Raw genomic sequence first — 71,354 nt, forward strand, 5'->3', positions numbered from 1 at the left:
CTCCACTTTACTGTTCCTGCCTCTGAGCCCTGTTTGTTTGCTGCCGAGGTAAGTGGACTGTGGGTCGAGACCAGGGGGCAAGTGGGTTATTTCAGCCAAGTGGAGTCGGGTGGGTGGGGGGGGGGGGGGTTCGTTCAGCCACACGGTGATAAAATCTTCAAAATTCTGAGAGTGACAGCCCTCGATATCAAGGCTGCATTCGACCGAGTGTGGCATCAAGGAGCCCTGGCAAAACTGAATCAGTGGGCATCAGGGGGGCAAATGCACCGCTGTTGGAGTCCTACCTTGCACATAGGAAGATGGTTGTGGAGAGGGCAGTCATCTCGGCTCCAGGATATCTCCGCAGGAGTTCCTCAGGGTAGTGTCCTCGACCCAACATCTTCAGCTGCTTCATCAATGACTTCCCTCCATCATAACGTCAGAAGTGGAAATGCTCACCGATGATCGCACAATGTTCAGCATCATATGTGACTCCTCAGATACAGAAGCTGTCCGTGTCCAAATGCAGCAAGATATGGACAATACCCAGGTTTGGGGTGACAAGTGAAATTTGTGCCACACAAATGCCAGGCTGTGCCCATCACCCATAAGAGACAATCTAACCACTGTCCCCTCGACATTCAACAGTGTTACCATCACTGAATCCCCCACTATCAACATCCTAGGGGTTACTATTGACCAGAAACTCACCTGACTCACTGCCGCTCCTGCGGTCCTCAGTGTGCACGGGAACTGCTACACTGCAGTTGTAGCTTTACGTGGCCTTCCATGTCACCCCAAAGGAAGGCAAAGGGTTTACTTTTCTGAATTGCAGCCACTCTCGCAACGAACGGAGCACGGCCTCCATCCTGAGCACAGCACTATCCACAACCTGACCACAATCAGCAGAAATGTTTTCGGATGGTGTTGCGGGTTAGTAAAATCTAGGGGCCCAGGGCACCAGGCGGTGGGGAATATCCCATCTGCTACGTCCCTCGGTTTTAAATTCTCCCAGCGCCAGCCTCAAAGACCCTGTGGAGACGATCTGGATTTGGTCGATGCTGTGTCTCTTGAGTCCTCCACCAACAGGGAGAGAATCACCAACAATAATTCTGGCTCATGAACGACTGCCATGGGCAATGATTCAAATTCCCTCCGCAGTGTTAAATGGACGGGAATTTAGAACAGCCTTCTGATACAGTGCTAGTGTCCCTGTCTCTGATACAGGAGGCCCATATTCTATCCAAACAGCTCCGCAGCTGTGGCGCAAGATCTCACAACAGGTTTGGAGAGAAGATATTTAAAAGGCAGAGATTAATCAGACAACACCATCAGAAATAGCCACCTACCTTTCTCAACTATGTATGTCCCATCCACACTGTTGGGCATCACTGCAAGAAAAACAGCAACAGGAGGATATCATTTTGGAACAAACCGAAGATCTTTAACCGAGTTGCAACTCTCTGGTCATCAACACTTAAACTCTGTATGTGTGTGTCACGTGCACACACAGACACTCGCTGGGGTACAGTCCCACACACACACTGACTCTCACTGGGGTACAGTCCCACACACACACTGACTCTCACTGGGGTACGGTCCCACACACACACTGACTCTCACTGGGGGACGGTCCCACACACACACTGACTCTCACTGGGGGACGGTCCCACACACACTGACTCTCACTGGGGGACGGTCCCACACACACACTGACTCTCACTGGGGGACGGTCCCACACACACACAGACACTCGCTGGGGTACAGTCCCACACACACACTGACTCTCACTGGGGGACGGTCCCACACACACACTGACTCTCACTGGGGGACGGTCCCACACACACACTGACTCTCACTGGGGGACGGTCCCACACACACACTGACTCTCACTGGGGGACGGTCCCACACACACACTGACTCTCACTGGGGGACGGTCCCACACACACACTGACTCTCACTGGGGGACGGTCCCACACACACACTGACTCTCACTGGGGGACGGTCCCACACACACACTGACTCTCACTGGGGGACGGTCCCACACACACACTGACTCTCACTGGGGGACGGTCCCACACACACACTGACTCTCACTGGGGGACGGTCCCACACACACACTGACTCTCACTGGGGGACGGTCCCACACACACACAGACTCTCACTGGGGGACGGTCCCACACACACACAGACTCTCACTGGGGGACGGTCCCACACACACACAGACTCTCACTGGGGGACGGTCCCACACACACACACAGACTCTCACTGGGGGACGGTCCCACACACACACACACACACACTGACTCTCACTGGGGTACAGTCACACACACACACACACACACAGACTCTCCTTTGTGGGGTCGCTTGGCTGGAGTGATTGAGGGATACAGAGGGAAGATAAATTTGACGGACAGGTTGTCGCTAATAAGATAGGGTTGGGTTGTTTTGAATTGCTAATTCCCCTAAATTACAGGAGGGTGGGCGGGATTCGGGAGAGTTTAGGGACCCCATCCTGTCTCCAAACCATGAACATCGAACTTACCTTCAAAATGAGCTGCCAGAGGGTGCCTGATTCTGTTCCCAGCATCTGCTGAGCAAAGAAAATGGGAAATGGTTACCCTCCCCAAATAAAAGCTGCATGTACGGAGTCATGTGTATAGCTGTGGTCTCCGTACTCCCAGAAAGATGGGAATGTGTTGGAAACAGTTCAGACGAATACTAGGAATGAATGGATGAGGACAACACAGATAGACTAGGCCTAGGCTTGTGTCCTCTGGAGTTTCGATAACTGGTCGTGACTTCTTTGAAATACAAGATGCTGAGGACACGTGACGGTGTGGGATATGGAGAGAATATTTCCACGTGTGGGTCAGAAGACTTCACCCATTTCAGATGGAGTTGAGAAGCAAAAAACATGCTCTCTCAAAGCCTTGAATGTCAAATGGCTGCGGACGCAAAATCTTTCGATATTTTTAGGGCCGAGGCCTTATTGGTTACCACGGAGATGAGAGACTATTGGCAGGAACATTGAGTCGTGATTAGAAATCAGATCAGCCAGGACCTGGCGGGGGGTGCTCACAGTGTGAGGATACGGGAATGGGATTGAGACGGAGACAAATGTCTTCACCCGGAGATGGCGAGCCTGTGGAATTCTCTGCCATGGACAACAGTCAAGGCCAAAACATTCTATGTTTGCACAGAGTTGCATATTGTCCTTGAGGTGAAAGGGATCCAAGAGTATGGGGGGAGAAAGCCGGAACAGAGTTGGAGGATCAGGCCATGATCGAAAGCCAGAATGGGCTCGAAGGGCCGAATAGCCTGGGTTTCTTCCTTGTTTGTTATGTACAGGACACAAAGGGTTGAGAAAGAAATATAGAAAGGAGAACTACATCGTTGGGCAGATGACCAGAGAGGCACAGATAAAAGATAACAGTGAAGAGGACAGGAAGGGAGGTGGGGGGGGTGGGGGGGGGGGAGGGAAGTGATGCATTTATTTGAAGTTATAGGCTTGGTCGCCGAGACGGTGTGTTCAGTTGGAAACGTTTGGCCACCCTGCTCAGTAACAGCATCGGTGCAAAGTGACGGTGTTCTGTCCCAATTGTTATTTATATGCTTCGGTTTGCTGGGCTGGTCGGTATTATTTTGGGGTCTGTTTTTCAGTGGTTTGTATATTGGGTCCGGTTCGATGTGTTTGTTGATGGAATTCCGGGTGGAACAACAGGCGTCCAGGAATTCCCCGGCATGTCTCTGTTTGGTCGGCGCTGTTGTGGACGTGTTATCACCGAGAGTCATGAGCAATTCTCACTGGGCTCAGTACACACGGACAATGCAGGACACTAATTCGGCTGGGACAAACCAAACAGAGGCACGCCAGGGAATTCCTGGAGGCCTGGCATTCCACCCGGAACGCCATCAACAAATACATTGAACTGGACCCGATTCACATGCCACTGAGAAACAGAACGGCAAATAATACAATCCAGGCCAGTAAAGAGAGTTACATAAATAACATGTGGGACAGAACTGCAACTCTTCGACAGAGGCGCACTGATGCTGTCACCCAGCTGCGTGATGAATCACCAGCTCGTTGAGGAAGTCTACAAGCTCATCCACAACCTGAGCTACACATCTTTGCAAAAACTTTCGAGGAATTTCGTTTTTGGCTGGGATCCAGAGGGGCTGGGAAGGAAGGTTGAAGAATAGGTTTCTTGCAACGTGAGCAGAGATTTTCAGACCAGGAGGCTGCATACGCACAGCATGGGACCCATGCGGTTTTGCACACTTTTTCTATTCCACAGCTAACCCACATGGCCTGCAGACTGCGGGGCAATTTAGCACGGCCAATCCACCCTAACCCGCACATCCCTGGGCACTACGGGACAATTTAGCACGGCCAATCCACCCTAACCCGCACATCCCTGGGCACTACGGGACAATTTAGCACGGCCAATCCACCCTAACCCGCACATCCCTGGGCACTACGGGACAATTTAGCACGGCCAATCCACCCTAACCCGCACATCCCTGGGCACTACGGGACAATTTAGCACGGCCAATCCACCCTAACCCGCACATCCCTGGGCACTACGGGACAATTTAGCACGGCCAATCCACCCTAACCCGCACATCCCTGGGCACTACGGGACAATTTAGCACGGCCAACCCACCCTAACGCGCACATCCCTGGGCACTACGGGACAATTTAGCACGGCCAACCCACCCTAACCCGCACATCCCTGGGCACTACGGGATAATTTAGCACGGCCAATCCACCCTAACCCACACATCCCTGGGCACTACGGGACAATTTAGCACGGCCAACCCACCCTAACCCGCACATCCCTGGGCACTACGGGACAATTTAGCACGGCCAATCCCACCCTAACCCACACATCCCTGGGCACTACGGGACAATTTAGCACGGCCAATCCACTCTAACCCGCACATCCCTGGGCACTACGGGACAATTTAGCACGGCCAATCCACCCTAACCCACACATCCCTGGGCACTACGGGACAATTTAGCACGGCCAATCCACCCTAACCAGCACATTCCTGGACACTATGGGACAATTTAGCACGGCCAATCCACCCTGACCTGCACACCGTTGGACTGTGGGGGAGGAGACTGGAGCACCTGCAGGAAACCCACGCAGACACGGGAAGAATGTGCAAAACTCCACACAGGCAGTCGCCAGAGGGTGGGATCGAACCTGGGTCCCTGATGCTGGCAGTGCTAACCCATTGAGCCACTGTGCCACCCTGTCATAACGGAACCCGTTGGGATTGTTTTGTGGCAGTTGCGATAACTGGGCTTCAATTTTTGCCCAGTTGAGTGTCGCTTGTTTCTGCTTCCAGGCTGTTAACTCACCCAGACCCCAAATCTTATTGAGCGCCATTTCGTCAACACTATTGTACCTGAGCTAATGGTGGCCATTTTGGGTGGGCCACATTGCTGCTGGAGGACTCAGCCGCCCCCCGACCCTTGCCTATCAGACCACCTGCCTCGGAGTAGCCGACGCGAGGGGCTCCCCTTGGTTGGCTGCAATGCGGAGAAGCCCGACAGCTCCCCACGCCCATCCAGGAATAATTTGGAGCTTCTTCCAAACGGGAACTGGAAGGGCCCTGCTGCAAACCTCCTTACCTTTCCGTTGATCCCTCCTTTTGCGAGTCAAGCCCTTGCTCTCCAGCAGCCCCTGCAGGAAGCTCAACTTCACCGCAGGACTCCACATTTCCCGTGGGAGATCGTTCCTGAGTGACAGAGACCCATCCACCTGGGAGGGAAGAGAGCACAGCAGAGCGGGTACGGTTGGGAGTGAGTGCAAGGCAACCCTTCTTGAGACATCTGGCCCACTAACTTTGTCTGACCCTGCCAGCCCTGCCAAGCGAACCAAGGTTCAAGGGCCGTGGCCCCTCACCACCCCATTCTCCCCCTTCCCCAAGCAAATAACGAGCAGCTTCAGACGGTCACAAAAGACAGAAGTTGCTGGAAAAGCTCAGCAGGTCTAGCTGCGTCTATGAAGAAACAAAAAATATCAAGAGTTAACGTTTCGAGTCCTGAGGAAGGGTCACTGGACCCGAAACGTTAACTCTGTTTTCTCCTCCACAGGTGCTGCCAGACCTGCTGAGCTTTTCCAGCAACTTTGATTTTGATCCCGATTTTCGCTTCTTTCAGTTTTCATTTAGCCTCCGATGGTACTTAATTCCTCCCTCGTTTTCTTTCGTGTTCATGGGAATCTCCGAAGTATCTCCCAATGATGCAATACATTTGTTCTCAACTCTTCTGCCATTGCCATGTACCCCAAAACCACCACCTCAGATTCATTTTCTTCCGTATTGTCCAAAATGGAATGTTGTTGCACAGCGCTACCTATCTCTCCTCTTCCTAAGCAACAACAAAAACCAGGTGCAGACCATTCAGCCCTTCGAGCCTGCTCCAGCATTCAAGTTGATTACAGATAATCTTCTACCTCAAACCCAGCCTCGGTGCTCATAAATCTGTCAATCTCAGTCTGGATTATATTTCAACAATGGGATGGTTCTCTGGGGTACAGAATTCGAAAGATTCACGAGATAGCTTTTTTCCTCATCAACTGATCTCGCGATTGTGCAATGTGTACTTACACAAAAGGGTCAAATGCTAGGAGTTATGCTTTTGACACTTTATAGGTGTATCTGATTGAAAGTTTTATGAGGCTGCAGTAAAATTAGATTTCTTCTCAGAAAGCCATGACTAAACTATTTGGAGTTAAAACTTTAATGCAACTTTGTTCCTATAGGGTTCATCAGTCCTGTCCGGAGTATCTGGTGAATGGGCATGGAGATGCTACAGATTGGCATGGACCTTCGTGGGTAGAGGGATAATGGGAGATATGTGGTGGGAGTGTAGGTGAGGATTGGCATGGACAGTGAGAGTAGGTGGGAAGGAGGTTTATCCAATCTTTCACTTTCATTACAAATAAGAGCAAGCACTTGAAATGGATCTTTTAACCATCCCATTTCCCTACTAATAGCTGTGGTGGTCTGTGATCGAGTTTCAGGGATCAGCAGGTCTGACTCCCATTAGTAACCCACCTCCTCAGACAGGTACAATGTCCGGATAAGGGCAGGCCGAGCTTGGGAATTTCCAAACTCCCACTATCCACCCTTTGGACGCATGCCTGTCCCACCATCGACAAGACACAAGTCAGGAGAGTGAGGGAATACCCCCCACTTTACCCTGGATGAGGGCAGCTCCAACAACACTCAGGAAGCTCGACACCATCCAGGATAAAGCAGCCCCCCGCTCGATTGGCACCACATCCACAAACATCTCACTGCCCCCCACCCACCGATGCTTGGTCGCAGCAGTTCAAAAAGGCAGCTCACCCCCACCTTCTCAAGGGGGGCAACTAGGGGACGGGGTAATAAATACTGGGCCCAGCCAGCAGCACAAAATGGGCAAACAAATAAAAAGCCAGATCTCAGAATGAGAAATGTGACCACTTTGTCAACATGGGGCCTCTGTATTTTCTTCTAGACTCCATCTGCAGGCACATCAGCTACAGCAGGCTTCAGCGTTCAAACCGCTCACTGCATTTTTTGGATCACTACAGCTCCAGGGGTCAATATGCATCCTGCACTAACATCACTAAAACTGTGATACAGAGAGAGGGAGAAAAAGTGAGAGAGAGAGGGCAAGAGAGCGGGAATAGGGGGGCGGAGAGAGGGAGAGGGCAGTACAGAGCAGTAGAGGTAGAGCTAGAGAGTGGGAGAATTAGGGATGGAAAGAGGGGAGGACAGAGAGAGAGAGAGGGGACAGAGAGGGGGAATGAGAGAGAGAGGGTTTGGGCGGGGGGAGAGAGAGAGGATTAGAAAGGTAGAGAACTAGAAGGGGAGAGAGAGAGCTAGAGGCGGAGAGAGAGAGACACAGAGAGAAAGAGCTGGGGGGGTAGTGAGACAGAGAGAGAGTTAGAGGTAGAGACAGAGAGAGAGAGAGAGAGAGAGAGAGAGAGAGGCAGAGACTGGAGGGAGGTGGGGAGAGAGAGAGAGAGAGGATGGGGAGGGAGAGAGGGGTTTAGAAAAATAAAGAACTAGAAGGGGAGAGCGAGCGAGCTGGGGGGGAGAGAGAGAGACAGAGAGAGAGCTAGAGCAGGGGTGAGAGAGAGAGAGAGAGAGAGAGAGCGAGAGAGAGAGAGAGAGCGACAGCTGGGGGGGGTGGAGAAAGAGAGAGAGCGAGAGAGGGAGGGAGAGAGGGAGGGGGAAGGAGAGAGAGAGAGAGAGAGCGCGAGAGCAGCGGGGGGGGGGGAGAGAGATCTAGAGAGAGAGAGAGAGCGAGAGCTGGGGGGGGTGCGGGGAAGAGAGAGAGCTTGAGGTAGAGAGAGATAGCGAGTGCTAGAAGTGGGGGAAAGAGAGAGAGTATGCTAGAAGGGGAGAGAGAGAGCACTAGAAATGGGGGAGAAAGGGGGAAGAGGTAACGATTTGGGAAGGGAATTTTGGAGTGGTCAGCCACAGGAAACTATGGGCTCACCCTTTGATTTTATCAGATTGGTGCCTGGTCTGGCAGGTAGATATTTGCGATCTGAAAGTATATTGTCTCAACTGTGTCCAGAGAAAGTCATAAGCAGTCGTGAAGGGGAAGGAAGGGGCATTACAGGAATGCATGCTGTGTGACTGAGATATTAACCTATTTATATCTTGCCTCCCAGCTAAAGGCAGCTGTGAATTATCTGTGATATCAGGATGCTACAGATCTTCCAGAAATTCAGAGATAGGAAGCCAGATTTCCTGAAGAAGGGTCTAGGCTCGAAACGTCAGCCTTCCTGCCCCCCTGATGGTGCTTGGCCTGCTGTGTTCATCCAGCTCTACACTTTGTTATTTATCTCCATCAAGCTCTCTTCTCTTTACATCTCAGCTTAGATACAGAATGAAGCTCTCTCCGTCTCTATCGAACACTCCCCAGGACAGGGACAGCACGGGGTTAGGTACAAAGTAAAGTTCCCTCAACACTGTTTCCCCCATTAAACAATCCTAGGATGGGGGCAGCACGGGGTTAGATACAGAGTAAAGATCCGTCTACACCCATTTGGATGATGTCTTTTCACCTCCGCTCCGTAGTGATGAGGTGTTCTGGGCCGACAAGCAAACAGAGGCCACGAATGGCCATAGTGATGGTCACACACAGAGATGTTGAAGGATTTTTATCCATCTTTGTTGGAGAGGCAGGTGAATAAGGCCGGCCTAAAAACTGGCAATGATCCCAAATTCCATGGTCCTGACCAGTACCACATCCCGTTCACACATCTCTCCCACTGACCCTGATGGGCTCAACTCGGCCATCTTTCCAATATCCTCAAATCTTGCACATCGCCGTGGTGATCTCTAACTCTTTTTTTTAAAAAAAGAAAAAAAACTCTGGGCCATTGCAAACTAAAGAACTGCGGATGCTGGAAGTTTGAAACAAGAGTGGGAATAGCTAGAGAAACTCAGCAGGGTCTGACAGCATCTGCGGAGAGGGAGATTGTCAAAAATGTTGACATTCTTCCAACTCCTGTACTCTTAATGTTTCAATGTCATCAGCCCTGTCTTCAGCTGGCTAAGCTCTGAATTTCCACACCGCACCCCCCCCCCCCCCAACTACCCTGCAGGCCACTCTGCCAAATTCTTCCTCTGTGATGCTTTTTAAATGCTGAACTCTTAGACCCCCAGATTTGGTCCTAACATCTGCTTGCGTATGTCGGTGTCAAATGTAGTTTGGGTGAGGTGGTGTGTCGGGTTTGTAACCATGTTAAAAACATAGCCTGCTTTACTTCCAGTGTTTCGAGGAGCTGGGCTGGTTCACACGTGTCTCCAGGAGGAATGCGAGAGCAAATGGAAGAGAGAGAGAGAGAGAGAGAGAGAGAGGGCGATGCTATCCTCAAGAGATGTCAATTTAAAAGGAAGCCTGAGGCAGATTGGAGGTCAGAAGTCACAGGAAGGAGTAAATACCTCAGCAACTCACAATGGGATGAGCATTGACAGAGGTGGAGTAACATCTTCACACAATTTATGACAGTCTTCCTGAGCTGTCCTATCAGATTCCCACTGGAGACCCGTTCCAGCTCACTCTATTACTGTTGTTGTGTTGTGGTTGCTTAGGAAACTGAGTACTACCAGGTGCCAAATCCCACAACTTGCACTCTTTTTTGTTTAAGAAAAACTTTGTAATCTTGAAATGTGGTTGCCAGACAACAAATTTTGTCACGAAGATAACAAAGTGTGAGGCTGGATGAACACAGCAGGCCCAGCAGCATCTCAGGAGCACAAAAGCTGACGTTTCGGGCCTAGACCCTTCATCAGAGAGGGGGATGGGGGGAGGGAACTGGAATAAATAGGGAGAGAGGGGGAGGCGGACCGAAGATGGAGAGTAAAGAAGATAGGTGGAGAGGGTGTAGGTGGGGAGGTAGGGAGGGGATAGGTCAGTCCAGGGAAGACGGACAGGTCAAGGAGGTGGGATGAGGTTAGTAGGTAGCTGGGGGTGCGGCTTGGGGTGGGAGGAAGGGATGGGTGAGAGGAAGAACCGGTTAGGGAGGCAGAGACAGGTTGGACTGGTTTTGGGATGCAGTGGGTGGGGGGGAAGAGCTGGGCTGGTTGTGTGGTGCAGTGGGGGGAGGGGATGAACTGGGCTGGTTTTGGGATGCGGTGGTGGAAGGGGAGATTTTGAAACTGGTGAAGTCCACATTGATACCATATGGCTGCAGGGTTCCCAGGCGGAATATGAGTTGCTGTTCCTGCAACCTTCGGGTGGCATCATTGTGGCAGTGCAGGAGGCCCATGATGGACATGTCATCAAGAGAATGGGAGGGGGAGTGGAAATGGTTTGCGACTGGGAGGTGCAGTTGTTTTTTGCGAACTGAGCGGAGGTGTTCTGCAAAGCGGTCCCCAAGCCTCCGCTTAAGGCAGGTTTAGGAAGCTTTCCCGGACCAGGCGCGGCCCCCAAATTACCACACCTAGGCCTTCCCTCCCACAGGCCCAGAAGAATTCCTGCCTTTTGCTACCCTGGGGGGAGGGAATGTAGGGCCCCTCCCCCCCCAGCCAGGAGGGACCCCGTAGCAGCTGCAATAGCCAGAGAAATCAGGGCGTCTCGCTGTTCCAGGGCCTAACAGGTCTCCAACTGCATTCTGGGAGCCGCGCAAAAGACAGCGCGCAATCCACAGGCCATTCAGCCCCTTGAGGCCCGTACCAGCTCCGTGACCTAATCCGGGCTTAATGCCTCATTGCCCACCTCCTCCTGGAGGGCTTCAGGGTTCCCAAGCGGAAAATGAGGTGTTGTTCCTCCAGCTTGCGTTGAGCTTCACTGGAACACTGTAGCAAGGCCGAGACAGAGATGTTGACCAGGGAACAGGGTTCAAATTGAAGAATCCAACAGTCCTCTCGAGCCAAAGTCTTGCGACGGCTTGCTTTCGAAAGCATTGAAAGAACGGGCTTGGGAAACCTTTCAATTTTTTTCTTTCAAAATAACACGCGGAGTCAGTGACTCCACTCAGACAGAAGCGCAGTTGAAGCATTTCATGTTGTACTCATCAGGACACGCCTGCAAGAATACCAGATCTCAAAAGGGAAGAACAATTTATACTAACGCGGGAAGGGAGGGAGCTGATTGGCCAGCTGTCTGCCCTAATGAACATATGACTGAAAGCTTCAAGGGCCAAGGGACTGAAGTTCAGTTTGACCTCCCTAATCTATAAATCCTGATTGGAAGAATTCATGTCGACAGGTGGAGCACTAAGAAAGGCAGGTGGATTTGCTTTATGTTTTTATCAGTCAGCTGATAAGGAGAGTGGCATTCGCACTACCCTGGCCAGTATTACATGGGGACATTGCAAAGCTGGGGGCCAATTTTAAAATTCTTCAAGTGAGATGGCCCTTCCTTTCTCTGTAACCTCCTCCGGCTCACCACATGCTGCCTGGGCCCCTCCTAACCTCTCCCATTCTCTCTCCCTTCCTTCTGAACGCTCCTTGAAATCAATCTGTACGATCAAGCCATCAGCGGCCCACCCTGATGTCTCCTTGTGCCAATCGTGCCCTTAACTGTGACAGGCGCTATTTTAGGGGCACCATCTAAATGCACATTGTCTGCAATGGCCCCCTACGGAACAACCTCTTGCAAATAAAAACCTGTGCGGTTTAGCACTCACCAGCCTCTGTCCGCCTACCTTTAGCACGTTATACTCACTGCATTGCCTAAAACACACCTGATCAGGCACCTCCTACTAATCTTTGATGCCTGCGTTTGCTCTTGAACCACGATGCCAACCAAGTGGCAGTGGTTAACAGAGCACATTGAACGCTTGCAAAATGAACCAGCTGGGCATCGGAGGTGGGCAATGTTACATCTTGGAAATAAACGGATTGTCAAGAAAAGTGAGAGAGTCTTGTGCAACTGGCTTGCAAGCGGGTTCAGGAAAAAATAACATGCTCGCTCTTATCCTGTTCCGCAACTTCCTAACATTCTGGTCAGCTCAAGCAGGGCCCCGCCGAGTATTGTGGTCCTGTTCCTGGTCTAGACGCTGACCACCACTTGTCATCATCAAGCTTTTCATGACCTTTAACCCAGGGCTTGAAACGGTCCAGTCCTGAGTGTACATCTGAACACCCTAACGTTGGGGGCGATCTGACCAGATGTTCCAAACAGCTGGGAGGGCTGGAGAGGAGCTATTTCCTCTGGTGAAGCAAATCTGACCAAAAAGGGACACAATCTCAACATTCGAGCCAAGTTGATCGGGCCGTGATGCAGAGGGGACATTTTCTCACAGTGAAGAGTGTGGAAATCTATATTTCTCTCCCCACACACACCCCCACAAAGGTTACCTGCCTCCAAAACAAAATATATAGGTTTATTTTCATTCTTTCATAGAATGTCTTTGTTACCCATCCCTAATTGCCCCCCCCGCCCACCCAGAGAAGGTGCATTCTTGAACCGTTGCAGCCCGTATGGTGTTAGGGTGTGACACTAAAGGAACGGCAGATATATTTCCAAGTCGGGATGGAGAGGGGGTCGGAGGGGAATGTGCAGAGGGGTTGGGTTCCTCTGTACCTGCTGCCCCTTGTCCTTCTGGATGGAAGTGGTTGTGGGTTTGGAAGGTGCTGCCTGAGGGTCTTTGGTGAATCTCTGCAGAGCATCTTGTAGACGGTACACACTGCTGCGACGGAGCGACGGTGGGTGGTGGGAGTGAACTGTTGGTGTTACAGCTTCAAAAGCGTTTGTTAATACCTAGCGAGTTTTGAGAAGGTTTGTAGCTCAGGTTGAGGTTCTGGATGTGAGTTTGCTCGCTGAGCTGGAAGGTTCGTTTTCAGACATTTCGTCACCATTCTCGGTAACATCAGTGAGCCTCCAACGAAGCGCTGGTGTTATGTCCCGCTTTCTATTTATCTGGTTAGGTTTCCTTGGGTTGGTGATGTCATTTCCTGCATTAGTGATGTCATTTCCTGTTCTTTTTCTCAGGGGGTGGTAGATGGGCTCCCAATCAATGTGTTTGTTGATGGAATTCCGGTTGGAATGCCATGCTTCTAGGAATTCTCGTGCGTGTCTCTGCTTGGCTTGTCCTAGGATGGATGTGTTGTCCCAATCAAAGTGGTGTCCTTCCTCATCTGTATGTAAGGATACGAGTGATAGTGGGTCATGTCGTCTTGTGGCTAGTTGATGTTCATGTATCCTGGTGGCTAGCTTTCTGCCAGTTTGTCCAATGTAGTGTTTGTCACAGTTCTTGCAAGGTATTTTGTAGATGATGTTCGTTTTGCTTGTTGTCTGTATAGGGTCTTTTAAGTTCATTAGCTGCTGTTTTAGTGTGTTGGTGGGTTTGTGGGCTACCCTGATGCCAAGAGGTCCGAGTAGTCTGGCCGTCATTTCGGAAATGTCTTTGATGTAGGGGAGAGTGGTTATGGTTTCTGGGCTCGTTTTGTCTGTTTGTTTGGGTTTATTGCTGAGGAATCGGCGGACTATGTTCATAGGGTACCCATTCTTTTTGAATATGCTGTATAGGTGATTTTCCTCTGCTCTGCGTAGTTCCTCTGTGCTGCAGTGTGTGGTGGCTCGTTGGAATAATGTTCTAATGCAGCTTCGTTTGTGGGTGTTGGGATGGTTGCTCCTGCAGTTCAGTATTTGGTCCGTATGTGTTGTTTTTCTGTAGACGCTGGTTTGAAGTTCCCCATTGACTGTTCGCTCTACAGTGACATCTAGGAATGGCAGTTTGCTGTTGTTTTCTTCCTCTTTTGTGAATGTTATGCCAGTCAGGGTATTATTGATGGTCTTGAATGTTTCCTCTAATTTGTTTTGTTAATACCTAAATCAACATGACCCTAACCTTCACAGGTAACAATGCTAGGACAGACCACTAGCCTTTGTGTGTTGCTGTAGTAAATGCGACACTCAGTTACTACTTCTGCAAGGGCAACTTGGAAGTAATGGGTAAAGTAGGAATGTTGTCGAACAAAGAGACCTTGGGGTGCAGGCTCAAGGGCGGTGAGGAAGGTGTTTGGGACGCTTGCCTTTATTGGTCAGTGCATTGAGTGTAGGAGTTGGGAGGGTCATGTTGTGGCTGTACAGGACATTGGTCAGGGCCACTGTTGGAATACTGCGTTCAATCCTGGTCTCCCTGTTACGGGAAAGTTGTTGTGAAATGTGAAAGGGTGTGGAGAAGATTTACAAGGATGTTCCCGGGCCTGGAGGGTTCGAGTTAATATGGAGGGGCCAGGACTGGAGCAAAGGAGGTTGTGGGGTGACCTTCTGGATAAACCATGAGGGGTATAGGTAAGGTGAATAACAGAAAGTCTTCTTCCCAGGGCGGGGCAAGTCCAAAACGAGTGGGCTTACGGGAACAGGAGAAAGATTTAAGAGAGGTAACTTTTGTTCAAGTACTAGATGGTTACAGTTACAACATGGAAAAGACTCTTGTGAAGATTTGCAGCTCAGGTTGTGGGCGAGAACGTTGACTTGCTCACCAAGCTGGCTGGTCAGATTTGAGGTGTTTCTTCACCATGCTAGGTAACATTATCAGCACTTCTCCCAGGAAGGCTCCCACCACCATAATGCAATCAATAAACATGTGGAATTAGACCCCACACACACGCTTACAAAACAGAACCAGAAATGACACTCAATAGACCAGATCATATAAATTCCAAGTGGAGCGGAGCAACATTGTTTCATTGGAGGCTGCATTGATGATGTTCCCTAGCATGACGGGGTGGGGGGGGGGGTGGCTGAGGGCGTGTGGTGGTGGGTAAAAGGCACTATAGAAATGCACACTCATTTCTTGCAATCTGGTAAGCCAAAACAGGTTGGTCTCGACTTGTTTTCCATACTTTAGCATCTCGTCAGCGTCGCTCTAAACAAAGGAAGAACGAATATCTTTCAGGTCATCGCTGTGCGGAGGTTCACGTGAACTGAACAGAACATGTTGTGGAATGTTTCTTTTTTGGCACAGTGCTCCCATCACACTGACAGCAAAAGGTCTGGATCATATGCTTATTCGCTGTGAATTCAGGGCACCCACGCCAGTGTGTACCATCTACAAGATGTGCTGCAGGAATTCACCAAAGGTCCTCAGGCAGCATGACCTCTACCCTCCAGAAGGACAAGGGCAGCTGATAGACGGGAACGCCAGCCCCCTGCAGCTTCCCCCGGAACCACTCACCATCCCGACTTGGAAATGTATCAGCCGTTCCTTCAGTGTCACTGGGTCAGAACCCAGGAACTCCCCTCCCTAATGGCACTGCGTGGGTGTCTCTACACCACATGGGACTCCAGCGGCTCAAGAAGGCAGCTCACCCCCACCTTCTCCAGGGGCAATTAGGGACGGGCAATAAATGTGCTGGCACACAATGTGACACTATAAACTATGACTTCTCCCAAATTCCCTGCTGGATTTATTAACAGCTTTCTCGTACACAGAGGAGGTCTTGTGGTAGTGTCCCAGCTCTGAGATAGACACTCCGAGGAAAGTCCATTCATAACATGCCCACATGGATGGATTATTCCCCTGTAAGTGCTTCCGACATTAAAAGAAGGCAGTTCGAGTGGAAAAGATGCCTGGGACGCTAGGATGGGAAGGAAATTGGATTCCTGTCACTATGCATAGCTCTAGAGTACATGTATGCACTAAGGGCAAGTTGCCATAGCAACTGAAAGGCCAAAAAAACCCATATCATGCAAATCACATACATTCGTACGGCACTGAAACAGACCCTTCGGCCCTGCCAGTCCGTGCCGACCATCGTCCTAAACGAAACTAGCCCCCACCTGCCCGCTCCTGTCCCCTATCCCTCCAAACCTTTCCTGTTCACGTACTTATCCAAATGTCTTTTAAATGCTGTAACTGTACCCACACCCAACACTTCCTCTGGAAGCTCATTCCACACACGAACTACCTTCTGTGTAAAAAAAATGTCCCCTTGTGTCTATTATCTCTCTCCTCTCATCCTAAAAATATGTCCTGTGGACTCGAAATATCCTTGGGGAATGAACACCTACCAGTAACCTTATCCATGCCCCTCGGTTTTATAAACCCCTGTAAAGGTCACTCCTCAGCCTCCTACACTCCAGTGAAAAAAGTCACAGCCTCTCCGTCTAACTCAAATCCTCCATTCCCAGCAACATCCTGGTAAATCCCTTCGGAACCCTCTCCAGCTTAATATCCTTCCTATAACAGGGCGACCAGAGCTGGACACAGTACTCCAGAAGGGGCCTCCCCGACGTCCTGTACAACCTCAACATGACGTCCCAGCTCCTCTACTCGAAGGTCTGAGCAATGAAGCAGAGTGTGCTTAACCCCCCTGTCTGCATGAGATGCAACACACCTTACATCATAACTCCCAGAAGGATCAACATCCACAACACAAAGAGGCCACTCAGCCCATCATAACTGTTGCGCAGATAATAGGAACTGCAGATGCTGGAGAATCCCTTGGCCTGCTGTGCTCATCCAGCTCTGCACCTTGTTATCCCATCATAACCCTTTACACTAAAGGCAAAAGAAACCAACAGGAGTCAGTCAACCCCTTCATGTGTTTCTAAATCAGTCTGCGGTCATTATTTCAGCAATATCCACAAAGCTGACTTCCTCAATCTGGTCACTGAACACAAAACAAGAAGTCATGCGGAATTCCATCACTTACAACACAGTTCACCTCCCACACTCACTGGCTGGTTTTAGGAATGATGTGTTGAACCAGTTACATGGCCAGGTTACCCTCGTATGCTTTATACCACACTATTATTACACAGAAACAGGCCCTTCGGTCCAACACGTCCGTACCCACCCACATATCCTTAGTTAATCTAGTCCCATTTGCCAGCATTTGGCCCATGTCCCTCTAAACCCTTCCTATCCATATACCCACCCAGGTGCCTTTTAAATGCTGCAACTGTTCGGTCCGCCTCCCCCTCTCTCCCTATTTATTCCAGTTCCCTCTCCCCATCCCCCTCTCTGATGAAGGGTCTAGGCCCGAAACGTCAGCTTTTGTGCTCCTGAGATGCTGCTTGGCCTGCTGTGTTCATCCAGCCTCACATTTTATTATCTTGGAATTCTCCAGCATCTGCAGTTCCCATTACCACTGTACCAGCCCACTCCACTTCCTCATTCCATACACACATCACCCTCTCTGTGAAAACACTGGCCCTTAGGTCCCTTCCAAATCTTTCCCCTCTCGCATTAAATCTATGCTGTCTAGGTTCCCCACTCCAGAGAAAGAGAGCTTGGCTATTCCCCCTATCCACACCCCTCATGGTTTTATAAACCTCTATAAGGTCACCCCTCTGTCTGACGCTCCAGGGAAAATAGCCCCAGCCTGTTCAGCCGCTCCCTGTAGCTCAAACCCTCCCACCCCAGCAACATCCTTGTAAATCTTTTCTGAACCCTTTCAAATTTCACAACATCCTTCCTGTAGCAGGGAGACCAGAATCGAATGTGGCACTCCAAAAATGGCCTTAACCAACATCCGGTACAGCTGCAACATGACCCTCCCAACTCCCTTTACTCAAAGCACTGATCTTCTCTTTTATTAGTCAAGGGAAATCTAATTAGCAGGGGTGGGGTGGGGGGGAAACAGCGTTTACAATAGTGAAGGGTTTTGCTAGGCCAAGAAGGTAGAAACCCTTTTGATGGGCAAGTGGGTTCTGAAATCATATCCCAGATATTTAAAGTAAGTGGAAATTGTACCAGAAGATGTGATATATTCGAGGCACAGCCTTGTTAAAAATTAGGAGCAGACTACTGAAGAAAGGTTTGGTGGAATTAATTAGGTGGGAACAGGTAATGCAAAAACTGGAAATGGGTCAAAATCTTGGAATTCCCGTCCTTAAAGGAAGGCACCATATGGACCACAGTTGTTCAAGAAGGCAGCTCGTCATCACTTTCTCAAGGGGCAATTAGGGACGGGCAATAAATGCAGGGCCCAGCCAGCAACATCCATGTCTCACAACAGAATTGAAGGAAAGTATGAATATAGGAGTCAGTTGTACAGGATGTTAGTGAGGCCTCTTCTGGAGCACTGTGTCCAGTTTTGGTCATCCCATTATAGGAAGGACATGATTAAACTGGAGAGGGTTCAGAAGAGATTACAAAGTGTGGAGCTGGATGAACACAGCAGGCCAAGCAGCATCTCAGGAGCACAAAAGCTGACGTTTCGGGCCTAGACCCTTCATTTCAGAAGAGATTTACCAGGATGTTGCTGGGAATGGACGGTTGGAGTTATAAGGAGAGGCTGATTAGACTGGGATTGTTTTTCACTGGGGCGTAGGAGGTTGATAGGTGACCTTATAGAGGTTTATAAAATCATGAGGGGCATAGATAAATACAATGGCAGGCTTCTTTACCCCAGGATGGGGGATTTCAACACTTAGAGGGCAGATTTTGAAGGCAAGAAGGGAGAGATTAAAGAGAGACGTGGGTAAACTTTCCGTGTGGAATGAACTACCAGAGGATGCAGATACAGTTACAACATTTAAAAACATATTTGGACAAGTACATGAATAGGAAAGGTTTGGAGGGATATGGGCCATGAGCAGGTAGGTGGGAATGGTTTAGTTTGAGAAAATGATCAGCACAGAACTGGTCGGGCCAAAGGGTCTGTTTCTGTGCTAAATGATGCTATGAAGAGTGCTATCTGACAGAGGAGGGGGTATTTGTGTGGCATAAGGAGTGGTGTCCCTGTGTCTGATCCAGAAGATCTTGGTTCAAGTCCCACAGCGGGATATATTGACCAAGGAACGTGGGTTCAGAATGTGGCTAAACAGATGGAAAACTGACCTGCAAATCCTTCCGGTGCACCAAGGGCATGGAGTACGAGGAGGAGAGATGTTCCTGGTCAATCCTGCTTGACATAGACCGACAGCCTCCCTATGTCCCTTGAGCTACAGCTTTTGGCTTCAGCCCAGGAACCCCTTTTGGCTGAAACTAGCTAAATGTAAAACCGTGGCAGGTTTTTCTCATTTATCTCGAGGAGTGAGGAGAGCTGAGAGCTGAGCAGGCTTCCAAGGGCGAACTAATTTGAAACTGTCTTTCAAAAGAGCTAGTATGGGCATTGTGGGCAGCAAGGCCTCCTCCCTGAACCGCCTGGCTTCCAATTTTACGGCCGGTTCTCGACAGCCAGCACGGGGCCCCGCCTGAAGATTCACCAACTTGCTGTTCGACTGGGGACGAATCACAGTTGGAGGTAGGGAACCAATGCTTCCCTTCGCTGCCGAACAAAACGAAAAACTTCCCTTTCCTAAACAAATCAAAACTCACAAAACAACAATTGGCGGGCGACAGGGGTAATTCTCCTCTTCCTGATCACAGAAGTGCTGAGGGTAGACTCTCCCAGCCCCTGGCTATTGCCATGAGCTGCTGGTTTTGCCTCAGGGCTACACCAGGGGAAGGAAAAGGCCATTTTCCATCTGGGTTTGAGCTCGCTGTGTTTATGCAGTAAATCTCTGGCTCACCAGGTGACATAATGTCCCGAGGCTGGCTGGGGGCATGTGTGGAGTTGGCAGGGCCTGGCTGGTTATAGAGGCAAAGCATACTTCCTGTTAAAGACACATTAGAGCCAATGACTGGGCACTGAACAACTCACAGAGGAATGGAAAGGAGAGAGGGAGGGAGGGGGACCCAGCCTCCTCTGACCAAGGCAGTAGCCTCGAGAATTCCCGGGCCCACAGCCAGGCCCTTGTGACTGTGCGCGAACACACGCTGGATCAATATTAGTCTTTCTCTCCTCCAACAAGCTGTCGACAGCCAAGCTCGGTGTCACTCAGTTTCTGCAGCTCAGCCTAATCCATTCCCAACACAACAGCCCCGCTCCGTTAATCTGGGCAAAGACATTGCCCTCCCACCCCTTCTACCCTGCAGTGGGGTCACTGAGGGTCAATGGCCAGAAAAACAGGCAGACTGCTGAAGGGGTATGGGAAGAGGTGAGTGGGATATTGAGCAAATGGGTGAAAGAGAGAGAGAGAGGGGGGGGGGTAAAGAGTGAGGGCAAGAGAGATAGGCAGTGAGGTAAAGAGAGAGAAAGACAGTGAGGGGAAAAAGAGAGCAAGAGATCAAGAGATAAATAGAGAGGTAAAGAGAGAGCGAGGCAGATAGAGATAGAGGTAAAGGGAGAGAGAGACAGATAGAGATAGCGAGGTAAAGAGACAGAGAGAGCGAAGCAAGGTAGAGAGAGAGAGAGAGCCCGAGCCGCAGAGAGAGAGAGAGAGGGGGGGAGAGGGAGAGATAGAGACAGATAGAGATAGAGAGGTAAAGACAGAGAGAGAGAGAGAGAGAGAGAGAGAGAGAGATAGATAGAGGTAAAGAGAAAGAAGAGATAGAGAGAGGTAAGGAAAGAGAGACAGATAGAGATAGAGAGGTAAAAGGGAGAGAGAAGCAGGCAGAGAGCATTAGGGTGGAAAATCCAGAGGTGAGGCAGCTGAAGGAATGCCTTGCAATGGGAGTGTGGGATAGATGAGGGGCCGGAGTTGGGTAAATCTCCTTGGCATTAACCACTGAGCACAAGACTGTGGTATGGCTTCCTCATCGGGGGCTGGGTTAGCTCTGACACGGTGCTTTTTATAGCGCTGTCGGGAACTGGCCCTGGCACCCAACCCATTCTAGGTGCGTCAACAACCCAACCTAGAGGCTGTGGGAAAGCACTGGCAGGAAGCGATGGCGTGGTGCCAATGGCCACAATCTCCCAGTGCCCAATCCCTCATCCACAACCCACCTCCCCCATCCCCCATCAGCTTCCTGGCCCCACTTCCACATCGACCCTGAGCCAGAGCCAGCGATCCCTTGCCATCTCACCCACTCACCCCTCAATAAACAAACTCAGGGCATCTCTTTTCACATTCCAACCTGGGACGTCAGCTGATTCTGGGAGAAAAACAGACTCAAAAGGTCTGCCGATGCTGGGCATCACGGAGAGAAATTGCCAAGGTTAACTCAGTTTTCTCTCGCTCTCTCTCCACAGATGCTGCAGGACCTGTTGAGTTTCTCCAACAATTCCTGCTTCTGCCCATCCTGAACACCCCTTGAACTGAGGGGCTCACTCAGCCATTTCACAGGGGCAGGTAAGAGTCAGTCACATTGGCTGGGGGTGGTACTGGAGTCACGTGCAATCCAGACTGGGTAAGGAGGGAGAATTTCCTTTTCTGTAGGGGACATTAATGATCCAGAAGGGGTTTCTTTCTTTAAACAAATTGATGAGAGTTGCCTTGATCACCGTTACCGCCAAGAGTTGTAACATTCCAGATTTATTCTCAGTGTTTAAAATTCACAAGCGACCATGCTCGGCCAATCACTGGCCCCAATTCTCGGATTGTGAGTGCACCGAGGGAGTGCTGCGCTGCCGGCAGGTCGACGCCGGGGGGAGGAACGCCGCACTGTTACAGGCCGGGCTGCCGCTACTTTGAAGGAAGTAAAAAGTCAGAAGTCATGCTCACCAGTCCGGCAGCTTCATCTGTAATCAGAGGTAGTAAGAACTGCTGACTCTGGAGTCAGAGATAACGTAGTGTGGAGCTGGAGGGACACAGCGGGGCCAGGCAGCACCTCTCCCTCCAGTTCATCTGAAATCACAAGCTTTCATAGCGCAGCCCCTTCGGCGGGGGAAGGAGCGAGGCTATGGAAGCTTGTGCTTTCAAATAAAACCTGTCGGACTATCACCTGCTTTTCGTGTGATTTCTGACCTTGTCCACCCCAGTCCAACACTGGCGCCGGTAGGAATAGACTGTCTCCAGCAGATTACCCCGAATGAATTCCCCATTGGACTCAGTACCACACTGTCGTGTGTGTGTGTGTGTGTGTGTGTGTGTGTGTGTGTGTGTGTGTGTGTGTGTGTGTGTGTGTGTGTGTGTGGTAGGAGGGTTTGCTGCTGACACAGACTGCCGTACATCCTCCGTGATAGAGGCAGTAGCAGTGACACATTCGTATGTGCTATCAGCAGACTGTCTGTGCCATCCCTGCTCTGCCTGACTTTTGAGCTCGAGCCTGGTGTGTCGTTTGCCAGCAACTCATCACAGGACTGCGTCACTGTGTGGACATCAGTTCAGAAAGGGGCTGCCAACAACTGACAGGGCCATGGCTTTTCTATTTTAAAACCCTTGTTGCTGTCTTTGTTTTTTGCTTTCCAAATAAAAAGCTCTTGCCATCAGCAGCTCCTTCCACAGCTGGCACCGAGCACAGCCTGTGGCAGAACAAATGTAAACAGAATGGATCTGCACACTGTCCCCAGCCTCTCTCGCTGTCCAATCCCTATCCAAACCCTCCTTTGTGATCTCCTTCTGACCTCGGGGGAGGGGGAAGACATTCCAGAGTTGTCCCAAGCGACCTTGGTTCAGGACCGTACGCCAGAGTCACCACAAACAAATGTGATCACCAGATCCCACAGTCGGTGATCATTTACGCCCACAACTGAATTCTGGGTGCCTAACTCCTAGCTGTAATGCCAACTCAGATAGAAATAACATTCACGAGGTGGGTGAGCACCAGCTCTTCTGATTGGCATCCAAATTGCAAACAGCAATAAGCCATCCAGCCCCTCGGGCCTGCTACTCTATCCCCACCTTCTCTGATCATGACCGTCACTCCCTTCTACCTCCAATAAGCATTGACTTCCTCTTTGGTTAAGATGAAAGGTTTGCAGCGGTAAGTAACAGTGAGACTGCTCCCACCCTCAGGACCCAAAAGGAAGTCAAATAGAATGATTGTTATCTTCCATAGACGCCAGAAGCTGAACTTTTTTTCTTCTATCCATTCACGAGATGTGGCCAGGCAACATTTATTGCCCAGACGGCAATTAAGAGTCAACCACATTGCTGTGGGTCTGGAGTCACATGTAGACTAGGTAAGGATGGCAGTTCCCTTCCCTAAAGGGCATTAGTGAACCAGATGTTGACTTTCCCTGACAGTCAGCAATGGTCATCGGTCGACCTTGAACTCTGGATTTTCACTGAAGTTAAATCCTGCCATCTGTCGTGGTGGGACTCAAACCTGGGTCCCCAGAACGTTCCCCGGGTCCCGCAAAAAAACATCATCAGCTCATCGCTTCCCGCGGCCAACTTTGAATATGTGGGCTGGCACAGAATGGGCACTGCTTCAGTGGCAGGCTCGTTTGGGGGTGCTGCGGGGTCAGCGGGTGTATTAGCTGACAGAATCTGGAAATGTGTGTTTCGGCCCCAAGTCAAGGATCGACTGACATCAAAGATCGACTCTTACTCGAGTAGATACAGTATTGATAGCCAGAGACTATTTCCCAGGGCAGAAATGGCTAGCACGAGGGGTCATAGTTTTAAGCTGGTTGGAGGAAAGTATAGAGGGGATGTCAGAGGCAGGTTCTTTACGCAGAGAGTTGTGAGAGCATGGAATGCGTTGCCAGCAGCAGTTGTGGAAGCAAGGTCATTGAGGTCATTTAAGAGACTGCTGGACATCTATATGGTCACAGAAATTTGAGGGTGCATACGTGAGGATCAATGGTCGGCACAACATTGTGGGCTGAAGGGCCTGTTCTGTGCTGTACTGTTCTATGTTCTATGTTCTATCTTCTAATCGTCCTTGAATTGGTGGAAGGCAACTCAGATACCAGGGCCTCGGTGGCTAATACACTGGCGATGCCAACTTGCATTGAAATAGCTTCTCGAAGACGGGGTGTTTTGTGGGAGTGCTGGAGGAGATTCCAGGGAGAAGGGGGTTGGGCATTAAGCATGTCTCAGAGGAGGAGAAAGTAGCAGGCGGGAAATTCGGGAGCTTAGGGCCCAGGCTCACTTACAGAGTCAGTCATTCCATACACATTACAAAGTTGAGCCCCTTAGGTCCCTTTGAAATGTTTCCCTCTCACCTTAAACCCTCTAATTAGGGACTCACCACCTCCCCGCCCGAGGAAAAGGCGACCCTGGCTCTTCACATTATCCCTGCCCCCTTGTGGTTTCGTAAACCTCCAAGTTCAGCTTCCTGCGCTCCAGGGAAAGGAGTCCCAGCCTATCCAGCCTCTCCTTATAACTCAGTCTCAGCAACATCCTAGTGAATCTTTTCTGCAGCATTTCCTGTTTGATAACATCCTGCCTGTAGCAGGGAGACCTGGATTGAACGCAGCATCCCAATAGTGGCCCTGACCAATGTCCTGTACGGCCGCAACATGACCCTCCCAACTCTACACTCAACGTACTGACCAATAAAGGGGAGCGTCCCAAACACCTTCCTCACCGCCCTGTCTACCTGCGACTCCACTTTCAAGGAGCTGTGTAGCCAAACCCCTAGCTCACTCTGTTCGACAGCAGTGAGGCAATGGTATTCGGAGGAATCTGTGAGGAGCTCAGAGTAGGATCAGCACAGAGATCTCTGAGGTGGGTGTGGGTCTGCAGGAGGCTACAGAGTCTGGGGGAACGGAAGGAGGAGGAGGTGGTGCTGCAGAGGCACTGGAAAACAGGGGAATGTTGAAGTGGTGGGAGGAGGTTGGGGAGGGGATTGCTGCGTGGAGCTGAAGCAGGAATACCAGTGGGAGGGAGGTAGTGAATGGGAACGTGGGGTGAGGTAGAACATAGGTTAGCAGAGGTTCAGATGAGATGGCATCTAAAGTGGATGGGAGGGAAATTAAAAAAGGTATGAAAACGTCTCAATGGATGTGGATGGGACAATCCAGGGCCTGCCTATCCGATCACTCCTGAACGTAGAATCACTGTAGCACTGAAAGAGACCATTCAGCCCATCTCTTCCCTCACCAGCCCTCCCAATAGCACAGAGTTAGCTTCCTCTTGTCTGCTCGTCACATTCCTCTGCATGGTGCTACTCTCCCTCTAGAAAGCCTCTCTGCCACACCCGGATCCCAAGTGCTTCCCTTCGGGAATTCTGAGGCTCGCTTCCCTTCCCCCGGAGCTGCGTCCTTGTCCGGACAGATTCCAGTCTTGCCAAAGGGAGCGTGTGCCCAGGCTGAATCTAGACTTGTAGACGGAAGGCAGATCTCGCTCAAACATGACCCAGCTGGCACCCCACAGGAAGGTATTTCAGCCCTCCCCCTACTGTTTATCTTGAAGCAAATGTTGGGGGGGGGGGTGGTGGGGAGGCGAGGGAGGGACAGGAAGGACTTGAACTCACACCCACGGGGTGAGGGTCTGCAGGGAACTGCACACAGCCGGGATCGCATATGCTAGGTGTGCGGCGAGCAAACGGAGGAAATGACTGTAGCCCCGGGGGCGTTAAATTGCATTAGTTTCAGCCCCCACTTCCCCACAAATCCCGGGAATGTGTGCAATTTAATGCCCCCCAGAAACTGCACACAGATTCCCGGGATTTGTGGGGAAGGGGGGGCAGATACTGCGCACAGATTCCCGGGATTTCTGGGGTTGGGGGTGAAATTGCACGCACAGATTCCCGGGATTTGTGGGCGGGGGGGAGGCTGAAACTGCACACGGATTCCCGGGATTTGTGGGGTTGGGGGTGAAATTGCACGCACAGATTCCCGGGATTTGTGGGCAGGGGGAGGCTGAAACTGCACACAGATCCCCGGAATTTGTGGGGAAGGGCGCCTGAAACTGCACACAGATTCCCGGAATTTGTGGGGAAGGGGGCCTGAAACTGCACACAGATTCCCTGGATTTCTGGGGTTGGGGGTGAAATTGCACACAGATTCCCGGGATTTGGGGGGGGGTGAAATTGCACGGAACCTGCCCTGGGTCTCCCCCCCACTCCCGACAAGGGGGACACACTCAGGAAGCAGCTCCCCACCGACACTGAGAGGCACCAGGCTGCTCGGACCAGAAACATAGGGATCCATAACGAAAAAGAGCTCTCGCTGGCCGTCCGCACACTCCCCGAAATTTAAAAAGTCCCAGAAACAAACTTGCAGAACCAAAGCAAAATGCATTAGCGAAGGCTGCATGCCTTTCCACCCCCAGCGCCCCCCCCCCCCCAAGTCCCGAGGAATGCAATGCCCCAGCTCTGCTTACTTGTAGCTGAAGACTGCTCTCCCAGGCTTCCAGAGACCGACTCAGGCTGCGACACTTGAGCCAGGACACAGCTGACACGGCCAGGCTGGAGATCGCCAGAGAGACCGCTAGAGCTGTCAGCAACATCACGCGGATCCTCCACCTCAGCCTCCCGGCCACGGCCATTCCTCGGACGCCCACCTGTCCCATTCTGCAGGCTGGTGCTCCGGGGAGGGGGCAGGACATACGCTTGGCCGAGAAACTTTGCTCAGAACGTCTTTCATTTAAATATAATCTACCACCACCCCCCCCCCCTTCCCGTGCAACAGCACAACCTTCTCTGAACTACTCCTAACACCAGGAAGAGCAGACGCTGCCAACAGGAAACTAACGGCTTGATTCGGTTCCCCTGGCCTTTTTTTTCCCCGGGGCTCCATGCTCTTGATGCATCCCGTAGCCGAATAGCTGTCTAGCCAAATCCGCTTGGGGACGGGGGGGGCGCTGCTTCGCCTGGAGGGGTTTCCCCAGACGAGCTAGGAATATCTCTCTGCTTTGTTTTCCCCTCCGCAAAAAATAAGCGGGAGCTGCGTTTCTGTAGCGCCTCCCGCGTCCTCGGGGACTCTCATCACCACCCGGAAAAGGGCGGGGATGCCCGTTCTGAAGCGTTGGGCGCTGTTGCGATGTCAGCTACCAACCCGCTCGCAGCGAGCTCGCCCCACCCCCAACAAACCCGCACTGTTTACTTTTACTGGTGTTGGTTGCAGGAGAGATAATCTTTTGAATGAGTAGCCAGGGGTCCCAATGCCCCCCCAAAAGGCTTAAACTAAAAACAGATACCTCGGACAGAGCAGCATCCTCTCGGTACCAACTCTGGACCTTTTACATCCTGAACTATGTCCCTGAAGTCCCTGCAGAGGATCTACAGTCCATAGAACCTCCAGCTTAGGGAGAGAGAGAGGTGGAGGAAGCTAGGGTCAAGTTCAGCTAGAAAGGATTACACGCAGGCAAGGAAGGAGCTCAAAAATGGTCTGAGGAGAGCCAGGAGGGGGCACGAGAAAGGCTTGGCAGAACGAATCAGGGGAAACACAAACGCATTTTACACTCATGTGAGGAATAAGAGAATGGTCAAAGAAAGAGTAGGGCCGATCAGGGATAGCATAGGGAACTTGTGTGTGGAGTCTGAGGAGGTAGGGGAAGCCCTAAATGAGTTTTTTGCTTCTGTCTTTACGAAAGAAACGAACTTTGTAGTGAATGAAACCTTTGAAGAGCAGGTGTGCATGCTGGAATGGATAGAGATAGAGGAACCTGATGTGCTGAAAATTTTGTCAAACATTAAGATTGACAAGTCGCCAGGCCCGGACCAGATTTGTCCTCGGCTGCTTTGGGAAGCGAGAAATGCAATTGCTTCGCCACTTGCGAGGATCTTTGCATCCTCGCTCTCCACTGGAGGACTGGAGAGAGACAAATGTAATTCCTCTCTTCAAGAAAGGAAATAGGGAAATCCCCGGCAATTACAGACCAGTAAGTCTCACGTCTGTCGTCTGCAAGGTGTTAGAAAGGATTCTGAGGGATAAGATTTATGACCATCTGGAAGAGCAGGGCTTGATCAAATACAGTCAACACGGCTTTGTGAGGGGTAGGTCATGCCTCACAAACCTTATCGAGTTTTTTGAGGATGTGACTAAAAAAGTTGATGAGGGTCGAGCTGTGGATGTGGTGTATATGGACTTCAGTAAGGCATTTGATAAGGTTCCCCATGGTAGGCTCATTCAGAAGGTCAGGGGGACTGGGATACAGGGGAACTTAGCTGCTTGGATACAGAATTGGCTGGCCAACAGAAGACAGCGAGTGGTAGTAGAAGGAAAATATTCTGCCTGGAAGTCAGTGGTGAGTGGGGTTCCACAGGGCTCTGTCCTTGTGCCGCTACTGTTTGTAATTTTTATTAATGACTTGGATGAGGGGATTGAAGGATGGGTCAGCAAGTTTGCAGACGACACAAAGGTCGGAGGTGTCGTTGACAGTATAGAGGGCTGTTGTAGGCTGCAGCGGGACATTGACAGGATGCAGAGATGGGCTGAGAGGTGGCAGATGGAGTTCAACCTGGATAAATGCGAGGTGATGCATTTTGGAAGGTCGAATTTGAAAGCTGAGTACAGGATTAAGGATAGGATTCTTGGCAGTGTGGAGGAACAGAGGGATCTTGGTGTGCAGATACATAGATCCCTTAAAATGGCCACCCAAGTTAAGAAAGCATATGGTGTTTTGGCTTTCATTAACAGGGGGATTGAGTTTAAGAGTCGTGAGATCTTGTTGCAGCTCTATAAAACTTTGGTTAGACCGCACTTGGAATACTGCATCCAGTTCTGGTCACCCTATTATAGGGAAGATGTGGATGCTTTGGAGAGGGTTCAGAGGAGGTTTACCAGGATGCTGCCTGGACTGGAGGGCTTATCTTATGAAGAGAGGTTAACTGAGCTCGGTCTCTTTTCATTGGAGAAAAGGAGGAGGAGAGGGGACCTAATTGAGGTATACAGGATAATGAGAGGCATAGATAGAGTTGATAGCCAGAGACTATTTCCCAGGGCAGAAATGGCTAGCACGAGGGGTCATAGTTTTAAGCTGGTTGGAGGAAAGTATAGAGGGGATGTCAGAGGCGGGTTCTTTACACAGAGAGTTGTGAGAGCATGGAATGCGTTGCCAGCAGCAGTTGTGGAAGCAAGGTCATTGGGGTCATTTAAGAGACTGCTGGACATGCATATGGTCACAGAAATTTGAGGGTGCATACATGAGGATCAATGGTCGGCACAACATTGTGGGCTGAAGGGCCTGTTCTGTGCTGTACTGTTCTATGTTCTATGTTCTAAAACCTTAGCTAGTTAAATAACTCACTGTCTGGAGCCTAGATGTTCAGGTACATAATTCTTTGAAGTTTGTGTCACATGTAGACGGGGGGGGGGGGTTAAGAAAGCATTTGACACGCTTACCTTCATTACTCAGACCTTTGAGTGTTGGAGTTGGGATGTCATGTTGAGGATGTACAGGACGTTAGTGAGGCCCCTTCTGGAGTACTGTGTCCTGTTCTGGTCGCCCTGTTAAAAGAAGGATGTGATTAAGCTGGAGAGCGTTCAGTAAAGATCTACAAATCTACTCGAAAACCTTAGAGATTTACTGGGATGTTACCGGGTATGGAGGGTTTGAGTTATAAAGGAGAGGCTGGAGAAGTGTTTTTCACTAGAGTGTAGGAAGCTGAGGGGTGGCCTTTTATAAAAAGTGGATTATAAAACCACAAGGGGGCAGAGATGAGTGGCAAGTGTCGTATCCCCAGGGTGGGGGCATTTCAAGACCAGGGGACATATTTTTAAGGTGAGAGGAAAAAGATTTATAAAATACTTGAGGGGCAATTTCTTTCCCCCCACACATAGAGCGGCTCATGTTTGGAATGAGCCTCCAGAGGAAGTGCTGTATGTGTGTACAGTTACAGCATTTACGAGACATTTGGATAAATACATGGGATAACACAGTGTGAAGCTGGATGAACACAGCAGGCCAAGCAGCATCTTAGGAGCAGGAAAGCTGACGTTTCGGGCCTAGACCCTTCATCAGAAGTAGGCTGAAACGTCAGCCTTCCTGCTCCTCTGATGCTGCTTGGCCTGCTGTGTTCATCCAGCTCTACGTCTTATTAACTCGGATTCTCCAGCATCTGCAGTTCCTACTATCTCTTCATTATCATCCATATGTTTATCCAATGACCATTTAAATGCCCTTAAAGTTGGCGAGTCTACTCCTGTTGCAGGCAGGGGATTCCACACCCTTACTACTCTCTGAGTAAAGAACCTACCTCTGAAATCTGTCCTATATCTATCACCCCTCAATTTAAGGCTATGTTCCCTCGTGCTCGCCATCACCGTCCGAGGTAAAAGGTTCTAAGGACTGTTCAATTAGATTCCAGTCTATAACTCATCGATCTGGAACCTATTGTTCTACACATAAACCACCCTGGACTCCTTGATCATTTTCCAGTCTGCAACTCACACCCAGGTATCTGTTATTCTAGATACAAACCACCTGAACCCCTCGATTAGATTCCAGTCTGTAACTCACTCCTGGGTATCTGTTATTCCCTATGTAAGTCACCCTGAACCCCTTGATTAGATTCCGGACTGTAATTCACTCCCAGGGATCTGTTATTGTATATATAAACCACATAGAGCCCCTCAATTAGATTCCAGTCTGTAACTCACTCCTGGGTATCTGTTATTCCCTACGTAAGCCACCCTGAACCCCTTGATTAGATTCTGGACTGTAACTCACTCCCAGGGATCTGTTATTTTGTATCTCATGTATATAATGCACTCCCCAGTGTCTGTTGTTCTATGTAAAGTGCCTGAAACCTTCAATTAGATTCTAAACTCTTTCTAATTGATTGCAGCCTGGGGTGTTCTGCCATTGTGGCCTGGAATTCTGCACGTGTGGAAAAACTAGGAGTTTCTGTCAGTTTTCGGAGGATGAATGTGACAGCATTGCTGCTGTTGCCACCATCAAAGCCAGACCAACGTGAAAGTGTGTTGTGGTTTCAGCATGAATTTGAGATCTTTCTTGCCTGTTACCTGCATCCTGCTGTGTAAATTTGTATCAACATCCTCTGCTGTTCCCTTGCAAGCATTTGGCTCACACTAAACGCTCAGCTACACTCAGTGGACAAGGCGCAATTCTGATACAGAACAGAGGACTCACATTTGTGAGCGAGGCAGCCCATGTCAAAGAGCTGGTGTTTGGATCGAGATGGGCCAAGGGAACAGGTGCTAACTTAGAAATGCTTCCAGAAGGTGTTGGCATTTTTGAAAGCGTTGGTAATGCAAGAAAGTGGTATTTTAAAGCTGGGATGGTGAGCGGCATTGTTGTGGGGCCAGATGGAGGGGGTTGGTCAGTTGAGTTGAGAATGGACCCTGACCCTGAACACGCCACATCTTATATGTGAATGTTAGTGTTTGGCGGTGTTAGCTTTCAATCTGGCTGTTTACACTGCTTAGGATGCTGTTAACAGTATCCAAAAGAGCAACCCAGCTTTTAGCTTCTACGTTGAGAGGAAGTAGATCGGCAATGCAGGGGGTGAAACAATGTCAATACCACCAGAGATAACCAGGTGCAGAGCTGGATGAACACATCAGGCCAAGCAGCATCAGCGGAGCAGGAAGGCTGACATTTCGGGCTTAGACCCTTCCTCTACGCCACCCACTGTCTTTTTACAGTCTTTTCATGGCACTGCGCAAATGAGAGATGTGTCACTGAAGCTTTTTGCTCTGCGCTCATGAGGACAAACACAAGAATGCCAAATTGGGTTGGGGGGGGTGGTGTTGTCCTCGTGCTTTTATCACTAGGCTGTCAAACCAGATAACATCCTCGGGACATGGGTTCGAATCCTGTTATGGCAGATGTCGGAATTTGAGCTCGATAAAAATCTGGAATTAAGAACCTCATGATGACCGTGAATCCATTGTCAATTGTCGGGAAAAACCCATCTGGTTCACCAATGTCCTTTAGGGAAGGAAGCTGCCATCCTTACCCGGTCTGGCCTACATGTGATTCCAGACCCACAGCCAATGAGGTTGAATCTCAAGTGCCCTCTGGGCAATTAGGGATGGGCAATAAACGCTATTCTTATCCCATGGGTGAATATAAAATACATTCCAAATGAGCACAACAATTTGCACCAGAGCAGGAAAGGGGGCAAATTGCTAAACAAGGTACCGCTCCCTGACCCCCCCCCCCTGAAATCCGGGCTCCTAGGGAGTTTAAAAACAAACATATAAGACTGTCTGGAGATGGTGAACTGTGCTAATGCCCACTGGGCCAGGGCAAACTAGTGCTTCGAGGCCCAGAGTTCAAGTCCTGCCAATGGTGCGATTTCAACATTGAGGAGTAAAATCTAAGGTTGACAGCTAGTCTCAGTGATAGCTATCTGTGAAACTTATCAATTACGGTGGAAAAGAAAACACCTCAAACTGGCTCGCTAGTGTCCTTACCCGGTCTGGCCTACACGTGACTTCAGACCCCCCGCAGCGAGGTGCTTGACCCTCCTCTGTAATGGCCCAACGAATTCACTCACTTCAAGGTTAATTTGGGATGGTGGGGGGTGCAGTTGCCAGTTACCCCGTATGATACCAGAGGTGCCAAGTCATGGATTTTATTTTCCAGAGATTACAGAATCCAAGTCATGTTGCTGCTTGGATTTGCTGGTGTTATGTAACTTAGTTCTCATGTTACAGTAGTGACGACTTTGATAAATGTACTGCAGTGGCTGCGAAGTGATTTAGCACGTTTTGTGGTCGCGAAAGATGCCAGAGAATTGCAGCAAAGATTCCTTCCTGCTGGGTCAGGTGCATCTCTGGTTCTTTCTGCTATTTTTCTATTGCTGTTTCTAGTTGGTACAAAACACGAGCCTCATTATCCCTCCCAGATACATCAAACCCGTCCCTGGGCTTCCTGTCTCTGTCTCTCTCTCTCTCCCTCTCTCTGGGTCTTTCTGTACCAATGCTGCCTTGACTTCCTGATGGCTTTGTGTTCTTTTTCTGCAAAATAGCAGCTTTATCTTATCAATATAATTCTGTCCTTGGCAGCTGGGAACTATCACTGGACATGAGAAACAACTGCAGACGGCAGACTGTACATCCCTGAGAGCCTGTATCAGAGATAGTAGGAACTGCAGAGGCTGGAGAATCTGAGATAACAAGGTGTAGAGCTGGATGAACACAGCAGGCCAAGCAGCATCAGAGGAGCAGGAAGGCTGATGTTTCAGGCCCTGACCCTTCTTCAAGTGTAGGCCCGAAACGTCAGCCTTCCTGCTCCTCTGCTGTTTTATTGAATTCAGATTCCACCATCTGCCTCACTGGGATTCGAACACAGGTGCCCAGGAGATTTTTCCCTGGGTCTCTGGATCAACAGCCCAGCGATAATATCACAGCCTCCCCTCTGTTCCTGTTACTCTGTGTTTAGTGAGTTTGCTGGCCTGCCTGTTCACAGTTGTTATTAGGCACCTCTGGAAGAGCTGGGACTCGAACCTTGGCCTCCCGGTCCAGGGGTAGGGACACTGCCACTGTTTCATCGCTCAGCCAATGTTGCATTCACATCGCTCCTGTCTTTTCAGTAATTCCTTCGTTATCCTCAAATGCTAATTACATTTGCCGTAATCCCTTCACAGTCATAGATCGAAATGTCACAGGATCACAGAATTATTATAGAGCAGATGGAGGCCATTCAGCCCACAGTGCCTGCACACTATTTCTATACAAACAGCCATCTAGCCTCCTCTTGAATGCTTCAACTGAACATTCCTCCATTACATAATATACTCATCGTTTGGCAGGCAATTTAACCATTTTGGATTTAAACGCACAATTCTATTCAATCCCCAGTGTTTGGTTAAGTTGTTAGTCAGGGTCCATTTCTGAAGAAGGGTCTAGGCCCAAAACGTCAGCCTTCCTGCTTCTCTGATGCTGCTTGGCCTGCTGTGTTCATCTAGCTCCACACCTTGTTATCTCGGCAATCAGCTGGTTTTCTGCAGCAAGCAGTTCCAATGGGACAAAAGGAGGAGCAGAATAAGGCCATTCGGCCCATCGAGGTCTGCTCCACCATTCAACCACAGAGGGCGCTTCGGGATTCATGTGCGTAAGAGAACTGAATGAAGGAAGGGGAGATGATGGCCCTCGCAGTGTTATCGCTGGACTGGTAATCCAGAGGACCAGGCTAATATTGTGGGGGACCCGTGTTCGAATCCCACCACGGCAAGTGGTGGAATTTGAATCTAATTTTTAAAAATACCTGGAATTAAGAACCTAACAATGACCAGTGTTGGACGGCTCCATGTGACTCCAGCCCCCACGACCCAATGTGGTTGACTCTAAACTGCCTGATGGGGCGATAAATGCTAACCTAGTCAGTAATGCCCACATTTTGTGAGTGAAAAAAAAAAGCTCCACAGCCTGGGGGGAGAAATGCAGAGCTGAGGGGTAAGAGTTAGGGAGGAGTAACTGGATGCCACCATCAAAGGGCTGGCATAGGCATTATGGGTTGAATGGCCCCCTTCTGGGCTGGTAGGGTTTGCCAGTAAACAGGACCACTCATTCCTTGGCGCTCTGAAAATGCAGCGCAACACTGATGACAGGCCAGAAATTGTGCAGTCGTCCGGGAGGCTATGACCATGAGATGTCAACTGACCCTGGGCCGTGTTTCATTAATTCTGCCCATTGCCAGCTTGCACAGAGTTTCGCTCAGTCCGGGGTTACAGCTCACAGCAGTGTATGCCCTCGTGTCCTGTCAGGCCTGGTGCGGCCTCGGGAAGAGAGGGCAGGGTCTCGGGGTGAAATGGAATTGGTGAGGGCAGAGGGTTTCACTGCACAGTGGAGGGAAGGGCCAAAGACCGAGCCAGTCAGAAGCTTCACATTTCGGGTTCAGGGAGGGGAATAAACAGGCCCGCGAGGCCCTCCAGAAGCGAATAGTCCAGCCTCCCATATGCATTATGGCGAATGGGACTAACGTAAGGGAAAGTGGCTGGCACTTGTGGAGGGAAGAGGTAAATATCCCAATGACACACTCCCCATCTCGGGGACCCACCCCCATAAATACTCACACACTCCCCAGCTCAGGGACGCGCCCCCCCATAAATACTCACACAGCCCCCTCCCTCAGGGACCCCCCCTGTAAATACTGACACACTCCCCCCTCCCGCGGACACCCCCCTGTAAATACTGACACGCTCCCCCCTCCCTCTGGGACCCCCCTGTAAATACTGACACACTCCCCCCTCCCTCTGGGAAACCCCTGTAAATACTGACACGCTCCCCCCTCCCTCTGGGACCCCCCTGTAAATACTGACACACTCCCCCCTCCCTCTGGGAAACCCCTGTAAATACTGACACACTCCCCCCTCCCGCGGACACCCCCCTGTAAATACTCACACAGCCCCCTCCCTCAGGGACCCCCCCTGTAAATACTAACACACTCCCCCCTCCCGCGGACACCCCCCTGTAAATACTGACACGCTCCCCCCTCCCCCGGGGACACCGCTGTAAATACTGACACACTCCCCCCTCCCTCGGGGACCCCCTGTAAATACTGACACACTCCCCCCTCCCTCGGGGACCCCCCTGTAAATACTGACACACTCCCCCCACCCTCAGTGACCCCCATGTAAATACTGACACACTCCCCCCTCCCTCGGGGACCCCCCTGTAAATACTCACACACTCCCCCCACCCTCGGGGACCCCCCTGTAAATACTGACACACTCCCCCCTCCCTCAGGAATCCCCCCGTAAATACTGACATGCTCCCCCCTCCCTCGGGGACCCCCCTGTAACTACTGACACACTCCCCCCTCCCTCGGGGACCGCCCGTAAATACTGACACTTTCCCCCCACCCCTCAGGAATCCCCCCGTAAATACTGACACACTCCCCCTCCCTCGGGAACCTCCCTGTAAATACTGACACGTTCCCCCCTCCCTCGGGGACGGTCCTGTAAATACTGACACACTCCCCCCTCCCTCGGGAACCTCCCTGTAAATACTGACACACTCCCCCCTCCCTCGGGGACCCCCCCTGTAAATACTGACACTCCCCCACCCCTCGGGGACCCCCCTGTAAATACTGACACGCTCCCCCCTCCCTCAGGGACCCCCCTGTAAATACTGACACGCTCCCCCCTCCCTCAGGGACCCCCCTGTAAATACTGACACATCCCCCCCTCCCTCGGGGACCCCCCTGTAAACACTGACACACTCACCCCTCCATTAGGGACCCCCCTGTAAATACTGACACGCTCCCCCCTCCCTCGGGGACCCCCCTGTAAATACTGACACGCTCCACCCTCCCTCGGGGACCCCCCTGTAAATACTGACACACTCCCCCCACCCTCAGTGACCCCCCTGTAAATACTGACTCACTCCCCCCTCCCTTGGGGACCCCCCTGTAAATACTGACACAGTCCTCCACCCCTCAGGACTCCCCCCTGTAAATTTTGACACATTCCCCCCTCCCTCGGGGACGGCCCTGTAAATACTGACACACTCCCCCCTCCCTCGGGGACCTCCCTGTAAATACTGACACACTCCCCCCTCCCTCAGGGACCCCCCTGTAAATACTGACACACGCCCCCCTCCCTCGGGGACCCCCCTGTAAATACTGACACACACTCCCCCTCCCTCGGGGACCCCCCTGTAAATACTGACACACGCCCCCCTCCCTCGGGGACACCCCTGCAAGTACTGACACACTCCCCCACCTCCGCGGGGACCTCCCTGTAAATATTGACACACTCCCCCACCCCCGCGGGGACCTCCCTGTAAATACTGACACACTCCCCCACCCCTCAGGGATCCCCCCCGGTAAATATTGACACCAGGACCCCAAGGGAAAAAAAACCACACTCACGCATCCCACACAAAACCTTCAAATTCATGGTCTGGGCATATTACTGGCTCCACCCCCGCCCCCGCCAGCCCCGAACAGACGGCTACCTGTCCTGTGTGTAAAACAGCCCCTCCGACAGTGCGGGACTCCCTCAGCACTGCGCTGGGGGCTATGGGTGGGGTTTACACACAAAATGTCTGAACTGATTCGATTATATTTGTTTTATTGTTGTGATGTGTACCGAGGCGCAGTGAAAAGTGCTGTTTTGGGAATCAGGGTAGCCGAGGGGAACGCAGAATGCCCCGTCACAGCTGCAGAAAACTTGCAGAGGACGAGGCAGACCGGGATAAACATTGGAGAGGTCAGTCGAAAAGCCTCACAACAGCGGACAGACGCTGCTCTTCAATCTGTTCAGACTTTTATATCTTCTGCCCTCTCCCTGGACCTTCCCGAGAGTGCCAACAGAGTATGGAAGGGGGTCTTTGATTCGTCTGTTTGGGACTCCAGCCCTTCACCACGTTAACGCAGAATTCTGTCTGCTCAGACTGAGCTGTATGTCGCTGGAGTGAACACATTCTGAGATCTCCGGCTGGGATCTGCACAGCAGTTTCGGAATTCAGTGGCGTATTCAGAGAAAACAGGGAGAAGAACTCCCAGAGCATTGAAAGAAATGCTAGCCTCCTGGATAATAAAAAGCAGAGTTCGACCTGCCGGTCATGATAATCCCACAGCCATAAATACAAATAAACTCCAGCAACATCTGACTCTCCATAATCCCCTGTTAATGATATCAACATGACATCTTCCAGCTCAACAGTGCCATCACCAGGGCCATCACCACACTGCAGTCGATAGGTATGTGTCAATTTCTGGGGATGGGGACCACCACAATTATTGAAGGTTCCTTCAAATACTGAAAATAATCCAAAGTCAGCCTTCCACATTTCCACATACACTGTCTCAGTCCCCAGGGACACATCCCTGTAAATGCTGATACACTCCATCCTCAGGAACCCTGTAAATACCAATATACTCCATGTAAATATTGACATGGCCTCTCGGGGGACTTGCATATGGAGGGTCAGTGCTGAGGGAGTGGGCACTGTCGGAGGGTCAGTGCTGAGAGAGCGCCGCACTGTCGGAGGGTCAGTGCTGAGGGAGTGGGCACTGTCGGAGGGTCAGTGCTGAGAGAGCGCCGCACTGTCGGAGGGTCAAGTGCTGAGGGAGTGCTGCACTGTCGGAGGGCCAGTGCTGAGGGATCGGGCACTGTCGGAGGGCCAGTGCTGAGGGATCGGGCACTGTCGGAGGGTCAGTGCTGAGGGAGCGGGCACTGTCGGAGGATCAGCACTGAGGGAGTGGGCACGGTCGGAGGGTCAGTGCTGAGGGAGCGGGCACTGTCGGACGGTCAGCACTGAGGGAGCGGGCATTGTCGGAGGATCAGCACTGAGGGATTGGGCACTGTTGGAGGGTCAGCGCTGAGGGAGCGCCGCACTGTCGGAGGGTCAGTGCTGAGGGAGCAGGCATTGTCGGAGGGTCAGTGCTGAGGGAGCGGGCACTGTTGGAGGGTCAGTGCTGAGGGAGCGGGCACTGTTGGAGAGTCAGTGCTGAGGAAGTGGGCACTGTCGGAGGATCAGCACTGAGGGAGCGGGCACTGTCGGAGCGTCAGTGCTGAGGGAGTGAGCACTGTCGGAGGGTCAGCGCTGAACTGAGGAAGCGGGCACTGTTGGAGGATCAGTACTGAGGGAGTGGGCACTGTCGGAGGGTCAGTGCTGAGGGAGCGGGCACTGTCAGAGGGTCTGCGCTGAGGGAGCACCGCACTGTCGGAGGGTCAGCACTGAGGGAGTGCTGCACTGTCGGAGGGTCAGTGCTGAGGGAGTAGGCACTGTCAGAGGGTCAGCGCTGAACTGAGGAAGCGGGCACTGTTGGAGGATTAGTACTGAGGGAGTGGGCACTGTCGGAGGGTCAGTGCTGAGGGAGCGGGCACTGTCGGAGGGTCAGTGCTGAGGGAGCGGGCACTGTCAGAGGGTCAGTACTGAGGGAGTGGGCACTGTCAGAGGGTCAGCGCTGAACGAGGGAGCGGGCACTTTTGGAGGATCAGCACTGAGGGAGTGGGCACTGTTGGAGGGTCAGTGTTGAGGGAGCGGGCACTGTCGGAGGGTCAGTGCTGAGGGAGCGGGCACTGACGGAGGGTCAGTGCTGAGGGAGCGCCGCACTGTTGGAGGGTCAGTGCTGAGAGAGCGGGCATTGTCGGAGGGTCAGTGCTGAGGGAGCGCCACACTGTCGGAGGGTCAGTGCTGAGGGAGCGGGCACTGTCGGAGGGTCAGTGCTGAGGGAGCGGGCACTGTTGGTGAGTCAGTGTTGAGGGAGCAGGCACTGTCGGAGGGTCAGTGCTGAGGGAGCGGGCACTGTCGGAGGGTCAGTGCTGAGGGAGCGCCGCACTGTTGGAGGGTCAGTGCTGAGAGAGCGGGCATTGTCGGAGGGTCAGTGCTGAGTGAGCGCCACACTGTCGGAGGGTCAGTGCTGAGGGAGCGGGCACTGTTGGAGGGTCAGTGCTGAGGGAGTGGGCACTGTCGGAGGGTCAGTGCTGAGGGAGCGCCGCACTGTTGGAGGGTCAATGCTGAGAGAGCGGGCATTGTCGGAGGGTCAGTGCTGAGGGAGTGGGCACTGTTGGACGGTCAGTGCTGACGGAGTGGGCACTGTCGGAGGATCAGCGCCGAGGGAGTGGGCACTGTCGGAGGGTCAGTGCTGAGGGAGCAGGCACTGTCGGACGGTCAGCACTGAGGGAGCAGGCACTGTCGGAGGGTCAGCGCTGAGGGAGAGGGCACTGTTGGAGTGTCAGTGCTGAGGGAGTGCGCACTGTTGGAGGGTCAGTGCTGAGGGAGTGCCGCACTGTTGGAGGGTCAGTGCTGAGGGAGTGCGCACTGTTGGAGGGTCAGCGCTGAGGGAGAGGGCACTGTCGGAGGGTCAGCGCTGAGGGAGATGGCACTGTCAGAAGGTCAGCGTTGATGGACCTTAGTATTTTGCACTAATTCATGAACATGTCTGGATCCGTGAAATGCCTCGCTTTTCTGTAGTGCCTTTAATAACTCGGGGAGGTTCCCAAGTACAGTACAACCAGAAAAGCGAAATGTTTGCACAGCCCTGCAAATATTCTGATCTTGTTGTCTTTTTATTCATTCATAGCACGAGGGCCTCCTTGGCCAGGCATTATTTATTGCCCGTCCCTAATTGCCCCAGAGGGCAGTTAAGAGTCAACCACATTGATGTGGGTCTGGAGTCACATGTAGGCCAGGCCAGGTAAGGACGGCAGTTTCCCTCCCTAAAGGACATTAGTGAACCAGATGAGTTTTCCCGACAATTGACAACAGATCTATGGTCATCGTTAGATTCTTAATTCTAGATTCTTTCCTGAATTAAAAATCTGCTGTGGCATGATTGGAAGCTGCGTCCCCAGGACATTACTCAGATCTCTGGATTAACAGGTAAGATGAATAGGTCATCACCCACCCTGAAGGGAAAGGTCCTCAGCTCAGTCCCAAATAGCAGATGCATTTTCCTCAGAATGTGACTTCTTCCCAAGGGGTGAAAATGTGGAATTGCATGCTACTGTCATTGTGTGGTTGTAAGTCTTTGACATTTTGGGGAGAAACAGCCTCTCACCTCTGCATTTTACTAAAATTGCCAGCAATCGCTTCAGAGAACCGGGGCTGTTCCCCTCAGTGTGGCCACCTTTTATTGAAAGCACACAGCTCCTAACCCAGAGAGGAAAGATACAACAAAATGAATTTGAATCAGAGATAATGGGAACTGCAGACGCTGGAGAATCCAAGGTAACAAAGTGTGGAGCTGGATGAACACAGCAGGCCAAGCAGCATCTTAGGAGCACAAAAGGTCTAGGCCCGAAACGTCAGCTCTTATGCTCCTGAGATGCTGCTTGGCCTGCTGTGTTCATCCAGCTCCACACTTTGTTATCTCGGATTCTCCAGCATCTGGTTCACTAATGTCCTTTAGGGAAGGAAACTGCCGTCCTTACCTGGCCTGGCCTACATGTGACTCCAGACCCACAACAATGTGGTTGACTCTTAACTGCCCTCTGGGGCAATTAGGGATGGGTAATAAATAATGCCTGGCCAAGGAGGCCCTCGTGCTATGAATGAATAAAAAGACAACAAGATCAGAATATTTGCAGGGCTGGTACAATTTGAAGTGTACATGATGAGTTAGACCACTGTACATTTTTTTGAAGTTTTACCAATTGAAGTGACCACAGGAAACCATCACTTAAGGAACATCACTTATTGTTGAGACAACACACAGTGAGGAGCTGGAGGGACACAACAGGACGGGCAGCATCAGAGGAGCAGGAAAACTGACGTTTCAGATCAGGACCCTGCTTCAGCCCCATTTCTGAAGGAGGGTCCCGACCTGAAGCATCAACTTTCCTGCTCCTCTGATGCTGCCCGGCCTGCTGTGTCCCTCCAGCTCCTCACTGTGTGTTGTCTCTGACTCCAGCCTTGGCAGTTCTCGCTCTGTCGTCACTTACTGTTAAACACCTAAATGGGAGCAGCTCCTTACAGTTGTGCATTGGCGAGTTCCCACCTGGGACAGACAGTCCTGCAGGCCCATTCCTGAGTCTGCTTTATGAAGGGCTCAGGTGATGAGTTCCTGGTGGGCGGGCCACTGCCTGTTTGTAAGAAATTCATGCTCAACGGTCTCTACAAAGAAATGAATTAGTGACTCCCCACTGGGCCTTGTGGTGCTAACCGTGAAAGACTTCGGGCCTGCTTTGCCTCATTTAGATTCGGAATCTGTGACCTTTCATGACCACGCTGGCTGGGTTTGACTTGAAAAACTGGTCAAAGAGAAAGGGAACTCTCTCATGAGACTGACTATTTTAGGTGGTGACTCTTGGGAGGAAATGCTTTTGGGATGAAAAACTAGGCCTCAGGCTTGGCCTGACTGGAAGGCCCAATCGTGACCCAACTTCCTGAGCTGAGACAACAGCAGGGGGTATTCCTTCTGGGAAAATGATTAACTGAATTCCTCTTGAACGTCTGCCAATTCCACAGCAAAAGTTTATCACTTGTCTGTCTGTGGAGTCTGTTTGGAAACAATGGACCACGCTGAAGTGTAATCAGCGCTGCACGGTAAATAATTCATAGCCAGTAGGCCATGGGCAACCTACTCCCACTCCAGAAAGCTCAGTGAAATTGACAAGCCCTCAACGCCCTCCTCCCCGCCACCTCCCCGCTGCTGAGGGGTCGATCTGTCTCTGTCAGAGGTTCTGTCTTTCCAACATGATGTCCCCTGCACCACACCCCCCCGACCCCGCATCCCCTCCAACCCTGTCAAGGCCAAGGAAGGTTCTATCAAAGACAAGCTGAGGGTGCTCGCCATCAATATTTATCCCTCAACTCACATTATAGAACCCCTACAGTACTGAAAGAGGCCATTCAGACCATCGGATCTGCAACTAGCCCCTCCCCTCAACCAAACAGCATTACAGTGAGAACCACACTATCACCCTATCCCCAAACTCCTGTGTTTCCCGTGGCTAGCCCATCTAACGCGCACATCCCGGGACAATTTAGCACGGCCAACCCACCCTAACTCGCACATCCCTGGGCACTACGAGTCAATTTAGCACGGCCAACCCACCCTAACCTGCACATCCCTGGGCACTACGGGACAATTTAGAACGGCCAACCCACCCTAACCCGCACATCCCTGGGCACTATGGGACAATTTAGCACGGCCAACCCACCCTAACCTGCACATCCCTGGGCACTATGGGACAATTTAGCACGGCCAGTCCACCCTAACCCACACATCCCTGGGCACTATGGGACAATTTAGCACGGCCAACCCACCCTAACCTGCACATCCCTGGACACTATGGGACAATTTAGCACGGCCAACCCACCCTAACCTGCACATCCCTGGGCACTATGGGACAATTTAGCACGGCCAACCCACCCTAACTCGCACATCCCTGGGCACTACGAGTCAATTTAGCACGGCCAACCCACCCTAACTCGCACATCCCTGGGCACTACGAGTCAATTTAGCACGGCCAACCCACCCTAACCCGCACATCCCTGGGCACTACGAGTCAATTTAGCACGGCCAACCCACCCTAACCCGCACATCCCTGGGCACTATGGGACAATTTAGCACGGCCAACCCACCCTAACCCGCACATCCCTGGGCACTATGGGACAATTTAGAACGGCCAACCCACCCTAACCCGCACATCCCTGGGCACTATGGGACAATTTAGCACGGCCAACCCACCCTAACTCGCACATCCCTGGGCACTACGAGTCAATTTAGCACGGCCAACCCACCCTAACCCGCACATCCCTGGGCACTACGAGTCAATTTAGCACGGCCAACCCACCCTAACCCGCACATCCCTGGGCACTATGGGACAATTTAGCACGGCCAACCCACCCTAACCCGCACATCCCTGGGCACTATGGGACAATTTAGAACGGCCAACCCACCCTAACCCGCACATCCCTGGGCACTATGGGACAATTTAGCACGGCCAACCCACCCTAACCCTCACATCCCTGGGCACTATGGGACAATTTAGAACGGCCAACCCACCCTAACCCGCACATCCCTGGGCACTATGGGACAATTTAGCACGGCCAATCCACCCTAACCCGCGCATCCCTGGGCACTACGAGTCAATTTAGCACGGCCAACCCACCCTAACCCGCACATCCCTGGGCACTACGGGACAATTTAGAACGGCCAACCCACCCTAACCCGCACATCCCTGGGCACTGTGGGACAATTTAGCACGGCCAACCCACCCTAACCCGCACATCCCTGGGCACTATGGGACAATTTAGAAGGGCCAACCCACCCTAACCCGCACATCCCTGGGCAGTACAGGACAATTTAGCACGGCCAATCCACCCTAACCCGCACATCCCTGGGCACTATGGGACAATTTAGCACGGCCAATCCACCCTAACCCGCACATCCCTGGGCACTATGGGACAATTTAGAACGGCCAATCCACCCTAACCTGCACATCCCTGGGCACTATGGGACAATTTAGCACGGCCAATCCACCCTAACCCGCACATCCCTGGGCACTATGGGACAATTTAGCACGGCCAATCCACCCTAACCCGCACATCCCTGGACACTATGGGACAATTTAGCACGGCCAACCCACCCTAACCCGCACATCCCTGGGCACTATGGGACAATTTAGCACGGCCAATCCACCCTAACCCGCACATCCCTGGGCACTATGGGACAATTTAGCACGGCCAATCCACCCTAACCTGCACATCCCTGGACACTATGGGACAATTTAGCACGGCCAACCCACCCTAACCCGCACATCCCTGGGCACTACGGGACAATTTAGAACGGCCAACCCACCCTAACCCGCACATCCCTGGGCACTATGGGACAATTTAGCACGGCCAACCCACCCTAACCCGCACATCCCTGGGCACTATGGGACAATTTAGAACGGCCAACCCACCCTAACCCGCACATCCCTGGGCACTACAGGACAATTTATCACGGCCAACCCACCCTAACCCGCACATCCCTGGGCACTATGGGACAATTTAGCACGGCCAATCTACCCTAACCCGCACATCCCTGGGCACTATGGGACAATTTAGAACGGCCAATCCACCCTAACCCGCACATCCCTGGGCACTATGGGACAATTTAGCACGGCCAATCCACCCTAACCCGCACATCCCTGGACACTATGGGACAATTTAGCACGGCCAACCCACCCTAACCCGCACATCCCTGGGCACTATGGGACAATTTAGCACGGCCAGTCCACCCTAACGCACACATCCCTGGGCACTATGGGACAATTTAGCACGGCCAATCCACCCTAACCCGCACATCCCTGGACACTATGGGACAATTTAACACGGCCAACCCACCCTAACCCGCACATCCCTGGGCACTATGGGACAATTTAGAACGGCCAACCCACCCTAACCCGCACATCCCTGGGCACTATGGGACAATTTAGCACGGCCAACCCACCCTAACCCACACATCCCTGGACACTATGGGACAATTTAGCACGGCCAACCCACCCTAACCCGCACATCCCTGGGCACTATGGGACAATTTAGCACGGCCAACCCACCCTAACCCGCACATCCCTGGGCACTATGGGACAATTTAGCACGGCCAACCCACCCTAACCCGCACATCCCTGGGCACTATGGGACAATTTAGCACGGCCAATCCACCCTAACCCCCACATCCCTGGGCACTATGGGACAATTTAGCACGGCCAACCCACCCTAACCCGCATTTCCCTGGGCACTATGGGACAATTTAGCACGGCCAACCCACCCTAACCCACACATCCCTGGACACTATGGGACAATTTAGCACGGCCAACCCACCCTAACCCACATATCCCTGGACACTATGGGACAATTTAGCACGGCCAATCCACCCTAACTCGCACATCCCTGGGCACTATGGGACAATTTAGCACGGCCAACCCACCCTAACCCGCACATCCCTGGACACTATGGGACAATTTAGCACGGCCAATCCACCCTAACCCACACATCCCTGGACACTACGGGACAATTTAGCACGGCCAATCCACCCTAACCTGCACATCCCTGGGCACTATGGGACAATTTAGCACGGCCAATCCACCCTAACCCGCACATCCCTGGGCACTATGGGACAATTTAGCACGGCCAATCCACCCTAACCCACACATCCCTGGACACTATGGGACAATTTAGCACGGCCAATCCACCCTAACCCGCACATCCCTGGGCACTATGGGACAATTTAGCACGGCCAATCCACCCTAACCCGCACATCCCTGGGCACTATGGGACAATTTAGCACGGCCAACCCACCCTAACCCGCACATCCCTGGGCACTACGGGACAATTTAGCACGGCCAACCCACCCTAACCCGCACATCCCTGGGCACTACGGGACAATTTAGCACGGCCAATCCACCCTAACCCGCACATCCCTGGGCACTATGGGACAATTTAGCACGGCCAACCCACCCTAACCCGCACATCCCTGGGCACTACGGGACAATTTAGCACGGCCAATCCACCCTAACCCGCACATCCCTGGGCACTATGGGACAATTTAGAACGGCCAATCCACCCTAACCCGCACATCCCTGGGCAGTACGGGACAATTTAGCACGGCCAACCCACCCTAACCCACACATCCCTGGGCAGTATGGGAGGAACCCGAGGGGACCCGTGCAGACACGGGGAGAATGTACAAACCCCACACAGACAGATGCCTGAGGGTGGAATTGAACCCAGGTCCCTGGTGCTGTGAGGCAGCATTGCTCACCACTGAGCCACCGTATTAGAATTAAGTAATATTAGAAATTAGAATATTGTTGGGTATTTTCACATTATTATTTGGGGGGAATCTGCTGGGTGCATATTGGCTCCCCTAGTGTTGTCTGGTTAGGTTAGACACCATCTTATAGAGTCATAGAGCCAACAGCATGGAAAGAGACCCTTCAGTCAAACGAGTCTACGCTAACCAGAATCCCAAACGAAACTAGTCCTACTTGCCTGCACTTGGCTCATATCCCTCCAAACCTGTACTCATCCAAATGTCTGTTAAACTTTCTAACTGTACCCACAAGCACTGTCTCCTCTGGCAGTTCATTCCACACCTGAACCACTCTCTGTGTCAAATATTTTGCCCCTCAAGTCCTTTCTAAATCCCTCTCCTCTTGCTTTAACAATGTGCCCCCTAGTTTTGAAATCTTTCGGGAAAAGACATTTGCCATTCATCCTATCCATGCCCCTTGTGGTTTTATAAACCTCTATAAGGTCAGCCCTCAGCCTCCTACACCCCAGCCTATCCAGCCTCTCCTAACTCAAACCTTATAGTCCCAGAATCATCCTCGTCAATCCTTTCTGCAGCCTTTCCAGTTTAATAGCATTCTTCCTTCTGCAGGGTGACCAGAAACACAAACAGTGCTCTAGAAGAGGCCGTGTCAATGCTCTTTTTCCCACCTTTGACATGAGGATTGATACATAAATAGGAAAGATTTGAAGGGATATAGGCGAGGAGCAGGGAAGTGGGACTCGTTTAGTTTGAGATTATGTTCGGCGTGGATTGGTTGGACCTAAGGGTCTGTTTCCATGCTGTATGACTCTATAACTTATCCAAATGTATTTTAAACATTGTAATTGTACCCACATCTACCACTTCCTCAGGAAGCTCATTCCACACATGAAACCACTCCCTGTGTAAAAAAAAGAGTTGCCCCTCAAGTCCTTTTCAAATCGTTGTCTTCTCACCTTAAAAACATTCCCTCTATCATTTCATACTTCCAATGTTTGTGAGAAAGTCTGACCACCATTGGCTAATATTTATGTGCACAATGATATGCAAACTTATCACACTGGGATCACCCTGCTCCCCCAGTCATGGTACAAGGTGCCACCACCGACAGGAGGATGTAATTACAGGACACTGGCTCACACTGGATTGACTAGGGATCTCTTGAAAGTCTGAAGTCTTGAGTCATCCTGACCCAAATCCCCAACTATACTCTCCTCTCCACCTATCCTCTCCTCCATCCATCTTCAATCCACCTCCCCATCTCTCCCTATTTATTCCAGAACCCTCACCCCATCCCCCCTCTGATGAAGGGTCTAGGCCCGAAACGTCAGCTTTTGTGCTCCTGAGATGCTGCTTGGCCTGCTGTGTTCATCCAGCCCCACACTTTGTCATCCCAAATCCCTCCAACCCTCTCCTATTCAGGTACTCAAATGTTGTAATTGTACCGAATGGAGGTATACAGCACCTGTGGCCCAACTCCTCACAGGTTTCCCCAGTATAAAAGTGAACTGCTGGTGGGACTGGTCTCCATCTTGAAATGTCATTGGTGAACAGTGGGTCTCTCTCCAACGTCTGCCCATCTCCACCATGCAGCCCGCCTCAACTGTTTGATCTCCTGGACTTAGCTTTGAGGTACCAATTCACAAGAGACACACACTAAGGCCAGTTACTGACGTGCCTGAAGTAGGCCATGGATAAAAAGCAGGGACCATCTTTGATGCAGAGCAGGTGCAAAAGCAAGGTTTCTCGGGCCAGAACAGTGTGGTTAGCTTATACACCAAGTCAACTGATGCACGGCGAATCTATCCCACCCAGGATGCCCGGAGGGTGTCAAAGCAATTTTTGTGCCCAGAAGCTGAGAGATCTGCAAATCTTTAGATCAGTGAATGGTCTTGATGGGCTGAATGGCCTATTTCCGCGCCTGATCCTCCGGCTCTGACAAGGACTCTCTTCCAAATCGCCCTCCCTCCAAACAGCAACCACTTCAGAGATAATGGGAACTGCAGATGCTGGAGAATCCAAGATAACAAAGTGTGGAGCTGGATGAACACAGCAGGCCCAGCAGCATCTCAGGAGCACAAAAGCTGATGTTTCGGGCCTAGACCCTTCTTCGGAGAGGGGGATGGGGAGAGGGAACTGGAATAAATAGGGAGAGAGGGGGAGGCGGACCGAAGATGGAGAGAAAAGAAGATAGGTGTAGAGGAGAGTATAGGAGGGGAGGTAGGGAGGGGATAGGTCAGTCCAGGGAAGACGGACAAGTCAAGGAGGTGGGATGAGGTTAGTAGGTAGGAAATGGAGGTGCGGCTTGGAGTGGGAGGAAGGGATGGGTGAGAGGAAGAACAGGTTAGGGAGGCAGAGACAGGCTGGACTGGTTTTGGGATGCAGTGGGTGGGGGGGGAGGAGCTGGGCTGGTTGTTTGGTGCAGTCGGGGGGAGGGGAAGAGCTGGGCTGGTTTAGGGATGCAGTGGGGGGAGGGGAAGAACTGGGCTGGTTGTGTGGTGCAGTGGGGGGAGGGGATGAGCTGGGCTGGTTGTGTGGTGCAGTGGGGGGAGGGGACGAACTGGGCTGGTTTTGGGATGCGGTGGTGGAAGGGGAGATTTTGAAACTGGTGAAGTCCACATTGATACCATTGGGCTGCAGGGTTCCCAGGCGGAATATGAGTTGCTGTTCCTGCAACCTTCGGGTGGCATCATTGTGGCACTGCAGGAGGCCCATGATGGACATGTCATCTAGAGAATGGGAGGGGGAGTGGAAATGGTTTGCGACTGGGAGGGGCAGTCTTCAGTGGGTGTGATTGCATATTAATGACGTGGGCACAGGGTATCAAAGTGGTAATGTCCCTGGCTCAGTAATCCAGAGAGCCAGGCTAATGCACCGGGGACATCCGCTGAATTAAATCCTACTGATAAATTGGGAATTGGAATCTAGCCTCAGTGAAGCCAAACACTTCCACCGTTGCTGGTTACTATTCAAATCCCATCTGGTCCACTCGCTTCCTTTAAGGAAGGAAATTCAGGAAATCTGGCCTCCATGTGACTCCTTCCCCCTGAAGTGCCTCAGCAAGCCCTCGGTGCAAGGGCAGTTGGGGACAGGTGTTTCTAACATGACCTTGATTTCGGCTGAGAACAGGATTTGTGGGAGGCCGCGATGCCCCCTGCAGTTGAGCTGCCTGGCAACACCGACTTTCCCCAACCCCTGCACTGAGAGTGGGGAAACCCTGTCAACAACATCCCCCACCCCAGGGGGGAAGGGGGACGAAATCTGGGGGGGACTGTGACAGGCAAGGGACCACTGTGTGTGTGGGGGGGGGGAAGGTTCGGAATTTTGACACCTAGAGCATAGACTGTCATTTCAGCCTGTACACCCCCTTTAAGTAACATGGGGTCTGACCAGAAGGAGAAGGTTAACTGAACCTCGGAGGGGTAAAAAGAACAAGGAGGGAGAATTTCTGTTCAGGTCAAGAAGGGGTTAATTTGGTTCAGAAACGTCCTGGCTCAGCGTCACTTCATGGAACTGATACTACTACAGAAACAGCAGTGTCTGTGTGTGTCAGTGATCTACAGCATTTCTCCAGGGAGATATTCCCACAGAGAAACCTTGCGGACTGTGGCCGAAACGGTAGGTGCAGGATAGTGCTGGGGGGCTATCTACAGGCTTCATGGGTGATTCTTTAAAGTGCTAATTGGGTAACACTTTAGAACACAGAACAATACGGCACAGTAAGTTGGGGTTTCGGGTTAAGGGTCTTTTCCCCAAGGTACAGGGAATCCGTTTCAACCTGAGAGGGGAAAAATGTAACAAGGACACGAGGGGCGACAGCTTGTTTTAAAACACAAAGAGTGGTTCGTGTGTGGAATGAACTGCCACAGGAAGCAGTGGACGCAGATACAGTTACAACGTTTAAAAAGAATTTGGATAAATTCATGAATAGGAAATGTTTGGAGGGAAATGGGCCAGGCACAGGCTGTATTAGGTCCAGCTTGTTTGGGAAAACGGCCATCATGGATTGGTTTGCTTCCATCCTGTGTAGCTCTACAGCTAATAGGCTAACATTTAGTGGTGGGGATTATCTGCGGGGGTTGGGGTTAAGGGGCTAATGGGATAACATTTAATGGTGGGGATTATCTGCGGGGTTTTGGGGTTAAGGGGCTAATGGGGTAACATTTAATGGTGGGGATTATCTGCGGGGTTTTGGGGTTAAGGGGCTAATGGGGTAACATTTAATGGTGGGGATTATCTGCGGGGTTTTGGGGTTAAGGGGCTAATGGGGTAACATTTAATGGTGGGGATTATCTGCGGGGTCTTGGGGTTAAGGGGCTAATGGGGTAACATTTAATGGTGGGGATTATCTGCGGGGTCTTGGGGTTAAGGGGCTAATGGGGTAACATTTAATGGTGGGGATTATCTGCGGGGTCTTGGGGTTAAGGGGCTAATGGGGTAACATTTAATGGTGGGGATTATCTGCGGGGTCTTGGGGTTAAGGGGCTAATGGGGTAACATTTAATGGTGGGGATTATCTGCGGGGTCTTGGGGTTAAGGGGCTAATGGGGTAACATTTAATGGTGGGGATTATCTGCGGGGTCTTGGGGTTAAGGGGCTAATGGGGTAACATTTAATGGTGGGGATTATCTGCGGGGTCTTGGGGTTAAGGGGCTAATGGGGTAACATTTAATGGTGGGGATTATCTGCGGGGTCTTGGGGTTAAGGGGCTAATGGGGTAACATTTAATGGTGGGGATTATCTGCGGGGTCTTGGGGTTAAGGGGCTAATGGGGTAACATTTTATGGTGGTTTATCTGGGAGTGTTGGGGTTAAGGGGCTAATGGGATAACATTTCATGGTGAGGGTTTATCTCTGGGGGCGTTGGGGCACAAGGTAGCCGTTCACGGTGGGGTTTGTCCGAGTTGGGTGGGGCGCAGGGAGGTCAGTGAGATCTACTTGAGAGTCCATGTGGTTTCTTTGCATGTCTCAGGGTCTGTTTTAAACTGGGTTTATCTTGGGGGGAGGTGGGGAAGGGGGAAGACCTGCGGGTTTGAATTTTAGCTGGAGTTTTCGTGAAAAAGTACTGTTCATTTTGGGGGAGGAGGAGTGCTCTATAAATTCGAGTACCAAGCAGAAATTTTGTCAGTTTTTTTAAAAACTTTGACTCGCTGCAGGAAGGAGGTGTGTGCGTGTGTTTTTTTAAGATAAGGGATTGCTGCAGGAGAATAAATTGACTAGCCTGCAGGTAGCCTCTAGTCTGGGCTCTACACTGGTTTCCTTTCAGTGGCTGGTGATATGCTTCGAAACGCTGGCAGCTACCGGAGTGCAGTTGTGTGTTGGCGGAAATTGAAAGGTAGGCAGATTAATGTTGGGGGTGGCTGGTGTGACTCCTAACCCCCCTGGTTAGGAGCAGGAGCAACCTCGGAGCAACGCCAGAGAGAGAGAGAGAGACAGGTAAAGTGCTTGACAGAAGAGATAAAGTGACCCCCATCCCCCACCTCTCTCACGCTTTCAGTATCGTTTCCATTTGCGCGTGGAATTTGGGGCGGACTGAGCCTCTGCTCTCCCAAGGAATGAAAGCCAAGGACTTCTCAGGTTTATTTTATCAGAGAGGGCCTTCGCGGAAAGAAAAATGCTTTGGAAATTTCTGGAGGATGTGTTTTTTCACTTTGCTTTGGGAGAAGGGGAGGTAAGGAATTGGCGAGCCGGTGACCGGAGGACTTCCACAAGCTGAACGCTGCTTGGCCTGCTGCGTTCATCCAGCCCCACACTTTGTTATCACAGGCACTTTGCCTGCTTTGACAAACTGGAAAACTGGGGGTGGTTCCGGTAGATTCAGCTCAAATTCTGCATCCAACCTGCACAAGCCGGTAGCCAGAGAAGCAAAAGCTGCTTTGTAAATAGCGTTGAAGAGACCAGGGGTATTGACTGGAGGAAGGTACGGGGAGTTTTAAAGGAACTTTTCATTTTGCTTCCTTAAAAACCCTCCTTATTCTTAGCTGCTACACCTTTCCACCTCAATCTCGGGCTTTTGTTTTTAACGTACTTGAGCCTCATCTCCACAGAATGTGTTCCCACTTTGGAGGGTAGAATCCCAAGAAGGTGGGACGTGGGTGGGGAGCAACATTCTTTAGAAATTCTCAGAGTGGGCAGATATGCCCTGTTTCGTAAGGGCACCCGACCAACCCCTGAATGGAGAAACACAAACGGAAATCACTGTGGGTGGGGGGTGGGGAAGTCAGCCGGTCTGATGGCATCTGTGTAGAGAAACGAAAAGTTGACGTTGCGGGGCTAGTGACCCTTCCCTGGAACTGATAGGAGCTGGGAAAGTGCCGCTTTTTTATACAGAAGATGGGGTTGGGCAGAGGGGGTTAGGGAGTAAAATGCTAGGTGGGGATAGAGCCCAAAGAGGGAGGAGAACATTTGGGCAAAGACATGGATAATGGTCAACTCAGGAGTAGGAATAACGCCAAAATGGGGGCTATAAGTGGTTGTGTATCATGGGATAACAAAGCCTGGGGTGTGGAGAGTTGGGTGAAGAACATGGCAGAAGGGGTCTCAAGCCCTGAAATTTATTGAACTCGATCAGAAGACTATAGAGTTCCCAAGACGGAAATGAGGTGCTGATCTACCAGCGTGCGCTGGGAATGGAGTAAGTTTGCTCAGGAGAGGGGCCCTCATGCGTTGAGGCGCTTTGTTGGGAACATCTAGAGTCAAGGTTCCAGTCGAGGTGCTGAAAGCCCCAAACTCCACAGGGCTCTGCGTGTGCGTCTGCCAATCGGCAGGGGGGGGGGGGGGGGGAGAGGCACAGAACCAGGCTGGAAGTCCAATGGTCACAGGCTCGCCAATTCCTTACCTCCCCTTCTCCCAAAACAAAATGGAAAACACACCCTCCAGAGAATTTCCAAAGCAATTTTTGTTTTCTTTTCGTGAAGGCCCTCTCTGATTCAAATCTATCCCGAGGGACCGCCTGAGCAGAAGGGATGGATGGAGGGAGGGAGTGACGGTTCAGCTCTTCTGCCATTCGACGAGGTTATCGAGTATTCCAGCGAGGAAACTGACCCTTCGGCCCAGCTCGTTCATGCTGACCGTAATCACGCCTAGTGCCACCTGCTTGTGCTCGGCCCATATCGCTCCAAACGCTTCCTACTCAGTAACTTATCTGAGTGTTATTTTAAACATTGTAAATATACCCCAACCACCGCTTCCTCTGGAAGTTCATGTCACACATGAGCCACCCTCTGTGCAAAAAATAAGTTACCCTGATGTCCTTTTATAAATCTTTCTCCTCTCACCTTAAACGTATGCCTCTTCGTCTTGAAATACCCCACCCTGGGGGGTGTGGGGTGGGGGGGAGAATACCTGCTATTGACCGTATCTACAACCTTCATGATTTTATTGACCCGGGTGATCTATATCTCGACCCTGTCTTATGAACTAAGGCTAAAGGGGCCGGGGCTGTACTGGCTGGACTGTAGGAAAATGAGATATGATTTCATTGGAACCGAGTGGATCCTTTAAGGGAAGGGACAGGGTCAATGCTGAGAGGATGTTTCCCCTGATGGGAGAGTCTGGGACTGCCGTCTCTGGAGTGAAGGGCTGCAGTAAGCAGGAATTTCTCCTCTTAAGCTTGCGGGTCTTTGGAACTCCTTGCTGCAGAGAGCTGTGGGAGCAGAGTCCTTGCGTATACTCAAGGCTGAAATAGATTCTCCATCCGAAAAATGATGTCAGGTGAAGGGGAAGGGAAGGGGAAGGCAAATGAGCGTGAGGAATGAAGGGTCTAGGCCCGCAACATCAGCTTTCCTGCCCCTCTGGTGCTGCTTGGCCTGCTGTGTTTATCCAGCTCCACACCTTGTTATGTCAGATTCTCCAGCCTCTGCAGTTCCTGCTATCTCTGGGTGTGAGGAATGTCGGATCAGCCATGATCCTATTGAATGGGGGAGCAGGCTGAAGGGTTTGTATGGCCTCCTTGTGTCCTCATTTGCTATGGTGTCCGTAACTTGGTTGCTCGAGTCTTACTAAGATTAGGACCCATCTCCCCACAACATTACCTTGGGTCTGTAGATTCCCAATCCAGTGAAATTAGCACAACACCACACTCTTTCTCCCCCGCTGTCTGGTTATGTTGAAAGGGTTAAATTGTGTTTTGTGTTTCCTCGTTGAATCGGTATTCAAACCGGGATTTATAACTGTGAGCACAAAACCGAAGTTGCTGGAAAAGCTCAGCAGATACAGCTTCTGGGCAGAGAAATCGGAGCCAACGCTGCCAGCCTGGTGACCCTCCCTCCCTCAGTTCTGCTGAGACCCTGCTGAGCATTTCCAGCAACTTCTGGTTTTGTTTCTGATTTACAGCCTCTGCAGCTCTTTTGGCTTTTCTACATGTAAGTGTTGAATGTAGGCTGTCCGCGTTTCCAATCCTGTTTGTTCCCCACCCCCACCCTGTCTAAGTTTGGAGCTGCGATTATCACTAGCTTTCCATCTCTTAGGCTAACTTTGTATGTGGATACTTAGCAACCAATGCACAGGCCTGGGCCTGGGAACCAGATGAGGTAACGTTTAAATTTAGTTCATTACAAACATTATACCCAGTGGAATGCACTGTTGTTTTTTGTTTAAATTGGACATTTACGATGGTCCCTTACATGTTTTTGTTTTAAATTATTAGGCTTTTAACCATCCAACTCCTGGAATCTGATGTAGTTCTGCCTTTACTCGACTCCCTTTTTGCACATTATCAGTTTGTAGGCTTCAAAAAGAAATTGGGTCTGTGTAGCACCCTTTTGTAACCCTGAAAGGCCAATGGCCTGCAGTCACTGCTGTAAAGTAGGAAACAGAATGGCCAATTTGCACACAGCAAGATCCCAGGAGAGCGAACCCATTGTTCTGCTGCAAAATCCTTACTTTTGACTCTCTTTGAAGGCCCCGTTACAAAGAGACCTCATGCAGGAAAGATGTTGTTAAACATGAAAGGGTTTAGAAAAGATTTACAAGGATGTTGCCAGGGTTGGAGGGTTTGAGCTACAGGGAGAAGCTGGGACTATTTTCCCTGGAGTGTCAGACACTGAGGGGGGACCTTATAGACGTTTATAAAACCATGAGGGGCATGGATAGGGTGAATAGTTAAAGTCTTCTTCTCAGGATAGGACAGCCCAAAACTAGAGGGGCGTAGGTTTAAGGTGAGAGTGGAAAGATTTAACAGGGATCAGAGCGGCATCGTTTGGAATGAGCTGCTAGAGGAGGAGGTGGGCAACGTTTTTAAAAAGGATGGGTACATGGATAGGAAGGATTTAGAGGGATATGGGCCAAACGCTGGCAAATGGGACTGGATCAGTTTAGGATATCTGGTCGGCAGGGACCGAAGGGTCTGTTTCCGCGCTGTACATCTGTGATTTAGTCCGATTAGGGACAGTCTCTCACTGAATCGCTTGTTGCGAGCTTTTCTTGGAAGGCAACAACAACTTACACTCATATGGCACCCCGAATGTGGTGAAACATCCCCAGGTGTTTCCAGAGTAACTTGACATTGAGTCACTTATGGAGAGGTTACAACGGGTGCTTGATCAAAGAGGATTATCTTGATGGAGGTGGGCAGAGAGGTTGGTGGGGAGGGGTGGATGGGTGTCAGGAGGAGGGCGAGGGGGTGCAATTCCGGAGTCCGCGTCCCCAGTCAGCTTAAGACATGGCCGTTAATGGTGGTGGCTATACAGGAGGTCAGGAGTGCGGAGATATTGGTCGTGGGTTGGAGGAGATGGGGAGAGGAATGAGCCGTACGGTGCAGAAGGAGGTCATTTCATCTGAAGGAGCTACTCAGCCAGCCCCACTCTGCAGTCCTGTCTCTTTGAAATTCATCGCTTTCAAATCTAAATCCAGCTCTCTTTTGGATGAGAATGTTAAAAATCAGTGCAGAGAAGAACGTCTAGAAATAATAGTACAGCATCCTCGCGTGTAGTGTAAAACTGTTCCAGCCTCAGGTGACTGTCTGTGCGAAGTTTGCACATTCTCCCCGTGTCTGCGTGGGTTTCCTCCGCGTGCTCAGGTTTCCTCTCGCAGTCCAAAGATGTGCAGGTTAGGTGGATCAGCCATGCTAAATTGCCCGTAGTGTTCAGGGATGTGTGGGTTATAGGGGGATGGGTCTGGGTGGGATGCTCCAAGAGACTATGTGGACTGAAGGGCCTGTTTCCACACTGTAGGGAATCTAACCTAATCTGACTGTTGTTAAACAGTCAATACCTCCCCTCACCAGTGACAGCCTTCACAGCTAGGCAAGCATTTATTGATCTTTGTCTAGACATCCACCAGTCCTGTAAGGTAGCAGGACAGGGAGATAAACTGGATAACTAGGGTTAGACTAGACTTGCCTTTATTAGACAAAGTGTGGAGTTTAATAAATAGGGAGGTTATGCTAGAACTGTATTTTTAAAAGAAGTTTATTAGGCTACAACTAGAGTACTGTATGTAGCTCTGGAATTCCTATATGAGGGATGTGCTGTTATGAAGAGAGATTGGATAGACTGGGGTTATTCTCCTTGGAGCACAGGAGACTGAGTTGGGGGAGACATGATTGAGAGGGATAAAATTGAGGGGCATAGATATTTGATTTGATTCATTGTTGCCGCATGTACCTAGGTACAGAGAAACGTTTTGTGTTGCATGGGCAGATCATACCATACCAGTAACAGAGCAGAGCGAGGAATACGGTGTTACAGCTGCAGAGGAGGTGCACAAACAGCGAGGAGGGCACTGAATTTAAAATTTGAAAGGTCCATTCAGGAGTCTGATAACAGCAAGGAAGAAGCTGTCCTTGAATCTATTTGTGGTATATTCAAACTCTTGTATCTTCTGCCTGATGGAGAAGGTCGGAAGGGATTAGAACTGGGGTGGGAGGGGTCTTCGATGTTGGCTGCCTTCTGGAGGGAGTCAGTGATTGGAAAGTTGGTTTGTATGATGGATTGGTCAGTGTTGACAACTCTGTAGTTCCTAACCATCCTGGGCAGAGCAACTGCTGTACCAAGCCCTGATGCATCCGGATAGAATGGTGCAGCTACTAAAACTGGCAGCACCCTTTATGGACCTGCCAAATTTTACAGGTATTTTGTTACCGTACTGGGCAACACCATCAGTGCAGCCGCTGATGGAGCGCGGTTGTGTTTTCCCACCTGTTATCTAAACTCTGGAGTCGGTTGAGCTCGGTTATCTCACTTCTGGTGTGCATTTGCAAGGGAGTGCATATGGGGTTGAGCCCCATGTGTTTGTTGATGACTTTCTTTGGGGAGTACCAGGCTTCCAGGAATTCCCATGCCTGTCTCAGGATCTTGGTGCTGTCCCAGTGTGTCCCTCCGATTTCCCCAGAGAAGAACAAACAACTCCCATTCCTGGGTGGAACGCAGGACCAATGGGGAATTCCTAACAAAGGTACACAGGACAGACACGCACTCTCTCACGCACTCTCTCACGCACTCTCTCACGCACTCTCTCACGCACTCTCTCACGCACTCTCTCACGCACTCTCTCACGCACTCTCTCACGCACTCTCTCACGCACTCACTCACGCACTCACTCACTCACTCACGCACTCACTCACGCACTCACTCACGCACTCACTCACGCACTCACTCACGCACTCACTCACGCACTCACTCACGCACTCACTCACGCACTCACTCACGCACTCACTCACGCACTCACTCACGCACTCACTCACTCACTCACTCACTCACTCACTCACGCACTCACTCACTCACTCACTCACGCACTCACTCACTCACTCACTCACGACAAAGGGTAGCTGAAACACTGGGTCAGAAAATGTCTGTTACGCAAACACTATCAGAAAGATGCCCCGACACACTCATCACGCTACCCTACATCAGGAACGCATTGGAACAAACCACAAGACTCCTACAACTGCTGGGCATCAGACTGGCACACAACCCACATCAACCCTACGACAACTGCTCAACCGAACCAAGGACCCACTCCCTGCCATGGACAGGACCAATGTCACCTGCAAGCTAACCTGCAGAGACTGCGAGAAACACTACATCAGACAAACAGGAAGGAATCTAACAACAAGAGTACATGAACATCAACTGGGTACAAAAAGACATGACCAATACACTCTCATCTCAATTCACATGGAGAAGGAGAACCACCACTTCGACTGGGACAACAGCAAGATCCCGGGACAGGCTAGGCAGAGACAAGCATGAGAATTCCTGGAAGCCTGGTCCTCCACTAAGAAACACACAGAGCTTGACCCCACATACACTCCGTTGCGAAGGAGAACCGGAAGTGAGGCAATCCAGCTCAACGGACACCGGTGTTTAAATAACAAGCAGGAAAACACCACAGTGCTTCATCAGAGGCCACACCGATGGCGTAACCCAGCATGGTAACAAAACGTCTACGAAACAGCGAGCCAACCAACCGCACCCACAACCTGAGCTACCAACCTGCTCCGAAACCTCAGATGCCGAGTTTCCTTAGCCTCCTGAGGAAGGAGAGATGTTGTTGTGCAGGGTCAACAGGACAAAACCTTTTCCGCCCTCAGTGGGGCCATAGGTTTAAGGTAAGAATCAAAGTTGAGAGGATTGGAAGTAACACGTTTTCAGCCGGAGGGTGCTGGGAATCTGGGACTCGCTGCCTGTAAGTTGGGGAGAGCAAAAAACGTTTGGGTGTGCACTTGCGATCCCAAAACCTACACGGCTAGGGGGCCATGTGCTGGGAAATGGGATTACAAGTGTTAGGTGATGAGTTTTTGACTCAATGGGCTGAAAGGCCTTTCTCTGTGCCAAGGATCTCCAAATGTTTGACTCGGGCATTCTGTCCTCTGAATTAGGTGTTTGCAGGTTTGGATCCAGGCCAAGGCTGATGCTGGTGGTGAGATACTGATGGGTGTGTGGGGGCAAACTGTCAACTGAGATTCTGTCTGCCTTCTCAGGTGGTTACTATTTTGATGAAGAGTTTGAGGGGTGGGGGAGGAATTTGCCCCAGTGTCCACATTTATCTTTTATTGACCAACAGGATTGAGCCGCACAGCACAGGAACAGACCCTTCAGCCCAACTCATCTGCGCCGACCTGGTTTCCTAAACTGAACTAGTCCCAGTTACCTGCCTTATCCCTCTAGGTGCCTCCTATCCTAATGTCTTTTAAATGTTAGATAACACAGTGTAGAGCTGGATGAACACAGCAGGCCAAGCAGCATCAGAGGAGCAGGAAAGCTGACGTTTCGGGCTGAGACCCTTCTTCAGAAATGGGGGAGGGGAAGGGGATTCTGAAATAAATTGGGAGAGAGGCAGATAGAAGATGGATAAAGGAGAAGATAGTGGAGAGGAGACAGACGGTCAAAGAGGCGGGGATGGAGTCTGTAAAGGTGAGTGAAGGTGGGGAGTTAGGTCAATCCAGGGAGAACGGACAGGTCAAGGGGGCGGGATGAGGTTAGTAGGTAGGAGATGGGGGTGGGGCTTGAGGTTGGAGGAGAGATAGGTGGGAGGAAGGACAGGTTAGGGAGGCGGGGATGAGCTGGGCTGGTGTTAGGATGCAGTTGGGGAAGGGGGAGATTTTGAAGCTTGTGAAATCCACATTGATATCATTGGGCTGCAGGGTTCCCAAGCGGAACATGAGATGCTGTTCCTGCAACCTTCAGGTGGCATCATTGTGGCACTGCAGGAGGCCCAGGATGGACATGTCATCTGAGGAATGGGAGGGGGAGTTGAAATGGTTCGTGACTGGGAGATGCAGTTGTTTATTGCGAACCGAGCAGAGGTGTTCTGCAAAGTGGCCCCCAAACCTCCGCTTGGTTTCCCCGATGTAGAGGAGGCCACAACGGGAACAGCTGATACAGTATACCACATTCGTAGATGTGCAGGTGAACATCTGCTTGATGTGGAAGGTCTTCTTAGGATGCCATTGTTCCCGCAACTACCATTTCCTCTGGCAGCGTCTTCTACAAACGCACCACCTTTTGCTTGAAAAAGTTACTCCTCAGGCTCCTTTCAAATTTTCCTCCCTCTCTCTGAAACCTATGCCCTCCACGGTTGGATCCTCATACATTAGGGGATAAAAAAGACCTTGTCTATTCACCCTATCCATGCCCCTCGTGATTTTATAAACGTCCTATAAGGTCACCCCTCAGCTTCCGGTGCTTTGGGGGCAGAAAAAGGTTTCAGCCTCTCCTTCAAACTCAAACCTTCCAGTCTTGGAAACGTCCTTGTGAATCTTTTTTACATCCTTTCCAACTTAATGACATTCTTCCTACAGCAGGGTCACCAGAATAGTACATAGCTCTCCAAATGTGGCCTTACTGCAGTTCTTTCGATTCCCAGCCTTAATGCTCTGATTGATAAACGTGCCTGATACCATCTTCGTCCCCCCACCGCCACTTTCAGGGAACTATGTATCTGCAACCCAAGGTGTCTCTGCTTGACAGCATCCCCCAGGGCCCTAGCTTTAACTGTGTAAGTCCTGCCCTGGTTTGTCTTAGACCTCACGTCTTTTATTGTCTCTACCGTTGTAATGTAGTTTGTGGGAGCATGTTGTGTACAAATTGGCTGCTGATATAAATTTGCTGTGGGTTGATAAACAAGTGGGAGGGGAATTTAGTGCTCCATAGACAGTGACAATAGAGAAGGGTATGATAGCTCCTCACATGAAAGCTTTTGGGTTTTCTGGTTGCTACGCTGGTGACTCTAATGATAGTCTCCATTTGTGCTTCGCCTTTCCATTGGCAGAGCGGTTGCCAGGGAGAGATTTAATTCCCTGTGCTCAGTCGAGGAAAAAGTGAGTTAATTATTTAGGATTTAATTAGCGGCTGTGCTGCTGTGGGTTTAGAAAGAGCTCCGTCAGTAATGTCAGGAGTTCAGGGTTATTGAACAAGCTCAGCTCTACAATCCGCAGCCTCCCTGGAAGCATTTCTTTCAGGTATGTACACCTTTTTTTTTTGGAAGTTAAGTTTGCCTGATCCTTTCTCCCCATAGCTGTGAATGAAGCAAATCTGCTTTCACTGTGATTTGAGGAAGAGGTGGGATTGAGGGGCATGTCACAGTGAGGTACCCTCTGATATAGAGTCTTCGAGTCGTACGACATGGGAAGAGACCCTTCAGCCCAACTCGTCTGTGTTGACCAGACTCCTAAATAAATCCAGTCCCATTTGGCCCCTATTCCTCTACACCCTTCCTGTTCATGTACCCACCCAGATGCCTTGAAATTGTACCAGCCTCCATCGCTTCCTCTGGCAGCTCATTCCATACACGCACCACCCTCTGTGTGAGAAAGTTACTCCTTATGTCCCTTTTAAATCTTTCCCCTCTCAGCTTTAACCTCTGCTCTCGAGTTTTGGACTCTACGCCTCGGGAAAACGACCTTGGCTATTCACCCTATCCATGCCCCTCATGGTTTTATAAACCTCGATAAGGTCACCCCTCAGCCCCTGACACTCCAGGGAAAATAACCCCAGCCTGTTCAGCCTGTCCCTGTAGCTCAAACCCTCCAACCCTGGGCATGTCCTTCTAAATCTTATCTGCACCTTTTTCAAGTCTAATAGCATCAAGTAGGTGAGACTAGTTTAATTTGGGATTATGTTTGGCATAGACTGGTTAGACTGAAGGATCTGTTTCTGTGCTGTCTGACTTCCGAGTCTGTAACATCTTTCCAATAGCAGGGAGAACAAGATTGAATGGCGGATAACCAATGTCCTGTACAGCCGCATCATGACATCCCAAACCCTACACACAACGTCTTGTGCTCTAGGACATCCAGCACAGAAACATCCTCTTTGGCTGGGTGTTGTGAGAGAGAGCTGGTGATGCCTGAGCTATGGTGGGATCTTGCCATGCTGCTGGTGGTGGGATCTTAACACCATCAAAACGACACGGGTGTAAATGCACCAGCCCAGGCGAAACGGATTGACTGGCCATCGTAAGGTTGCCACAACTGGGTGGGCTACCAGGTTCCGTTTGGACTGTGGAGGGAAAGTAACAAACCGGTTGAGAGGGATATTTGCTTCTCAAAAGGCCCACGCTTCCTTGGAGTTTGTTAACTCTGGCTAAGTTCCTTCTTGAGTCAGAGCCAAAACCTCCCAGATGAGAAATGTGAGAACCAAAATCCAGACTGGCGTTCACCAGTGCAGTGCCAAGAGAGTGTGGCTTTGAGTGAAGGCAGCACTCTGTGCCCCCTCAGGTGGGTGTAAAAGAGAACACCACCCCCCCCACCAAACCCTGGGGCTCCTGTCTCAAGGGGGAGTGAAGGACAAGTCATCCCTGGTGACTTGCAACCAACTTTGAGCCATCAGCAATGTCTTTCAAGGAAAGAGAAAAGCAGATGGTCATATTGCTTGTACGCTCTAGTTTACGTGAGCTTGCTGTGCCCAGATTGGTAGTCACATTTTTACGTTTGGCAAATGTGGCTGCTCTCCAAATACTACTTCATTGCTGGCAAGGTGTGCTGGGTCATCCTGAGGCTGTGAAAGACTCAAGAGAATCACATAGAATCCCTACAGTGTGCAAACAGGCCCTTTTGGCCCAACAAGTCCATACCGACCCTTGGAGCATCCCACCCAGACCCACCCACTTATAACCAACCTAAGCTACACATCCCTGGGCACTATGGGACAATTTAGCATGGCCAACCCACCCTAACCCGCACATCCCTGGGCACTATGGGACAATTTAGCACGGCCAATCCACCCTAACCCGCACATCCCTGGACACTATGGGACAATTTAGCACAGCCAACCCACCCTAACCTGCACATCCCTGGGCACTATGGGACAATTTAGCACGGCCAATCCACCCTGACCCGCACATCCCTGGGCACTATGGGACAATTTAGCACGGCCAATCCACCCTAACCCGCACATCCCTGGACACTATGGGACAATTTAGCACAGCCAACCCACCCTAACCTGCACATCCCTGGGCACTATGGGACAATTTAGCACGGCCAATCCACCCTAACCCGCACATCCCTGGACACTATGGGACAATTTAGCACGGCCAATCCACCCTAACCCGCACATCCCTGGACACTATGGGACAATTTAGCACGGCCAATCCACCCTAACCCGCACATCCCTGGACACTATGGGACAATTTAGCACGGCCAATCCACCCTAACCCGCACATCCCTGGGCACTATGGGACAATTTAGCACGGCCAATCCACCCTAACCTGCACATCCCTGGACACTATGGGACAATTTAGCACGGCCAATCCACCCTAACCCGCACATCCCTGGGCACTATGGGACAATTTAGCACGGCCAATCCACCCTGACCCGCACATCTATAGAAAGACAAAACTTTGAGGAAATTTCTGTGCTCCCTCTCTGTCGCCGTTGTCTGGATGGACAAATTAGTGGTTTTCGATCTCCTCCCTTATACCCTTGAGCAAGTGATATTCAGTTGGGCTTGTGGTGCAGTGATGGCGTTCCCCGCCTCTGGGCCAGAAGCACTGGGTTCGGGACCAAATCAGTCTGAGCTACTTTCTGACACGGGAGAGATTCCTGGTAAGATTCCTAATGGAAAGGAATTGGAGCCCGGATCATTCCTTTCAAGTTGCAACATGAAGAAAAAGTTTATGCTGCTACAGTGATTCAGCCTCCTAGGGGAGTGGCAGAGCAGGGGTAGGGTCGGGGGAGAAGCGGGTGTGGGGATGGCGGGGTGAGGGAGCGGGGGGGGGGGTGGTGGTGGGGAAGCGGTTGTGGGGTGAGGCAGTGGGGGGAGTGGTGGTGGGGAAGCGGGTGTGGGGGATGCTGGTGTGTGGGGTTGGGGGGGGGGGTAGAATTATGGTTGGTAGAGTTATCAGGCTGGTGGGTGCGGGCCAGATTGGGCAATAGAAGCACAGGGTGTTTGTACTCTGTTCCAGCTGGCATGGCTTATCTCTGTGCCCGACCTGCGACTGATGTTATTGTTGTTGCATGTATCAAGATACAGTGAAAAGTGTTGTTTTGCATACTCTACAGGTCAAAGTACATCAAGCTAGCAGTTCAGATCGCAAAATACAGCGGATGCAGAGAGAGATCAGAATTTAAAATTTGGGAGGTCTATTCAACAGCAGGAAAGAAGCTGTTCTTGAATCTATTTGTACACACATAGAAGCGTGATACCTTCTGCCCGACAGAAGAGTATAAACTGGGGTGGGAAGGGTCTTTCATGTTGATAGCTTTCCTCAGACAGCGGGAAGTATAGATGGGTGGAAATTCTGAGGAAGGGACACTGGAGCTGAAACGTTAACTCTGGAGGGAAATCACAGAGGCTGCCAGACCTGCTGAGCTTTTCCAACAATTTCAGTTTTCGCGTCAAAGGATGGAAGGCTGGTTTACGTGATGCTCTGGTCTGTGTTCCCCACTCTGTGGGGTCAGACCTGAGAATGCGACGGGACCCACCAACGGAGACAATGGTGTGAGCTGTGGGACCCTATCAAGTCCCGAGCCCCGCTAAGGAGGGAGGGGATAAAGAGACACAGGTTCACGTCTCTCCAGCTGGCAGAATTCCGACTGGATCTTGAGTGCAAAGCTAATCTGAGGGAACGGTGATATCAGATGTGAGCTGTTTTCAAAACCCATCCTGACGGTCCTTTTCCAGGATGGTCGAACAGACAGAGTCACGGCAACACAGTTCACTTTGAAGTACCCTCTGACCTAGCCGCTCGGTTTTCAGGGCTGTCAGGGTCGGGCGACCGAGAAGAAGCAGTGTCTCGCCTGAAATTCTTATCTCTCTCTCTCTCTCTCTCTCTCTCTCCATTTTCAGACCTGACTGGCTCATCTGAAGAGAAAGCGTCGAGGAGGACCGCTTGAGATCATGTCGCTGAACAATTTCCACTTCATTCACAGCATTAAGAACTCGCCGGCTGTCTTCCGGAGGTTCAAGAACAAGACAAAGAGTCTATCCCACGGCGACCCGCTGTTCAAGGTGCATTACGTGGGCATGGAGAAAATCTATTCCCTGCAGGTTGAACAGACCCGGGAAGTGGTGAACCGTCTGGTGGAGAAGGTGTCAGGCAAGACCTGGAAGGATCATGCCTTGGTGGTGAGACCGCGCTATCTGGAGGTGAAGGAGATCTCGAGCAGCCGGCAAATCACCAAAACCTACCTGCACGACATTGCCTACTGCACAGCAGATAGAGACCGCACCAATGTCTTCCTCTACATCTGCAAGAAAAAGGGGCAGCTTCAGTGTTGCGTCTTCCTGTGCAGCAACGCAGAGAAAGCCAAGGCCATCACGGTCTGTTTGGCCAAGTCCTTCGAGGCAGCTTTCAGTCAATGGCACGAGACGTGCAACCACCGGGCAACGCCGGCCCCCTCCTCGGGCACTGACCCCAGGCTTGACCAACAGGGCGATCCGCACCGCTGTGCAGGTAAAGCTGAGCGACGGGTCACTCCATGTCCCGGCGCGTCCAAAAGACACTGGCCGTTCCTTCACGGTCGCTGGGTCAAAGTGCTGGGACTCCCTCCCTAAGGGCGCTGTGTGGGGGGCGGCCCTGCGCCGCACTGCACTACTGCGGCTCAAGAAGGCCGCTCAGTGTTCCTCAGCTGTAGTCTCTCCCACGAAGGGAGAACAACCTTCTCAGAGGCTGCCTCAGCGCCTAATCTGTGCTATTTCGGCCACAGTGAGCTCAGATCTGCGTCAAGATTGTTTCCCTCAGAGCATAGCAAACAAGGACCTACAGATCATAGGGTGCTTAGACAGAATGAGGCATGCCAGGCTACAACTGCACAGGAGGTGCACGAGAGCACGGGATCAACATTAGATTTGTAATGAGAGAGGCCCATTGAGCAGCCTAATAACGGCTAGGAAGAAGCTGTTCTTGAACCTATTGGGTGCGTGCGTTCAAGCTTCTGTATTTTATGCCTGAAGGAATGTATAAGAGTACGAGGGAAATGGACAGAGTGAAGTGAGAGCAGCTGTTCCCCTTGGTTGAAGGGTCAGTCACAAGTGGGGCGTAGTTTTAAGGCGAGGGGCAGGAGATTCGGAGGGAATTTGGGGGCGGGGTGGTGGGAGAAAACCTTTTCATTCAGCAGGTGGTGGGATTCTGGAATGCACTGCCTGGAAGGGTAGCGGAGGCTGGAAACCTTACAACGTTTTTAAAAAAAACAAAATCCGAAGGAACTGCAGATGCCGTAAATCAGGAACAAGAACAGAAGTAATAGAGCTGGATGAACACAGAGCAGGGGAAGCAGGAAAGCTGACATTTCGGGCCTAGACCCTTCTTCAGAAAATCATTTTCCATTTTCTGCGGGTCAGCCTTCCTGCTCCTCTGATGCTGCTTGGCCTGCTGTGTTCATCCAGCTCTACACCTTGTTATCTCAGAATCTCCAGCATCTGCAGTTCCTACTATCTCTCTCAAAAACAGAAGCTGCTGGATAAGCTCGGCAGATCTGGCAGCATCTGTGAAGAAAAAAATCAAGAGCTAACATTTCGGGTCCGGTGACACTTCCTCAGAACTTTGAAAAAGATTTGGAGAAGCACTTCAAATCTCATAGCATTCAAGGATATGGGACAAGTGGGGCAAATTGGGATAAATGCACTTTCATGTTAGTGCAGACTCGATGGGCCGAAAGGGCTCTTCTGTGCTGTGCAAATCTATGAAAGCCAATGTCTGAGGTGGTAACCAGAGCTGAATGCAATAGTCCAGTTGGTATATAACCATCCATTGCACAACACTTTAGGAATGATGGACAGAATAAGCATTTGTAGACATTAATTCATTCAGTGTATTTCGTATCTGTTTACAGTTTGCAATTTGGAAACACTCCGTGATCTGTATGAGTTCGGCCAAACCCCTGGCTGGCCTGTCCCTAGCCCTGTGAAACTCGTTAGATTGAATCAGATAGACATCTTCATGCTATTACAATAACACTTTTACAAAAAGGAAGAGATACGGTAGAGAAATAAACTCTTTCGCATTGATGAAGGGAGAGATTAAACATGTAGATGATTCATTTTAACAAGCAGTGTGGAAGTTTTAGTGCTTGATGGCAGGGAACAGACGCGAAAGTCTAGAAAAGGAAAACTAATTAGACTTCTCAGGGAACAAAATGGAATTGTTTAATCATACTTTTGAATAAGTCATTTTCCTGCGAAGTTATTTTCTGGGAAAACAATTATTCGCCCAGTGAGATGGTTCAGATTACAGAATAGGCTTGTATTTCCTGGAATGTAGAAGGTTAAAGGTGCGGGGTGGGGTGGGGTGGGGCGGGTGGTTTTCGGAGGAGAAAAGAAGGTGAAATAACTGCAGATGCTGGAAATCCAAAACAAAACCAGAAATTGCTGGAAAAGCTCAGCAGGTCTGGCAGCATCTGTGGAGAGAAATCAGAGTTAACGTTTTGGGTCCAGTGTCCCTTCCTCAGAACGGAAAATAAAGGAACTGTACAAGATAAGCATCTAAAGAGATCTGCACTTTTGATCTTTGAGATTTTGTTTACTATAATATCTGAGTCAAACCGTCTCCTTCAATTGTGACAGTGCATGTCTTTGGAGTTTCTAAATGGGATATAGTGTAAGTTGTCCAACAGTAGATTTAGGAATTCTTTCTTTTCTCTGCTGTGTTAGTTCTGGCCAAGTATTTTCATGAATATCAAAACTTGGTGTGATTTGCCTGAGTGGCGCTTCGACAGGCAAATGAGTTGCAAAGACAGCAATTACTGGAGAAACTCAGCAGATCTGGCAATATCTTGGGAGACAGATAAACAGAGTTAACATTTCAAGGCCAGTATGATCCGGCACAGTGGCTCAGTGGTTAGCACCGCTGCCTCACAGTGCCAGGGACTGGGGTTCGGTTCCACCATCTGGTGTCGGTTTGCATGTTCTCCCTGTGTCTGCGTGGGGTTTCTCCTAGGTGCTCTGGTTTCCTCCCACTGTCCAAAATGGTGCAGGTTAGTGGATGGGCTGTGCTAAATTGTGCTGTGATAATAAAATGTGAGGCTGGATGAACACAGCAGGCCAAGCAGCATCTCAGGAGCACAACAGCTGACGTTTCGGGCCTAGACCCTTCATCAGAGAGGGGGATGGGGTGAGGGTTCTGGAATAAATAGGAAGAGAGGGGGAGGCGGACCGAAGATGGAGAGAAAAGAAGATAGGTGGAGAGAGTGTAGGGAGGGGATAGGTCAGTCCAGGGAAGACGGACACGTCAAGGAGGTGGGACGAGGTTAGTAGGTAGATGGGGGTGCGGCTTGGGGTGGGAGGAAGGGATGGGTGAGAGGAAGAACAGGTTAGGGAGGCAGAGACAGGTTGGACTGGTTTTGGGATGCAGTGGGTGGGGGGGGAAGAGCTGGGCTGGTTGTGTGGTGCAGTGGGGGGAGGGGATGAACTGGGCTGGTTTAGGGATGCAGTGGGGGAAGGGGAGATTTTGAAACTGGTGAAGTCCACATTGATACCATATGGCTGCAGGGTTCCCAGGCGGAATATGAGTTGCTGTTCCTGCAACCTTCGGGTGGCATCATTGTGGCACTGCAGGAGGCCCATGATGGACATGTCCGCTAGAGAATGGGAGGGGGAGTGGAAATGGTTTGCGACTGGGAGGTGCAGTTGTTTGTTGCGAACTGAGCGGAGGTGTTCTGCAAAGTGGTCCCCAAGCCTCCGCTTGGTTTCCCCAATGTAGAAAAAGCCACATCGGGTACAGTGGATGCAGTATACCACATTGGCAGATGTGCAGGTGAACCTCTGCTTAATGTGGAATGTCATCTTGGGGCCTGGGATGGGGGTGAGGGAGGAGGTGTGGGGACAAGTGTAGCATTTCCTGCGGTTGCAGGGGAAGGTGCCGGGTGTGGTGGGGTTGGAAGGCAGTTTGGAGTGAACAAGGAAGTCACGGAGAGAGTGGTCTCACCGGAAAGCAGACAGGGGTGGGGATGGAAAAATGTCTTGGGTGGTGGGGTCGGATTGTAGATGGCGGAAGTGTGGGAGGATGATGCGTTGTATCCGGAGGTTGGTGGGGTGGTGTGTGAGAATGAGGGGGATCCTCTTAGGGCGTTTGTGGCGGGGACGGGGTGTGAGGGATGTGTTGTGGGAAACGCGGTCAAGGGCGTTCTCGATCACTGTGGGGGGACAGTTGCGGTCCTTGAAGAACTTGGACATCTGGGATGTGCGGGAGTGGAAAGTCTTATCGTGGGATCCGATGCGGCGGAGGCGGAGGAATTGGGAATAGGGGATGGAATTTTTGCAGGAGGGTGGGTGGGAGGAGGTGTATTCTAGGTAGCTGCGGGAGTCAGTGGGCTTGAAATGGACATCAGTTACAAGCTGGTTGCCTGAGATGGAGACTGAGAGGTCCAGGAAGGTGAGGGATGTGTTGGAGATGTCCCAGGTGAACTGAAGGTTGGGGTGGAAGGTGTTGGTGAAGTGGATGAACTGTTCGAGCTCCTCTGGGGAGCAAGAGGCGGCGCCGATACAGTCATCAATGTACCGGAGGAAGAGGTGGGGTTTGGGGCCTGTGTAGGTGCGGAAGAGGGACTGTTCCACGTAACCTACAAAGAGGCAGGCATAGCTGGGGCCCATGCAGGAGTCCATGGCCACCCTCTTAGTCTGTAGGAAGTGGGAGGAGTCAAAAGAGAAGTTGTTGAGGGTGAGGACGAGTTCGGCTAGGCAGATGAGGGTGTCGGTGGAGGGGGACTGGTCGGGCCTGCGGGACAGGAAGAAGCGGAGGGCCTTGAGGCCATCTGCATGCGGAATGCAGGTGTATAGGGACTGGACGTCCATGGTGAAGATGAGGTGTTGGGGGCCAGGGAATTGGAAGTCCTGGAGGAGGTGGAGGCCATGGGTGGTGTCACGGATGTAGGTAGGGAGTTCCTGGACCAAAGGGGGGAAAATGGAGTCCAGATAGGTGGAGATGAGTTCGGTGGGGTAGGAGCAGGCTGAGACGATGGGTCGACCAGGGCAGGCAGGTTTGTGGATTTTGGGAAGGGATTTCCACTCCCCCTCCCATTCTTTAGATGACATGTCCATCATGGGCCTCCTGCACTGCCACAATGATGCCACCTGAAGGTTGCAGGAACAGCAACTCATAGTCCGCCTGGGAACCCTGCAGCCCAATGGTATCAATGTGGACTTCACCAGTTTCAAAATCTCCCCTTCCCCCACCGCATCCCTAAGCCAGCCCAGTTCGTCCCCTCCCCCCACTGCACCACACAACCAGCCCAGCTCTTCCCCTCCACCCACTGCATCCCAAAACCAGTCCAACCTGTCTCTGCCTCCCTAACCTGTTCTTCCTCTCACCCATCCCTTCCTCCCACCCCAAGCTGCATCCCCATCTACCTACTAACCTCATCCCACCTCCTTGACATGTCCGTCTTCCCTGGACTGACCTATCCCCTCCCTACCTCCCCACCTATACTCTCTCCACCTATCTTCTTTTCTCTCCATCTTCGGTCCGCCTCCCCCTCTCTCCCTATTTATTCCAGAACCCTCACCCCATCCCCCTCTCTGATGAAGGGTCTAGGCCTGAAACGTCAGCTTTTGTGCTCCTGAGATGCTGCTTGGCCTGCTGTGTTCATCCAGCCTCACATTTTATTATCCTGGAATTCTCCAGCATCTGCAGTTCCCACTATCTCTAAATTGTGCTGTGGTGTCCAGGGATGTGCAGGTTAGGTGGGTTAGCCGTGCAAAATGTGGGGTTACAGGGATAGGAGATTGGTGAGGCTGGGTGGGATGCTCTTTGGAGGGTTTGTGGGGGGGTGAATGGCCTCTATCTGCAGTGTGGGGAATCCATTATCCTTCATCAGAATGGTCACTGGACTCAAAACACTAACTCTGTCACCACAGAGTGTTGCTGGACCTGCTGTGTTTCCCCAGCACCTTGTATTCTGTAACTAATTTGCCTGGGAGTGTTTTTACTTCAGACCTCCAGCATCCGCAGTCTTCTAAATCTTTATTTTTTAAAAATTCATTCGCTGGATGTGTGCACCACTGGCCAGGCCCAGCTATTTATTGCCCATCCCTAATTGCCCCAGAGGGCAGTTAAGAGTCAACCACATTGCTGTGGGTCTGGAGTCGCATGTTGGCCAGATCCAGATGGCAGTTTCCTTCCCTGGGGGACATTAGTGAACCAGATGGGTTCATGATTATCATTAGGCTCTCAATTCCAGATATTTATTGAGTTCAAATTTCACCTTCTGCCCTGGCAGGAATCGAACCCAGGTCCCCAGAACATTAGCTGGGTCTCTGCATTAACAGTTCAGCGGCTACTTTCACTAGTCCACATCTTGGTTGCCTGGTTAGGATTTTATACACTTTTTTCTTTTGTTTTGC

The 71,354-nt window shown here is 51.1% G+C and overlaps 2 protein-coding genes across 9 annotated transcripts in view; one reads left to right on the forward strand and one right to left on the reverse strand.

The window, feature by feature from the left end:
• Window positions 1–377: 377 nt before the first annotated feature.
• Window positions 378–26,962, reverse strand: LOC125448653 (uncharacterized). 2 transcript variants are annotated; one of them, XM_059642621.1, is made up of 4 exons: window positions 26,390–26,962; window positions 5,627–5,756; window positions 2,525–2,569; window positions 378–1,370 (listed from the first exon to the last, which is right to left on the reverse strand). In XM_059642621.1, the coding sequence occupies exons 1-4, from the start codon at window positions 26,612–26,614 to the stop codon at window positions 1,294–1,296; spliced, it is 477 nt and encodes a 158-aa protein (XP_059498604.1). In that variant the 5' UTR covers window positions 26,615–26,962; the 3' UTR covers window positions 378–1,293. The 2 variants fall into 2 exon arrangements, with proteins under 2 accessions (XP_059498604.1, XP_059498603.1); XM_059642620.1 differs by having other exon boundaries at window positions 2,525–2,572.
• A 22,685-nt stretch (window positions 26,963–49,647) lies between these two features.
• Window positions 49,648–71,354, forward strand: part of si:dkey-19b23.8 (uncharacterized) — a 24,829-nt gene continuing 3,122 nt past the window's right edge. Inside the window, exons 1-2 of one of the 7 annotated variants that reach the window (XM_059642623.1) lie at window positions 49,648–49,756; window positions 64,866–65,472. In XM_059642623.1, the coding sequence (XP_059498606.1) occupies window positions 64,917–65,472 (556 nt within the window). In that variant the 5' untranslated portion in view covers window positions 49,648–49,756; window positions 64,866–64,916. Of the gene's footprint in view, window positions 49,757–51,295; window positions 51,574–51,699; window positions 51,809–52,418; window positions 52,772–58,546; window positions 58,688–60,924; window positions 61,040–64,865; window positions 65,473–71,354 lie in introns of those variants that run through there. The other 6 variants (XM_059642622.1, XM_059642625.1, XM_059642628.1 and 3 more) reach the window with 6 other exon arrangements.

The sequence above is a fragment of the Stegostoma tigrinum genome, chromosome 45, assembly GCF_030684315.1.
Source record: "Stegostoma tigrinum isolate sSteTig4 chromosome 45, sSteTig4.hap1, whole genome shotgun sequence".
Taxonomy (NCBI): Eukaryota; Metazoa; Chordata; class Chondrichthyes; order Orectolobiformes; family Stegostomatidae; genus Stegostoma; species Stegostoma tigrinum.

What these genes read in the sequence shown, in the direction of transcription:
- LOC125448653 (XM_059642620.1), bottom strand. Translation starts at nt 26,614, where the DNA reads ATGTCCTGCCCCCTCCCCGGAGCACCAGCCTGCAGAATGGGACAGGTG. An exon ending in AAGGAGGGATCAACGGAAAG is followed by an intron (nt 2,573 to 5,626) that starts GTAAGGAGGTTT and finishes TTCTTTGCTCAG; the next exon opens with CAGATGCTGGGAACAGAATC. An exon ending in TCTGGCAGCTCATTTTGAAG is followed by an intron (nt 1,371 to 2,524) that starts GTAAGTTCGATG and finishes TTTTTCTTGCAG; the next exon opens with TGATGCCCAACAGTGTGGAT.